This window comes from Melozone crissalis, unplaced genomic scaffold, assembly GCF_028551555.1.
Source record: "Melozone crissalis strain CALT ecotype California unplaced genomic scaffold, PUWL_Pcris_2 ptg000081l_1, whole genome shotgun sequence".
Classification (NCBI taxonomy): Eukaryota; Metazoa; Chordata; class Aves; order Passeriformes; family Passerellidae; genus Melozone; species Melozone crissalis.
This window is the reverse complement of record NW_026535858.1, coordinates 8117205-8188340: the sequence shown is the minus strand read 5'-3', so window position 1 is coordinate 8188340 and position 71136 is coordinate 8117205. Positions and strand designations below refer to the sequence as shown.

At 42.2% G+C, this 71136-nt stretch overlaps 3 protein-coding genes across 3 annotated transcripts; 2 read left to right on the top strand and 1 right to left on the bottom strand.

Annotated features, from left to right (window-relative positions):
- Positions 1 to 694: 694 nt before the first annotated feature.
- Positions 695 to 13639, top strand: EPHX1 (epoxide hydrolase 1). Its single transcript, XM_054290395.1, has 8 exons — positions 695 to 874; positions 2262 to 2442; positions 4636 to 4863; positions 6198 to 6327; positions 7394 to 7608; positions 9673 to 9781; positions 11162 to 11287; positions 12752 to 13639. Exons 1-8 carry the CDS (start codon positions 695 to 697, stop codon positions 12975 to 12977), a joined length of 1395 nt encoding a protein of 464 aa, XP_054146370.1. The 3' UTR covers positions 12978 to 13639.
- An 8761-nt stretch (positions 13640 to 22400) lies between these two features.
- TMEM63A (transmembrane protein 63A) lies at positions 22401 to 51726 on the bottom strand. The gene is made up of 23 exons (XM_054290264.1): positions 51340 to 51726; positions 50443 to 50639; positions 48472 to 48551; positions 46948 to 47011; positions 45836 to 45873; positions 44562 to 44704; positions 42099 to 42150; positions 40875 to 40983; positions 40400 to 40470; positions 39635 to 39715; positions 38858 to 38981; positions 38374 to 38507; positions 35994 to 36131; positions 34695 to 34848; positions 33853 to 33959; positions 32206 to 32292; positions 31500 to 31562; positions 30510 to 30672; positions 29547 to 29652; positions 28423 to 28590; positions 24647 to 24762; positions 23701 to 23763; positions 22401 to 22964 (listed from the first exon to the last, which is right to left on the bottom strand). The coding sequence occupies exons 2-23, from the start codon at positions 50626 to 50628 to the stop codon at positions 22794 to 22796; spliced, it is 2418 nt and encodes an 805-aa protein (XP_054146239.1). The 5' UTR covers positions 50629 to 50639; positions 51340 to 51726; the 3' UTR covers positions 22401 to 22793.
- A 14728-nt stretch (positions 51727 to 66454) lies between these two features.
- LOC128946614 (left-right determination factor 2-like) lies at positions 66455 to 70257 on the top strand. The gene is made up of 4 exons (XM_054290514.1): positions 66455 to 66719; positions 67623 to 67869; positions 68622 to 68861; positions 69945 to 70257. Exons 1-4 carry the CDS (start codon positions 66455 to 66457, stop codon positions 70255 to 70257), a joined length of 1065 nt encoding a protein of 354 aa, XP_054146489.1.
- Positions 70258 to 71136: the final 879 nt, after the last annotated feature.

Genomic DNA, 71136 nt, shown 5'->3' with positions numbered 1-71136 from the left:
CTGTGAAATCAGGTTGCTCTGCACCTTGACAGAATTTTGTCACTTTTTTTGGCAATGTGATCACATTTTAGAGCATGGGCTTTTGTTTCCTCTTTAAAACAGTTCACAGGGAGAAGGAAAGGGAAGGTCTGACTGCCCTTTACTCTGCTGTTCAAGGGTTGTGCAAATATATCCCTGCTCCACTTCCTGGCTGACTGGGAGCTACAAGGTGGCTGCCCTCACACTGTTGGTTTTTTATTCTGTATGTATAATCTGCCTTGCTTTTCTTTCCCTCTGAATCTGCAGCAGTGGACATGTGAGCCTTGCTGAGGAGATGCTCTGCCCAGGGATTTGTGGGGAATCTAGAACTTCAGGGGAAGAGAAGGCATTAAATGTCAATTGTATAATTGTAATCATTAAGTTATATTTATGTCATATTTTCATTATAATGACTATTTAATTGCCATATTATCTCTTTAACTTACTTTGAGCTCTGTTTTTATTATGTGCCTTTTATTTAAAATAATTCTTCCTCATTTGGGTAGGTTGGAACATTCTGTTTCAGAAATTTCACAGAAGTATTGATATCCTGTGGGTGCCAGAACATCCTGCAGCTGGAATCCTGTCTGAAAAGGGAAAAGTCTCCTCAAAAAATGTGTATGTCTCTCTGAGCTGGCTGGGCTCACCAGAGTTCTGCTCTTCTCCTGCAGGCATTATGCTGCTCGAGGTGTTCCTGCTCCTGGGGACACTCCTCATCTACTTCTTCTTTTCCAAGAAGAATGAAGAGACACTGCCCTTCAAAGATGGGTGGTGGGGCAGGGGACAAAAGCCTGAGACCAAAGAAGACTCCAGTGTCAGACCATTTAAGGTGGAGACTGCAGAGGAAGAGCTGAGTGTAAGCAAATCTCTGTGCTGGGGGAAGGGAAGGGAAGGAAGAAGTGGCCAAATGATGTAGAATGTGTTTGGAAGTAATTTTTAAATTGAACCAACAGGGTGCCAGTGATGGCCAGGTATTGGGGGAAGGGATTTTTCAGTACTTCAGAAGATAGGTATGAACAGACAGATCTCAGTGTATAATTTTGTTCTCAGCTGGCTCTTGCATGATTGCTGGTAAATAAACCTACTCTGCAAAGCCTAATAAACATAAAATTCATATTACAGATTACTCAACTCTGTTTTTCTGTTTGTGCATTTCCCTCAGTTTGTGTAGACCAGAATAAGAACAATGTCTTGTTTTTTTCCCCTTTCTTTCCAAAGCAATTACAAATACCTCATTTTCTTGACTGCTTTATGTTTGCAGCTGTGTTGGATGCTGATTCTTCTGTAATTAATAGTCTACTTTGGTCAACACTAAATTACTGTGGTAATTACAGTAAACACATACGTTGCAGAATTTGTTGCATAGAAAGATTTTGATTGTGTGTGTTTAAGGCAGGGATTGAACAATTTCACAGATCTTTGTGGAGTCATGGTTCAAACAATACTCCTGGGATTGCTCACATTATTAATTTATAATAGATTCCTAATTTCTCAGCAAGGCCTGGGTTTTTTTAACACTTTGCTTACCCTTCTTAGTAATATCAAAAGACATTGGTGTCCATTCTGCTTTCCCCTTACACTGCAGACACTAAGATGGATCATTTCTAACTTTAAAATGATTGAGCAGGATTAGATTCCAGACCTGCCTTTCAGCTGCTCTGTGGTTCTGGTTGCAGTAGGGAGGAGCTCTTGGCTGTCCTTCCCTGCTGAGTGATTTTGGAGTGATCTTGCTGTGCCACCAACATCTCCTGTAGTGCAGTGGGAAAGTGACTGATTGGCAAACTTCAATTTCAGTCTGGTTCCACCAACTTTCTGTCTGTGCAAAATCCTTCTGAGTGTTTCCTGGTGAAAGACTTCCCACCCCTGGGTTTGGGAAGGAAAGCAAAAGGTTTGGGCCAGATCCATGCATTGGCAGTGAGGAAAGCACCCAGGAAAGGCAGCAAGAGTTATCCCTTGCAGCCACAGCGGTGCCAGCAGAGCAGCTTGCCCAACTCTGAGGTTCTCAGGTCAGGCAGCCCTGCAGAACGAAGGCTGAGAACAGCTGGGAATGGAAGGGGAAGGAGGCCACCTGCAGGAGGAAAAATACTGGGACAGCTGATGGAGCACCAGCAAAAGGCACAGGTGTCTAATTAGAGATGTTATTTCCATAGTTCTCATTTCACGTGGGGATAACTAGAAACACACACAGCCCAAGACAGCAGACACAAGGGCTTTTAATGTCTCTCCTCTCTCTTTCCCTGTAGGATTTGTTTAGGAGACTGGACCAGGCTCGATTCACTGAGCCACTGGAGAACAGCTGCTTCCATTATGGAACCAACTCAGGGCACCTCAGGAAGGTGGTGTCCTACTGGAAAAACCAGTTCAATTGGAAGAAACAAGTTGAAGTCCTCAACAAGTACCCACAATTCAAAACAAAGATTCAAGGTGTGCTGCTTTTCCCCTTAAAATACAACTAGCAATAGATAAATTTTTCTGCAAGGGGAATCTGCAATAGACAAATAGATTTGTCTGCAATAGATAAATTCGTCTGCAAGGGAGAGAAGAAGGCTCTGGTTGTGTCACAGTGCCTTCCCTCCCTGGCTGCCATAGTCTGGATCCTTGGCATCACTGCTGAGGGAGCAGGGAACTCCTTGGCTGTAACTGGAGCCTTCAGGACAAGGAATGACAAATGGAATTCCCTGTGCATGAGCAGCCTGTCAGCTGGTGTTAGCAGGAGCCAAGCACGAGTGTTTGGGAGCAGAAGAGGATCTTAGGCTGTACACATGTTCCCTGCCTTGCATGCAGCCATGCAAAAACTGTCACAGATGTCTCCTCGTGCTCTGTGGAGCTGCCCAGCTGCTGCTGTCACAGTGAAGCATCAGCCTGGCAGCCCTCCTCAGCCTGGCAGGGCAGATGTGCCCTGCTGCACCTCTTCCAGCATTCCCAGGCCCAGGGGAGCACAGTGCCTCTCCCCTGGGGTTGATGTGCTGCCAGCTGGGAGGGAATGGTTTCTCTTCATTCATTCTTTCCAAAGAGTTCCTTCAGCCAAGGTGTGCTGGTGCTGGACCTTGGTCAGGCTGGGCTTTTTAAAATGCCTGATTTGGGGCGGTGCTTGGGTCCAGTTGTAGGTGTAGAGCTCAGCAGGCAATTGTCTCCCATGATGGCAAAATTTAACCTTAACAGGTATTTTGTTTTGTCTTTACTTGCACCCATAATTTTGTGTTATTTCAAAAGGTGCAGTTTGCCATGGTATTTTAAATGGATCTGGGGCAATAAATGGTGCTACATAGTGGTTAGAGCTTAAAGCACTTATTTAAATGATAGTTAATGCTGAAAAGATAAAACCAGAAAGCCTTCCCTTGAAAAAGAAGAAAAAAGCCCCATCTGAGACAAGAAAGGGAGAAACAGCTAAGGACAATGCACTATGTATAGCAATGGAAGGGAAATCTCAGGGTTGGGAAAGATTACAGAGAGCAGATATGAAAAGACAAGGTCAAACATGCTGTGTATCAGATTCCTACCTTCTGTCATCACTTGAAAGCTTTTCAGAGAGTGCAGAGATTCACAGAAGTGTCAAGGATGGGGAAATCTCAAGTCAGTGAAAGACGGTGGGATTGCTGGTGAGCTGGAGTTGATGTGAGTAAAACATGCTTAAATAAACCCAGAAATGAGGAATTCAGGGAACAAATTCCTGTTTCCTGGAAAACAAAGCCCTGAGTTAGTTTTAGGGAGAGCAGCTCACCTGAAGCAAGTGGTGCAATGCTGTGTGAAGCTTTCAAAATGGAAACCACATTGCTGATTTTACCTTTTACTGGTCAAACTGGAAACTGGTACTAGAACAGAGACTCCTGCTTTGGTTTATTCACTTTAAGAGATACTGAAAGCTTTGGACTAAGGGTGGGAAAGAACTACAAAAATGAACACTTTAACTCTCTTTTAGGAGGCAATTTCAAATCCTCAGTTTGGCACGATTGGTTCATCAGCAGTTAAGATGTGTGACCTGATTACAGGAGGCTTCCACAGACAGAGAATATTTAGTGAAGGCTTTAAAAATTCCTCTTGTGCAGCATCTAGAGTCAGGGACAGCATCTAGGGACAGAAGCCAGACATATTCAAATGGAAAGTAAGGCATGCACAAAATGAGGAAAGTGATTCATGCCCCCAGACAAACAGCTGCACCTTGTGATGGATTCCCTATCTCTTGGAGCCTTCAAGCTGCAATTGCAGGCCTTTCAGGAAGAAAAATCTCTGGCTGACTGAAGCCTCTCCTGTGCCATGTAGGGACATTTGGGTAAAATTTAAGGGCACTTGGACTAAATGATGTAATAGTCTCCTCTGCCTGCAAGCTGGGTGAGTCACTGTGTTACCGTTGGTAGATTACTTCACTCCTATGTCTTAATTTGCCAATTTATTTTAAAACAGAAATAGCCAACCCTATTTGGCTGCTGTGATGCTTAATTGCCCATTATGAAGTACTTTAAGGTCCTTGGATAAATGTATCCAGAGAGGTGCAGTGTGTTTGCATGCTCACCAAAAAAAAAAAAAGACAGGAAAAAGCTTTATTCCTAATCTGTTCTGTGATTAGCTTCAGTGTCACGGTAAATTTGGCTGTGCTAATTAATGATTTTACTTTTACAGGCATTGATATCCATTTTGTTCATGTAAAGCCTCCTCGTTTGCCTGAAGGCCAGGCTGCAAAGCCACTATTGATGGTTCATGGTTGGCCTGGCTCATTCTATGAGTTTTACAAAATCATCCCCCTGCTGACGGATCCTGCAAGCCACGGCCTCGGGGATGAGCACATCTTTGAAGTCATTTGCCCATCCATCCCTGGTTATGGTTTCTCAGAAGGACCCCACAAGCAAGGTATGACACAGGAGAAGAAATTGAACCCCCACAAGCCCAGCCTCACAGTGAGACTGTAACTCTTCTGTTGGCAGAACAGCAGCTCCTGCTCCACACCTCTTGTTTTCCCAGTGAGGAAACAGAGATCCTGTGTGTGGGATGAGGGACATAAGGGGGTGACTTCAGGTGACATCACTGGCTAGTTCCTGGAACAATGAAGTTACAACTCAAGAGTTGTAATTGCATCCATGAATTGTCTGTGAGTGAGCAGGCAGGGGAAATTTATTTTATTACTGTTCCTTTTTGGTGTTTTGCGTCCATATTTGACAGCATTGTACAGATAGGTGAGAAGGAAGACTTGAAACAAAGCAGTTCATGTGTCCACATGGCAGATTGCAGCCAAATACCTGCTTGCTCAGCTTGTGCTCTGTTATACAAACACAAACTCCAGCAAATTGAGGCAAGGTAGTGTTTAAAGTGACACTGAATTTAGTATTTAATTGCACGTGCAGATGTGGAGAAGGTTGGGTGTGGTATTTGCTGGGTCCCCAGGATGAAGGAGGAAATGATGTATCTGACTCCATGTTCTTAGAAGGCTAATTTATTATTTTATTATATTATACTATATTAAACAATACTATGCTAAAACTATACTAAAGAATAGAGAAAGGATACAGACAGAAAGCTTAACAAGATACTAATGAAAAACCCATGACTGCTTCCAGAGTCCCAACACAGTTTGGACCATGATTGGTCATTAAGTAAAAACAATTCACATGTTGGATAAGCAATCTCCAACCCCATTCCAAAGCAGCAAAACACAGGAGAAGCAATCAGATAATTATTGTTTTCATTCTTCTCTGAGGCTTCTCAGCTTCCCAGGAGAAGAAATCCTGGTGAAGGGATTTTTCAGAAAATATGATAGTGGCAGTTGGGTTTGCTTTTCTCTGCTTCCCTGGATTTAAGTATCTGCTTTAAGTATCTGAGTATTCTATTTTAAAAACATCTTTTATGACTAAATTGGACAACTGAGTTAAGAGTACTGACTACATTTTAGTTTGGTGCAGCAGCAATTCACTGATGGATTTTATTAAAAAAACCCCACAATTTTCATGGTCAGCATTCAGAGCAGTGGAGAGGTCTGCAACAAAGGCTGGAGTTTGTTTTCCTCATGGATTCTGCTTGCTCTCTGTGCTTGGATGCTGAGCAAGGGCTTGCAAACAGTCAGGCAAGGAGAAAGGGACTTGTAGCTTCTGAGGAGCTGGAACATTGCCTTGATGTGGAGAATCAGTGCTGCAGGGTCAAAATTGTGGGTGGAATTAATGCAACAAAAGTGTTCTTTTCTTTAAATGCAGGCTTCAATTCCGTGAGTGCAGCTTCTGTGTTTTATGAATTGATGCTCAGACTGGGATTCGATGAGTTCTACACCCAGGGTGGTGATGCTGGCTGTGTCATCTGCACCAACCTGGCCCAGATAGCTCCCAGGTGAGTACCCCCTTGGTGCAGCTCTTTTACTCTGTGAATAGTTATTTCCTGTGCACTTGGGAGATCCTGCCCAAGTCCTTGCTATGTAGGTGTGGCATTCACATTTTCTGAAAAATCCCTTCGCCCAGGATTTTTCTCCTGGGAAGCTGGGAAGCCTCAGAGAAAAGGAAAACAATTCTTATCTCATTTGCTTCTCCTGTGTTGTGCTCACATGTGGAATGTGTTTGGGGATTGTTTACCCACAGGTGATTGTTCCATTGGATTCTGGTGTGAGTTGTTTTCACTCATTGGCCAACTGGGGCTAAGCTGTGTTGGGGCTCTGAGTCACAAGTTTTCATTATTATCTCTTTAGCCTTCTGTAAGTATCCTTTCTGTATTCTTTAGTATAGTTTAGTATAGTATTCTTTAATATATTCTAGTATCATAAAATAATAAATTGACCTTCTGAGAACATGGAGTCAGATGCATCATTCCTTCCTGCCACATTGGGGCACCCAGCAAATACAATATGTAGGTTCTCCCTTTGGTGCTCAGTGTTAAGCAAAGATCCAAAATTACATAATTTTAGTTTATATTCAATGTTTTTTTCTTTCAAACAGTTGTGCAGCAGTTTGGTAGTGGCCTCACTACAAAAAGTCTGGAGTGGGACAAGTACTTGTAAAGAAAAAAAAAGGAGGATTAGTGTGCGCTGATTACTGACAGTTGTCGCTTTGACTTGTCATTTTTGTGTGAAAAGCCACACTACAAAGGGCAGCTGAGGTCGTGATGTAATTAACAGGCTGGAATTCAAGTGTGTCCATTCCTGTTAATAACATTTTAAATGTTACAGGTCACAGCACCAAGCCTGGCAGAGTTCAAGAAGCATTTGAGCAACGCTCTCAGGCACATGGTGTGATTTTGGGGCTGCCCTGTGAAGGGCGAGGAGCTGGACTTTGATGATCCTTGTGGGTCCTTTCCAACTCAGGATAATCTATGATTCTAAATACACCAACTTTGAACTTTTGTTAGCTTTTTGTTAATTTGTGTGTGGTTTTTTTTTGTGTGTGGTTTTTTTTTTTGTCTTTAGCCATGTGAAAGGTCTCCATTTAAACATGGTCCTGGTTTCGAAGCTGGGGCTCTCTCACCTGCTCTCCGTCCTGCTGGGCCGGTACTTCCCAGGGCTCTTTGGATTCCAGGATGAAGATGTCAGGAGGATGTTCCCCTTCTTGAAGAAATGGCTCTACAAGATCTTGTCTGAGTCTGGCTATGCTCACATACAGGCTACAAAACCAGATACTGTTGGTAAAACAAACAAAAATAACCCCACAACCTTTTTTGAGCTCAGAATACTTAAATCTCTTAACTTTAGTTGTACTTTCATAGAAACAAAATGTTCTGCTTAGAATATGCAGAAAATAGGGGGGTTTTGCAGTGTATCTGCACATCCAAACTGAGCATGCTCCAAGTGCCACTGACCTCATTTTCCAATTTTCATAAATAAAATAGATTGTTTCATATTTTTCCACTTCTGCTATCACTGGGGACTGTAATTCCATTTCAAATGCAGCTCTGCTGAGAGCAAAAGATAATTTCTTCTCAGAGAATGGATCACATTCAAGTAATGTAAACTACAAGAAGCTTTTAGCTGTCTCAGCACACAATGTAGCTTATTTATTATAGTGATAAGTAATACCTGAGAAGTAAAATCAAATTTCACTTTCACTCATTGTTCTAAATTACTCGCAGACTTTCAAGGAAAAAAAAATTGTAGCTGTGAATGTTCTTTCTACATGAGCTAGTCACTCAGATGGTTTAACTGCTTTAAGTATCTGAGTATTAAGTGTTTCTATTTTAAAAACATCTTTTGTGACTGAATTGGACAACTGAGTCAAGAGTACTGGCTACATTTTCGTTTGGTGCAGCAGCACTTCACTGACGGATTTTATTTAAAATATAGCTAAGGGAAATATTTCTTAATGGTTTTCCATAAGCTTACCTACAGAGGCAGGTATGTTCTTAAAATGTGTAGGCAAAAGGATAATTGTATGGATTTTAAAAAATTTTGCTTCTGTTGAGTTTTGGTTCCTAAAAATTGCCATTCTTTTGTGCTTTAGGAAAGAGAGGGAAGCTGATATCTGAAAGATGCTTAAGCCATGCTCCTTCTCAATCAGAATTCTGGCTGATTCTTGTCCTTACCAGTCAGGTGTGGTCTGTCAGAGCAGACTGGCAACCAGCAGCCAGTTCATGCTTTGGGAGCTGGAGCATTTCTACAGTTCTCCTACGGACAACGAAGGAGGATCAGGGCAGTGGCAGGTTCCTAAAAGGGGAAAAACACTCTGAAGGAATTTCTGGCAGAAATGCCTACATTCCAAGTGCTCTGAGGATCAGTGTCACTTTTTCTCTATGTAAACAGATGCACTCTACTCACAGTGAGTAGCTGAGAACAGGCTTGTCATGTCCAGCACATCTGGAATGTGCTCAACAGAACTTTTTCAAACACTTGCTATTGCACTTATCAATAGTGATTGCTTAATAATTGAAATCGCAGTGTCATGTTCAAATAGCAATTACTGGTGAACTTGTGCCAGCTGCAGTGTTAGGCAGCTTCCTGGAAGGCTGGGTTGCAAGGGTAGAACTTCAAATTCCACCAAATTCCCAAATTCAACTTCAAAGCTGTTCCCAAGGAACTTGCTGTTCCCTTTCCTCATGTTTTCCGGAGAAGCTGGGACAGTTTACAGTCCCTGTATTTCACAGCACTAGGATGTGGGATCAAAGTTCCAAGTGCAGGTGTGTTCTTTCTGTCCAAGAAAAGCAAACTATAAAATCTATAGGAAGGCTTGTTCTACATGAAGGCAGTTTGCTGTTGCTAATTCAGAAGATGGACCATTTAGCAGAGTCTTGCTGTTCCTTAATGACTTTCTAATAATCCTTAAAATGTTTTTGCTGTTAGATAATGCTGTAAATCCTCCTGGTCATGTGTAGGCATGTGGGGTTTGGCTCTGTAATGCTGTTTAATACATGACAACTTCCAGATTAATAGAAGCAAACCCTCCTTGGCACATAGAGCTTAATCTTATTAGCTTACCAGGAAAAAAGAAAAGCCAGCAGAAATCCAATACTGCTACATCAGTTCAAAAAATGTTCAGTGTGAGCTAATGTGGAGCCTGCTCATTTGCAGACACTTCCAGTTTATGATTTGGCATTAAATGGCTCCAACTCATTGTATTATTTTATTTATTTAAGAAAGCAGCTGATGGAACAGCTTTGTAAAGTTACATCCCCTGTATTACAAGAGGCATCTTCTCTAACACTCTGAGTTGTGCAGTTGGATATCAGTTACAGGTAAATTTCCCTCCTCCTTTACAGGCTGTGGTTTGAATGACTCCCCTGTGGGGCTGGCTGCATACATCTTGGAGAAGTTTTCCTCGTGGACTGATATGGAATTCCGGAATCTAGAGGATGGAGGACTAGAGAGGTGAGCCCTTTCTCCACTTTGCATGGGGTCACTAAGCCCAGAGTCGCACCTGGGGAGGTTTGTCTGAAGTGGTCACCTCACCCCTCAGGGAGCCTGGAGTGACCACAGCTGGTGCTGCACACAGAGAGGCAAACAGGCCATGCAGGCTGAGGGATTCCCTGCCCACTTCCATCTCCTAGGAAGGAAATACACCCTGCAACCCCAGGATATTAAAAACTGGGGAAGAATCTCATTAGGACACAAAATCCAAAAGTTTAACTCACATTAAGGTGCTGGCAGCTCATGATTCATTGTAATACTAACAATTAACTCCCTGTGGATTGGCTTTGGATTGATTGTTACAGCTTCATCTACCTACCATTTGCTAATAGAGGATTATGTTTAGTGGGCAGCAGAAACCAGAGCTGAAATCCCCTTTGAGAACTACCTGGCAGGAGTGAAGAAGAGGGGGCATGCTATGGAAAGCAGATTTGCATGGAATGTTTTCCCTGCATACAGCTAATAACTTTATATGAAACATGCACTGTTTACAGCACATGTTGGTGTGTCAGGGCTCTGTTGAGGGCTCACAGTAGCATTTCAGATTATCATTAATAAATGGCACAAGCTGCTGCATGTGCTGTTCTGCTCCTACCCTACCAGTATGTGGGCAGGAGAGACAGCCATGCTGGAGCATAAGGTGCTTGTTGGAACCTCTTGTATTTGCTTTATGCCTTGTATTTGTTTTATATCTCTTGTATCTGGGGTTCCCAGATCAAGGGAGGAAATGATGAATCTGACTCCATGTTCTTAGAAGGCTAACTTATTATTTTATGACACTAGAATATAGTAAAGAATACTAAACTAAACTATACTAAAGAATACTAAAAGGACACAGACAGAAGGCTAGAAAGATACTAAAGAAAAATTTGTGACTCTTTCTAGAGCCTCGACACAGCTTGACCCTGGTTGCCCATTAAGTCAAAACAATTCACATGAAACCAATGAAACAATCACCTGTTGGATAAACCATCTCCAACCACATTCCAAAGCAGCAAAACACAGGAGAAGCAAATGAGATAAGAATTGTTTTCCTTTTTCTCTGAGGCTTCTCAGCTTCCCAGGAGAAGAATCCTGGGCAAAGGGATTTTTCCAGAAAATATGACTGCCACAGAATCTGCCTTCCATGTAGGAGTTAAAATGTGACATCCCAGTTTGTGTCTGACAGCCTTTAGCATCCTTAATTGGTCACTGGCAGACAGAAGGGGAGTAATAACTTCATTTCTCCACTCTTAACCACTATTTCCTATAATTTTTTCCCCTTACAACCAAACCAAAGTCAAGTCCCTGCAAATCAGTTTTCAGTTCTAATTAAGCAATCTCTTGGGCTTGTCTTTCCAGGAAGTTCAGCCTGGATGACCTGCTCACCAATATCATGATCTACTGGGTGTCAGGCTGCATTGTCTCCTCCATGCGTTTCTACAAGGAAAACCTGCAGAAGGGGATAGGCACGCAGAAACATGAAAAGTAAGTGTGCCTTCTCTTTTAATATTTTAATTTTACAGTTGCATGCCTTATAGATTCCAGAATGCTGAGGAAAAACACTGTTCTCTCACAGTATTCCTCTGCAAGACATGCCAGGCAGTTGAGGTACTGTGCTGTGTTTGGAAAACACGGTGCTTAGGCAGGAATCCTGAGCCCTCAGTGAGGAGATCTGACTGGAGGCACTGCTTGAGGGCCTCCCATTAATGGTGTAGCCATCTACTTCCCGATTTTATTTCAGTTACTAAATCAGTCTGTGACTGAGTCACGCAATCAGTTTTGTTTAGTTTAGTTGGTTGTAGTTTTAGTACTTTTCTGGACAAAATTTTCCTGTTTCTGCAAAAGGCTCAAGTCCTTCCTTTGGAAGCAACTTTAGCATGCTGACAAACTGCGTCCTTGAGAAGTCAGTGAGACTGATGTGCCTGCTGCTGCCCAGACTCTTCAGGCAGCAGCTTGGTTGCACATACTTGTGTCAGCCTGAGTATGAGTGAAGGCTTAAACCTGCCCTGAGGTATTTGCACCCCCAGCTTAGTGCCATGCTATTTATTTAGCTGTGAAATGATGCTCCCAGGAAGCTGACTCAGTTCCTGAAGCTGTTGTGGCTATGCTGTGGGCAGTGTGTTGCTCTGGTTCTGCCTGCATTGGATGAGCTGTGTGAGCTTCTAAGTGCCCAGAGGACAGAGCCTCAGAGTCTTGTGTCAAGTTCTCACCTCAGCCTTCCAGTGGCTACATGCCCAACACTTTTTGTATCCACATTTTAAAGTCTGACACTTCTGACAAGCCAGTTTATGTGTATGGGATATTCAAACCTAGAAAATGTGGCTCTTAGAACAAGCACAGATCATTCACACCCCTCAAATCCAGTTGCTTCCTTACACTTCCTAATGTGAAGAATGTTTTATAGTGTGCATTTGTGCCAGTTAAAAGCAAGAGCCAATTTACAAGGTATAGTCCCACATATAGAAATGTTGTTTCTGAGCTAGTCTAGATTATCAGCATTCTTCTCTTCTCCCTCCCATTAAGTAATTATTCTCCTGCCTACCCTCCAGTTGTCCTGCCAGGCTTAGTATATTTGAGTGGTTATCTCCTCTGTAAATCTCTCTCCAGCTCTTATCAAATTGTGTGCTTGCCCATCAATTTGAGCCCTGTGTGCAGCAAGAGGAAATCTGCTGCCCACCACCTCCTAGGGCTCTGCTCTCCCTTTCTGTGCTTCTGAGCCTCATGCCCTGGATCCCCTGCAAAATTGCCCTAATATCACTGTATGCAAAATAAAAGAGAGGTTTTTCCCTCAGGAATTATAGTGTTGTCTTCAGTTTTAGGATCTGGAAGTCCAGTTTTTAATGCCTAACAAGAGTGTGCCCAACTGTTCAGGACCGTTTCCTCGGGACTTTTGATTTGTTGCAGATTTGAGTGTTTGGAAGATGACAGTGATTCTTTCTCCTCTCTCAGACTCACAGTACAGGTACCTACTGGCATTGCTGCCTTCCCTAATGAAATCCTGCACATACCCCAGGCTTGGGCCAAGAAGAAATACACCAACATTGTCTCCTTCCACTTCATGCCTCGGGGTGGCCACTTCGCAGCTTTGGAGGAACCTGAGCTTCTTGCCAAAGATATTGTGCAGTTTGTTGACAAAGTAGAGAAAGAGCAACTCTGGAAAAGGAAAGGGGAATAACTTCCCTAAGAAACAGCAGGGTAATTACTTTTAGCTTAGCACATGTACAGGGCTTACTTAGTCTGCTGTAATCCATGTAATTAGATTTTATTGTTGACCAGATGTGAGCAAGGACAGAAAGAAAAATACAGTGTATACTGCCATGGGGACCAACAGATTTTGGGCTGGTTTTTTTTGTTCAGCTAGGCTAAGAAAGTAGCGTGAAGAGTGCTTGAGTATCTTCTGAAGCATGTTCTGTAGTATTTTTGACTCTTGCTTTGAGATTGAAAAATAGACCTCACAACTACCAACCTACCTAGTAACACTAAAATTGTTATGAAAGGCTTTTTGTTTTTATGGCAGCAGTAAAATTTGAGTTGCTGTGGGTATGAAGTTCCTCACATAAAGAGTAGGGAGCAGCCTGGCAGGACCTAACTTGCATGAGTGCATCAATCAATCAATCAATCAATCAGCATTGATGAGCTTACAGTATCTTTAAGCTGCCTTCTGTGGCTGCCTTTCTCTTCCAGCCTGGGCTGTGAAGGAGGTGGGCTGCCCTGTGCCAGGCTCCTGGGAGATGTGAGGAGCTGCTGAAAGACACAGGTGCCTGTAGCTCAGCCCAGGAGGTGGAGCTGGGTAGGAGTAATTGCAGCCCCAGCTACCTCTGCACTGAATTTGTACTCTTAAATCATAGCCCTAGGTAGGCCCAACACACTGTGGCTTTGCACTGTTTTAGCAGGGTGTTATAAATACCTCTTGCTAAAGGATAAAAATATTGTTAATTCAAAATTAAAAGAAAAGTGAATTAAAATTTTTAATAACTCCTGTGTGATTCTTTCAACAACTGAGATTTTGCTTGGTACCAGCTAGGAGAATAATCAGCTCAGAACTATCAATTCTGTACCCCATCTGTCACAGAGGTCAGATTGAAGACAAACTGCTCAAAGAAAACTGAAGGGCTGCATGGCTTTACCAGCTCCTGTCCCTCGTGTGTGCAGCTGAGCTTCAAACAGGTCTTAAGCCATCTCCAGATGACTGATTTCAGTGTGGTTTTGTTCTCCAGTCATTTCTGATGTCCTTCTCTACTTCTGAAAGCACAGGGAAATACAATCTACCAGTAACACTTGCATGGATTAGTATTATTTCACAACATTAATTGAAATGGAAGCCAAGATCAGAAGCTCAGCAGATCCAGGCTCCATCCCACAAGGCTTTAGACTCAAGCACAGTTTGTTTCACAGGAGGCAATGGACTCTCCTGCTGGGCACGTTGAAATCCTAGTGCTGAGAGCCACCACCACCAACCCTGACAGAAAATCATCAGAGCAGATGGGCTGGGAACCAGCCTGGATCAGTTTTCTGAGCAGAAGTGAGACCTCTTGCTCCCTTTCCTCTGCCTGCTGCACCTCTGAGTAAAGCAGAGGAGCTCTCAGCTCTCCCTGCTAGATTTGATCCTCCAGCTGCTCTTATTTAAGACAGCTACTTGTTTCCAGAACAGTAGTGAGCACTAATTCCATGCTTAATTGGAAATGCTTTCATTGTCAAAATTTGTCTTCACATTTGCAAAATGGCGTGTGATGCAGGCCAGTCTGTTTTGAGCACTCTGGAAGAAAACACAGAAATAGAATCTCTGTGGAGAAGACCCTTCCCAAACTTGTTTCAGGAGCAGTATGGTGAAAGAGGGATCCTTATTCAGGAGGAACTGGCTCACCTCTGACAAAAACAACCTCTACAGGCACCACTGCACACCGTCCTGCACAAGTCTGTCCTGCCCTGCTCTGCACACCAGGTAATTTTCTTCAGGGTTTGATAAGCTACTGTCTGAAAGAGAGACAAATCTGGACTTAAAAGGTCTAGATTTTAGGAGCTTAAAAATGATAATCAAATCCCTGATATATAGCAGAGTTTGTTCTGAATTTTGGTGTCACCCTTCTCAAACCTTAAGCCCACAGCTATCAGCAGCTGTTACTCATCACCTGCTTACCTACAGTTAGATAAAAATGCAGTGAAATGCTATGACAAAGTGAAAAAGTATGAAATTAGCTACACAGCAACTGTAAAACCTGCCCTCAGTTCCTCTTCCCTTTTCAAAATAACCCTCTGGTTTTAGCAAAACACAGCCAATCCCACCACCTCTAGTGCAAGGTTTAACACTAAAGAACTGTCTGTGAGCCAATGGTAGCATCTGCATCTCATCCTGTGGAGAGCAACTCCCCCAGGAGCCTGAAATCAGATTTGACAAGCACCTTGAGTGAATCCAGATTCACTTCTGATACTCTCTAGTACTGGCTACAGGCAATTATTTGGTACAGATAACCAAAAATAGTTTAACAGTTTTAACATTTAATGGTTTTAACATTTCTGTTAGCAAGTAGCTGCATATCAGACTATTGCAATAATAATAATAAGCAGTACAAAATGAGTCCCTGCTCTGTTACAATTGTTCTTGTTTATGTCAGCCAGCTGAGGACCTGCCATTCAGGCAGAGAATTTTCTCCAAAAGGGCTAAGTGTGATGTTCTTGGGCTGGCTGAGCTGTTTCTTGGGGATAAGGCTCTGAAAGAGTAGCTACAGCCTTCAGCATAACACAGAATATGGTGACACTGTGATGCTCAAAACATTTTGTTTTGCTCGAGGGCCACTTCTTAATGAAGCTCCAATTTCTGGCCCAAAATTGCCCCAAAGTCTCTGCTCAAAGAAACTGCTGTCCTAAAAGCCCTGCCACATTAAATTGCTCCAAAACATGCATTTATCCCACGCTGAAACCAGAAGCAGCTGACCTAAACCCTGCTTTTTAATTATCCAGTCATAGCTCATTAAGAGTCTTGATAAGGGGTTTGGAACCATGGAGATGCCACTGAAAATAAACAACTTGTACTCTTCCTCCCCAGCTGAAGTGCTTTGAAAAGTTTCTGCTTCTGGTATGGAAAAATACAAGTAAGGTCATAATCTTCTCATACAGCTCCAGATAAACAAACTCCCACTACAACCAAATTTGACTTCTGATTTTTAAACTGCAAACCAGAATGTCCTGAAAAATCCAAGTCACCATATGCAGCCTTTGGACATCTTACACAACAAGACAGGACTTCATATACTTTAAACAAAAGTGTCAGGCATTACTCAGATCGTGAATGGAAAAAAAATATGAATAGAAATCACACTTTCATAAGAAAAAGGAAGTGAAACCATCATTTGATGGAAAATAGGATGTGTTAAGCCTAGCATCAGTTAGCTCTAGATCCATTGAAGGGTACCAATCATCACCACTGAGTCAGCTGCAATTGTTCAGGGGCAGGACTGAGGTTCAAGGCAGTCAATCAAATGCACAATTCTGTTTTACTGCAAGTGCAATACATAATATGCACTAAATGAAGACACATTTTTGTCTGCAAGAGCAGTGGAAAGCTCTTCCTGGTGCTGTGGAAAGAGACAAGGAATAAATCCATATTGATTTCAGTGTAGCTTATTTTAAACCACTGAGAAATGATGCTGCTTGTTTTACTTGCTGTAATAGCACTTCAAGGAACATAAGTCACACTAAAAGTGTCTTGCTCAGGATTAGTTTTCTTTCATGGAAGAAATACCCTGTGCAGTGCCAGACAGCCCTGATGGTGTTATGCCAGTGCTGCTGGAAGAATTAGCCCCATTACAATTGTCAGCTGTCTTCTGGAGAGCAGATATTTATAAACAGGTCTGTGCTGAGTGGTGACAGCTCCTTCCCCTGGCCAGGTGTGCTCCAAAGCTCAGGCTTCCAAATCTCTTCCTGAATGGGGTGAAAGATGCTGAGGATGATGGTGCCTTCCCTGTGTTTAATAACCGAGTGTCTGAGGTGTTGAGGATATGATGAGCAAGAAAAGAGATGGAAATGATGAGTTTCATCACCTTTCAAATGAAAGGTGATCCTTTGCAGCAGTAGTTCAAGCCACAAACTGATCAGAGGGAGTGCAGCACAGGGAAGAGGTGAGCAGAAACACCAAGAGACAAACTCCCAAGCACCCAAAGAACCAAGAGCTTTTTAGCTCTTTTTCAGCCAAGGCTGCATTGTTGGGTGGTTTTGTGTGCAAACACACTTGTACCCCATGAGTTCTAGGAATTCTTGTACAGGTTCAGGTCCTGCATTTTTGAGGTCCACCCCTGCATTTTTGTCTCAGTGGAAATTTTTTATCACCCCAAGTCTTTTGTGGCTCATAAAGCTTTTTGCACTGATCAGAAGGGAATTATTAATACTTCAGAGAAACCAGAGGCAAAGAAGATTTAAGCAATATCTCACACAAACTGAGCAGAACCCAGTGCAGAACACAGATGATGTCATTCTCCTAATTTCTCCACTCTTTTTCTTTCTAAAGATAACATAAATGATTCCTCTTAAAGGTGCTCAATTGATTTATTTCTCAATTTTTGCCCTTTTCTTCCCAGCAGATTCTGATTCCCCATCTCAAAAGGGAATTAATTTTTCCTATTTCAGGAACATTTTTGAAGTTACAGATTTAAAATATGAAAGAACAAGATAACCCTACTTCATTCTCTAAATCTAGAATTCTATCATAAAGAATTTCAATGCCTGCAACCAAATTATGGTACTTAGCAATTCTTTAAATCACTTTTTCCCAGTTTCATCTGTGGGGAGAGCTGCTGGTTTTATTTCTCTGTCTCTGTAGATGGAGGGGAAAAATACTGATAATTTGCCTTAGGGGAAAAAAAAACCTATTTAGAATTCCAAATATGTTTTGACATGGAACATCTTCACTTGAAAGAAGCAACTTTGTGCTTTACATTTCAGGAGAGCAGGCTATAAAAAAGCCAATCAGTCTGAAAATCCAAGCATAAACCAGCAGCAAATGCATGAAAGGTTTTCCATACAGAAGGAAGGCCAGCTGTGTACAAAAATACATATCTCTTACATTTCCTCAGCTCTCAGACTTCCTCCTGTACAGCAATTTAAAAAAAAATTCAATGAACATCTAAGAAGCACAACAGATAGGTACCTTTCAAAACCAGCCCCTAACTTCTCTCACAAACTTTCACCCTTTTGGGAGGTTCACAACCACACAGCAGCAACGATGAGACAGCAACAAAATCTGGCTCCTGTTTTATTTAGGAGCATCTTATGACATACCATACATTGGACTTCTAGAATTCTATTTTAAACACCACTTTTGAGAAGAGTGCTTTCATTAATTATTAACCAGCACTTAGTTAACCACTGAGTCTGGGAGCGAATACAAAAATTTCCCTCTCTCCTTCTTGGCTATTTACAGCCCCACCTATTTCCACTTGAAGTTGTATTGGCTGCAGCTGAGATGCTCCATTCTAACCAAGAGGATGTGGGACACAGAGCAAATGCCAGGACTTCACCCAAGAACCAAAAAATTATAGGGAAGAATGTTCCATTATAATGACACAATATTCAGCCTCTCCACTTTTAGTTGTTTCCTTTCTGTTTTTATCCTTCAGACAGCTGTCCTCAGAAAGAAAAAAAACAACTTCTGTACTTCTGAAATGTCTGGAACAGGCACTTGCAGCTGTTACAGACAGGTGACAAGCAGAATCCTTCAAGAAGTCTTGTCTAGATGTGACAGAGAAGGAATTTGTGAGACCACTTTCAGATAAGACATGTGACCCTGGCCATCATTTGGAATTAAAAGTGTGCATTTCCTTATATTGTTGCAGTTTGGAGACAATAAAGGGTGTCTTTTCTTTTTAGTCAATAGATTTGGGATAAAGCTCCCTTTTCTCCAAATCTTCTGCCTCTCACTTCACTTTTTGCTAAAAGCCAGGTGAAAACTCTGTGGTCTGCTGCTTCTGGGATGAAGGAGCAGCAGACTTGAAGCCCTCTCTTCTTGAAGAGAAGGCTTCCAAAAGCAAAAGGCTTCCAAACCACTCATAACCAGATTATCTGTAAAACAGACACAAGAAAGCTTCAGTTGTGCTGCCAGCATGTGTGGGCAAGCAGAGCTGGGAACTGGACCTCTGTAAAAAGACAGAAAGAACATGGCCTACTGCTACACTGGAGCACTTGGAAACTTAGCCAGCACAAAGATCTGCTTTTGGCTCAGGATATGGGAAAAGCCCAGAGGAAAACAAAGCACAAACGTGTGCACCTCATGCAAATGAGAAATTGCAATGATTTGGGTGTTGAGGATGTGTTGTAAGAGGGCTGGAGGTGAGCCAGATGGGCCTGGCACACAGAATCCTGGCACAGAGCTCTGGGTATGCAAGCAAGCCAAGGCTTCTGAGCCTCAGCAAAGCATGGAGCATTTTCCTCACTCTGGAAGAAATTCATCTGCCCTGAAGTCTTTGCAGAAGTGTACCCCGTGGTACAGCATCAAATGAGCTCCATCCTTCAAAGTGTCACAGGCTGCCCTGTCAGCTGTGTCAAAGAGAATCCCATCACAGACCGAGCTCTGGGGCTTCCTCCTGCGCAGGGAGAGTGTCAGTTTGTCCAGGATTCCTCCTGTGCAGGGAGAGTGTCTGTTTGTCCAGGATTCCTCCTGTGCAGGGAGAGTGTCTGTTTGTCCAGGATTCCTCCTGTAGGGGGAGAGTGTCAGCTTGCCCGGGATTCCTGCCCCCGGGAGCGCTGCTGGAATGTCGGGAAGGACTCAGCCTCAGCCTCAGCGTGGGGGAGGCGCTGCTCCAACTGAGCAATGCGAGGCGAGCAGCAGGAGCTAGATCCCAACAAATATGGGAGCTTCTGGGAGCCACAGTCAGCAACTCCAGCTGGGCCATTTGCTTAGGCTGCCTGCCAAAAGGTTTATAAAAAGAACAGTGAAGAATGTGCCATGGCTTTAAATACGAATTTCAAATACAGTGCAGCCAATACCCACAATTGTTGAGGCTTCCATGCCTCAGCTTTTCTCTAAGGCTCAGTCAGGAATGCAAGGAGTTTCTCCTGCTGATCTAATTTTATTCCCTTGCAGATATCCACCAGCAAGAAGGAATCAAGCAGAGCTAGGGCAGTTTCCTAATTACTTCCAGCTCTCAGAGAGGGACCCAAAAGATAATAGTGAAGCAAGCATAGCACAGCCAAGATGCTAAACCAGCCTATAATTTGTGTGTTGCTGTACACAGCTCTTGTGATAATTTACTAATAGGTGACCCCAGCCTTTTCCCCAACTGGGGCCTGTCCTAATACCATGGACATTTCCATGAGTTTAACTGCAACAGAGCACAGTGGCAAACAGGAATGGCTGCTACACAATAAGTGAAATATGCAGGTGATTTCACCATCAGAAAATACTACTGCAATTCACAAATATTTTTCAAATACTACTGCAGTTTTCACTATGAAAAAATGCTTTGTTGTAAAACCTGTAGAAGAAGCTAGGAATCTCTTAGGGACCATTTTTCCCTGTTCTGTCATTGACAGACAGCAGAGAAGAGAAGGAGCACCCAGAAAAACTAAGCAGCTAAGAAACTGAAGTCCTAGAGTAGGGGCTGGTTTCTTTCCATCTCTTCTTCTCAGGCTCTGTAGTCCTTCAGCTAGGTACAAACCTCTGATCAACACCTCCTCTACATGGACAGGTTTTTGTAGTGTTTGGGGACCTTGTCTTTTACATCTCTTTGCAATACAATGAAGTGGGGCTCCAGGTATGGATCTGTCTCAGGAGGAGCAGTTTTATCACTGTGATAACAAGATAGAACTCTTGACACATGAACCGGTTCCTCAAATGCCACCAACGACTTTTTAGCAAGATTTTTTACCTCTTTCCATTACCTCAGAGGTTTTCTATATTCTATTTGTGAAGCAACCTTAGCATGGCTGGAGGTGAGTTTATTCAAGTTCACAGGAGAGATGGCCCTGCCTGTGCTGAACTTGTGCCAGCCACAAGGAATGTCATCACCAAGGTTCAGCAACCTCCCAGGCACAAGAAGGAAGCCAAATCATTAAAGGAGTTTTTGTCCTCAATATGACACATAGAACCTCACAGTGAGTATCAAAAGTCATCTGTTGAAAAAAGTGAGTTATATCACAGAGCATAAAACCAGCACAGCACCAGCACAGTAAACAGGTCAAGTGTGGTAGCTGAATGATTTATTTGATTCTTCAATGAGCACACACAGAAGCACCCACTGCTGCTGCAGACACCTGGATGAGATGGGGTAGTGCAGCTAGAAACAAGTCAGAACAATCACAGGCTTCTGATCTAATTAACACAACAAGCTGCCTCCTCCCTGTGACCTCACATCTGTGCGAGACATTCACAGATGAGTAAAAAATTGGAGTCTGTTGAGTTTTTTTCCCTTCTTGGTTTGAATATCAATCTGGAATGGCAGTGTGTGCACGAGGTACACACCACCTCATAATGCCATGATTGCTAAAAATCAAAATGCACACACACACAAACCACTGAAGTGAGAGTATAAAATAGTCTGACAAATTCATTCCCCCTCAGTAGCCAAGGCTCCTCACCTGCTTTATAAGAACCAGGAGGTGCATCTTCAGCTAACAGGACGGGTTTGTAATCAGAGGGCTCAGAGCTCCACAGGATCCTTCTTGCAGCAGGCAGATCTCATGCTCAGCACTTGTCTGAGTGCTGTTCTTGGGAAGCTGGAGGCAGTCCTGCAAGACTCTGAACATCTGCACACACAAAATCTCCTTCAGTCTCAAGATGTTGCTGCTTTACAGACATGCTAGAAAAGGTCAAAGTCAGGAAATAACAGTTTAACAACAAGCAAGGAAACAGAGGGCCAAAAGCTTCTCCTACCCATAGGTTACCAAGATTCATCCCCTAGAGAAATCCAAAAGTATTCAAACTCCTCATGGGACATTCTGTCATCCTAAGGCTTGTGGCAGTGCTCTTATGAAGAGTTCATGACCATGCTGTAAGGCAGCCAGCAAAAGGACTGTTTCAACACACAGAGAAAAGAATAAATAAATCAAGACAGCCTGAAATTTTTCTAAACTCAGTGTTTTATTGCTCTGTGATTATTAGTTACACTTTGACACATTGCACTTCAGAATAGATTAGCACCTACTACATAATTTAAAAACTTAGTATCTTACAACTCATATAATTGGCACGATAGAGAAAACCCAGAGATCTGTCATTTTAACCCAAGACTAAAAGAGATAAAATGTTTACATCCTTTACTGTTGGCAGGTGAGCTTTCGTTGTGGAAGCCCTTAAAAATAGTGAACAGAAACTAAGAACCTAAATGCCCTCCAAAAATATATAAAAACAGTATCAGATAAATCACTCCCTTCTTTACACCAGTCTTTTTGCTTTGGTACTTTTAGTACCCAAGTGCACAGTTATTCCCTCATCTCTTTCAAGGAAAAAAAAGGTAACATGATCAAAACTATGCTGACTACTTTGGGTGAAAAGAGGAGAGACTCCCACACACCATTCTCAGCACCCACACAAACAGTATTTTCATCAGAAGTGGCATTGTCTCAGGATTTAACACACCCCAAGAGGTTTATAAATAATAAATTCTGGAGCTTTTTAAAAAGGGAAGAATTATTTGAATAAATAAATGACAGCTGTAATAGCTGCATTGGCTTTGGTGACCAGTTATCTATATGCAGCATAAGTTATCTTCATAAGGCAAGTGGTGAGCTAGCAGAAGTGAAGTCCCTGAGGATCAGCATCTCCACGTTCAACTTATTTGTTTCACAACGTGTGTAGACAGCCTGGAAAACAATCAGTCCCAAGGCATCTGCTTTTTAATCTCCCAGCACAGCTGCAGACCACACAATGAATTATTTCTGTACCTTTTCTGCAGTCAGGAATACATAAATAACGCCGAATACTGAGGAGGAGGAGGAGGCAGGGAATTAGTTCAGCTAAACCTGGGCCAAGTGCTCCACCTTGTGTTGGTGCTCACAACACAGCTCAGAGCGACGCTCCCGGTGCCTGCTCCACCCCTGCAGGTCCTGCGCTGTAGTTTCTGATCCCTTCTGCCTGGGAAGAGGTGTTGTCCATGGTGCCGTAGGACTGCTGCTCCGCGGGGGCCAGCACGGTCCTTTCGGTGGGGTGGGCACGCAGAACCTGCGGGACGTACATCTGAAATCACAAGTGAGGGCTTTTAGTGGTCTCTCCAACACAGTGCTGTGAGATGGGATAGCTGGAGGCAGTCCTGCAAGACTCTGAACATCTGCACACATTTAAGGCACAAAATCTCCTTCTATCTCAAGGTGTTGCTGCTTTACAGACATGCTAGAAAAGGTCAAAGTCAGGAAATAACAGTTTAACAACAAGCAAGGAAACAGAGGCCAAAAGCTTCTCCTACTCAGGAGAACTTTCCCCTTGTCACTCTTCTCTTCATCCTTTTGCCATTCTTCACTTTAACACCTCAGGCCTTTTGCACCCTGCTGGAGGCTTCCTGGTGCAACACTCCCCTGCATCTCTTGACTGTGGCACCAAGGCCTTTCCTCCTGTCTCAGTCCTACATCCTTCTCAGTGACATGGCAAGCAAGACCTGCCACATGTCACAACATTCAGAACTGCATTGGCAGCTGTCCAGATGTGAGGCTCTGTCTGGGGCAGGGCACAGAACACAGCACACAGAGCTGCTGGAAGCAGAGTGTCTCAGCTGCTCCTAAAACCAAAGGTACTTCTGGAACATCACCTGGGAGCAGCAAGGAGCCCAGCTGCAGAACTCTCTGGTCCCACATGCACGTGGCAAATCCCACAATCCATGCAGAATAATAAGTGCTACACAAGCTCTTTGGTAAGCAGGGTGAGAAATTAGGCTTTTCTAGGAAAAGTAAGGGAATATTAGTAACTCTTAGGTTCTTACAGAAGATGTTGGGACTGTTGGTACATCTGTGTCCTTTCCTCTTTCACCTTGTGTGTCTTCAATCTGTAACCAGCAATAGGTGGGGAAAGAGAGAGAGAGAGAGAGAGAACATCAAACTGGTGAGTGAAAACAACACACACATCATGGGCACCCAAAACCTGCACAGACAGACCTCAGTGCAGTTCTGGCACTCTCTGCACCAGTCTTTCTACACAGAATCATAGAAAGGTTTGGCTTAGAAGGGACCTTAGAGATCATTGAGCTCCAAGCCCCTGCCATGGGCAAAACCACCTTCCACTAGACCAGGTTGCTCCAAGTTCCATCCACCCTGGCCTTGAACACTTTCAGGGATGGGGCATCCTCACCATCACTGAGCAGCCTGTGTTAGTGCCTCAGCAACCTTACAGCAAAGAATTTCTTACTTAGCTAACCTAAACCTACTGTCAGTTTAAAGCCATTCCCTCTTGTCCTCTCTTGTAAAAAGTCTCTCTCTACATTTTTTTGTAGGCTCCCTGAAAGGAAAGCCTTTTTTTGGAAGGTTGCAATTAGGTCAGCCCAGGTTGAACATTCCCAATTCTCTCAGCCTGGCCCCATAGCAGAGGTGCTCCATCCCTCTGGTCATCTTGGTTGTAATCTCTGGATTTGCTCCAAGAGGTCCCTGTCCTTCCTTGTGCTGGAACCCCAGAGCTGGATGCAGCCCTGCAGAGGGGCAGAATCCCCTCCCTCAACCTCCCCACACTGCTGGGGATGCAGCCCAGCATCCTTTTTCCGTACTACTCTTTTCTCTCAAATTCAGTTCCTGCAGACACAGAGATTTCCCACTCTGCCAAGCAGCCCACCTGTACTACAGGCTCTCAGCAGGAAGGGAGGGACAACCCACCAGGAAAAGCTGGTGCTCCATCAGGCACACAGGGAGGTGCTGAAAGGACAGGTATCCATCACTTACCCTATAATTCAGTGGGCTCAGGTACTTGAAACAGCCAAAACAAGTGTAAGCCAAGCAAATAACAATGGTGATGTTGACAACCAGCAAGGTAAACATTGTTGTAGGTGCTTTAAAACCTAGAAAAATATCCAAAGAATAAAATAAAAAAACACATAGCAGAAAAATCCAACAAAAGCAAAAAAAGCCTTTATTTATCCTCCTCATTTTCAGAAGCTTCATGGATTTTTTTTTTTCTTAGAGGAATGGGCAGCCCATTTCCAGCCACAAACAAGAGAATGTCATTATACACTAAGTTCTCCCCCTTTTCCTAGGGGCCAAGAAATGTTGCTGTAATACCTAAATGATAGACAAGACTCAGAGTAATTCTCCTCCCTCATTCATCCATTCTGGACCCAGTTCTTAAGTATTTTCATTAATGATCTGTGAAATATAATATTAATTGCATAGATTAATTATGATGATGGCACCAAATTGGATGGTTTGCCATCAACTCAAAGGGATGGAGGTAAGGCAAGAGCAGAATCAAAATGGTCTTGGTACATAAAATTATTCCATTTTCTTTAAAGGATCAAAACAAACAAACAAAAAAACCAACAGCAAGATAAAACTGTATGTAGAAAACAGGAAATAAGCACAATTTGGAAGGAAAAATAAATGTAGATATGAGGGATAACAATAGCACTGCAGCATACAAGTGCTGGAAAGTGGGATGGTATCAAAGAACATGGGAAGAGAGGAAAATGAAAAAAAAGACAAGTCTCTGGCACCTATACAAAACAATAGATAGTCTTGTCTACAACAAAATGGATAGTCTTGTCTACAATAAAATATGAGCAGAACTGGGAAGAATCCAAGGAAAAAGATCAAGAGAAGGAACAGTAAATATGAACTAGGCTGATAGGGAAGTTTTAATTCAGGGAAAGTGTAATAAACTATAGGAAAGGACATGGGTGCCTAGCATGGAAAAAGTATTAAAGATTACAGTGACTTCTTATTTTCCAGAGTCACTAGGGAAATATTCTAAAGAAATTAATCTCATTTTGCAGTAAAGATGACTTGAATGGAATATTAGGAAAAAGCAAACATCACTGCAAGCCCTAACTGTTTCCAAGCTTCTTCAGACAAAAGAGGCAACACCAACTCTCAGACATTTTTGTGGTAACCCCAGCATGTGCAGTGGCACAGAATAGAGAAGTTTTACACTTCAGCAGGTTATGGAAGCCCTGCACAGATCTGTTCACAAGGGGAAAACCACCACACACATGCAAAAAACAGAACCAAAAAAGCCCTACGAACACATCACTGTTCAAACCAAAAAAGGAAGTGAAAAAACCTCCCTAGGGGTATTCTGGAATGTCCTTCAGAGGAGGTTGTTTTTATAAGCACAGTATTTATCAGGTGGTGAGGTGTGTCTACACCAAAGCCAATGTATGGTGCAAAGCACAAGGCAAACAGCAGAGATTAGGGAAGGAAAAGTCTCCCACATCAGTTTTCCTTGCACTGTGTCCCCAGAACTGCCTGCCAACGGCTCTGGAGAACATGGGATTCAAGTGACTGTGCCAGGAGATGGGGCTTGAACTGCAGAGAGGCACAGTGATATAGGATGGATGGATGGGTGGATGGAGTAAAAGCTGAGAAAGAATACAGGCACTGAGAAGGAAAAAACTGAGTACAGCCTCTCACCTTCTGTGTGCAGTCAGGTGGTTTTTGATCCTGACTGAGAATTGGGGGAGAAGTTTTTCCAGCCTTATATTAATATATGAGGTGTGAGAAACCAGAGTATTGTCATTGGACTCTGCAGCCAGACTGAAACACCCATATCAAGCCAACCACAAAAGTCAATGACCAAGCAATCAAGGTTTACACCATAAACTGATCTATTTTGCAGATAAGGAAGCAGAGCTCTCTTTTCCTTCCTTCCTTCTTTTTGGCACAAGAAGCATCAATGAAATCAATGGAAATGAAATATAAGTATCAAATTCCTACCTCTCAGACTGCACTGTGCACTGACAAACCACTGAACAACATCCTGTAAACAGGATCCTCTACACTGACCAAGCCAAACATGCTAATCCAGCCTGTGTTTTCCATTATTTAAGGTCCCTGACAAATGATGGTTTTACCATGCAGAACCAGAAAACATTATAATAAAGATTTAATTTTTACTTCACCAGGATTTCCTTCCTATCAATTAAAGAGGTGCATCAGATGCTGAGTGCTTGGAGTTGATTTTTCTAAAGCATGCTCTAGAAATTCTCCTAGTAATTTAGAGGACCAGATTTATTGGTCTTCCTGGTTGCAAAAGCTGCTCTCAAAACAAGGGAAAAAACAAGCTCTCAAACATACAAGTAATGCAGGAACATCTATTCAAATCCAAGGACAGCCTGAAGCAATAGCTCCACGTGCATCCACAGGGAGTTTTCCATCTCCCTAAAGTTGGATGACAGCCTGTCAACAACAACACCTTTCTGACTGCTGGTCAAAAATGCTAAAAAACACAATGCAGATGTAATCATCTGTAATGAGGGCACAATGCAGTCAGCTATCAGGAGTTTCCTTCTAAAGAAGGGGAACCCAACCCTTCCAGCATCACTGACATTTCCATTCCATGCCAAATGCTTTCTCCTGTATCATGGATAAAAACCCATAAGGTGTTGCCCACCTTTTTCTGACATCAAAGCTGTTGGTACAGCACAGCCAATGCAATCATTGCCAATACAAGCAAAACACAGAATGTTTGTATTTTAAAGATAAATTACATATAAAACATGAGGTTTTAAACTCCAATGTGGGGAAGAGAGTCACCATCTCACTGCAGTCTTCCATGTAAAATATGATGGATGATGTAGAACACACAAGGACTACCATTAGCCAACATTTTAGCATTTTTTCCTAAGAGATGGCTGTACAAACCAGACAAATTAAACTTATGCCCAGGCTGCACAAATGCAGGTAGTGAAGCCAGTGTTCATCTCACTATAAAGAGCTAATTCTGAGTAGATTTTTGTTCTATGTAATGATTTTTACTGTCTGTCACTTCACAGCCCAACTGGCCAATTCCAGATGTTTGATTAAAGGAATACATGATCTTTTAAGGAATACTGATTTAAGGAATACATGATCTTTTAAGGAATACTGATTTAAGGAATGCATGATCTCCTGTGAAATGAAGGAACACAGAGCCTCATGCTAACAGTTTAATGTATCAGCCATCTCCATCAAGGGCTCTTGTGCAAATCTTGTGTAGTTCACAGAAAATCACCATGACTCCCCCTTTAGGGAAGGAAATAGGAAAGTCCACAAAGCTTATGAAAGCTTTATGAGAGCTCACATCTAATTCAGGGATGCTGGCAAGAGAGCTGGGAGCAGCTTCCAGGTGGAAACAGGTTCATACTCACCTGCCACAGACATATTTTCTGAAAAATCCTTTTGCAGGATCTTTTCTCCTGAGAAGCTGGGAAGCTTCAGCTTCTCCATGTTTTGCTGCTTTGGAATGTGATTTGGAGAATTGTTTACCCACCATGCGAATTGTTTTTACTTGATGACCAATGACAGCCAGCTGTGTTGAGGCTGTGAGCAGTCACAAGATTTTATTATTAATTCCTTTCTTTTCTACCCTTCTGATGTCTCCTTTCTCTTTCTTTAATATAGTTTTAGTATATAATTTTCTTTTAATATAATATATATCATAAAATAATAAATCAGCCTTCTGAAACATGGAGTCAAGATTCTCATCTCTTCCCTCATCCTGGGGACTCAGACACCACCACACTTACCCAGCCTCACAAATGAGTAAAAATAGAGCCAGAAAAGGCAGAGGATGGGAGCTGCCAGGGCCTGATTGACAGCTGCAAAGTGCATCTTCTTCTCCAGCTTGGCAGGGAGATAGGCATAGTAGAGGTTGTGACGGTCCACCATGTGCTTCAGGAGGATGTAGATCAAACCTGGCAGGGAAAACAGCAGAGCCAAGCAGAGGCTGTTGGAGGTTTGATAAAAAGCAGCAACTCTGTGAAGGGATCTGCACTAACCAAGTGAGTGGATCAGCCCAGACATGAGAGGGGTACAGCTGCAGGACAGCACCTGCTCCTGAAGCTTAGCAGCTGAGCTTGTTGTGTCTCCATCCCTCCCCTCTCCTCACACTTCTCTGTCTCTGTGGTGCCTCTTGTGCTCCCAGGGAGAGCCCAGAGCTCCTTCCAGGTGCTGCCACATGAGGCCAAGCCAGAAAGGAAGATTTCCCATCTCCCCTTGCACTGCTGCTGGTAAGGAAGGCATGACAGTGGCTCAACATCTCCCTCTCAGCCCTCACCAGATTGATGACTGGATTTCAAGTCAGCTATTCCTTATCCAAACAAACAGCAACTGCTGTGGCAGCTATGAATTGCAGCAGCTCTGGGATGCAGTGGCACATTCAGATATTTACAACTGCACACAAAATGAAATGTAAGTAAATATCAATTACATTGTTACAGAAAAATTGGCCACATTCTCCCAATAATAACGTTGTTGATTAAACCAGTTCTGAAAAATATCTAATTTAGATAATTATCTTGTATCTAGCTCTGTAAAGTTTCAGATTAGAAAATGAAAATACCAACTATATAAAATTATTTAGTACTACTTATGTCTGATCTAAACCCCTAACTACCAAAGCCAGTACACTCAAATTTGAGAAATAAAATAAACATCTAATAGATATTAAATGTATTTTCAACTTCTAAAGCAGTACAAGAGCTAAGTAATTCATCATCTTTTTCACTGTTCTTCCACAAGAAGGGAAGGAAACTTGGATCCAAGTCCTAAGGATTATCAGCATTTGAATGGCAATAAGAACACTGAGCTGAGCCTTCCAAACTTCCCACATGCCCCATGTCACTCCCACAGTGCCCACTGGAATACTCACCAAAAGGGACAATGATGGGACATGTGATGCTGTAGGCCATGATGACAGTGAACACACACAGCATCCAGGCATACATTGCTCCAAATTCATATTCAAATGCCTGTTGCTAGGAACAAAAACAAAACACCCAAAACTCTCAAGTCATCCATCAATGTGTCAGGAGTTAAGAATAGATTCCCTAAAGCAACAATTCACTTTATCTTATTCATTCTGAGAGATCAGTTATTTCCCTAAGAGGCAGAAATTATATAATTAGAGGAAGTATTTTGTGTTTTTATTACCTGGACATACAGAAAAGATGCTGTTTCTTTCTTAGCCTTAAAGTAATTTCTCAGAGAATCTGCATCTACAAAAAGCAGCTCCTTAAAATCACAAGGCAGAAAATAATTGTGCCAGACTCAGTACCTTCACCTTACTGTGGTAGCTACATACAGGCTTAAGTTCCCATAGTAACACCTGGAATTTCAAGCTATGGGATGACACTTCACCTGGAAGTGAAAGTCCACCTCTTAAAATGGAATATAGGCAAAAATATATATTTTGCTAGGTGTATGTTCAGTTTAAAGCAAGTTGTACACACCTGATGGCTGACAGAAGAAACTAACTCTAGACAGTTTTAAACAAAAAAAACACCCCTGAAGTTCAGACTGTAAGATAAAATCAGAACTATTCTATAAAATCCAAACCATAAAACTCTGACTTAGAGCTATGAAGAGACTGATACCTGAAACTCAAGAGCCTGGATTTTGATTTTTGACCATCTCTGACTGGAATAAATCCCTCCCTGCTATCTGTGCTGTGAATGAAGGGAATATGAACCTGCCGCGGACAAGCGAAACAAAGGCTAAAAAAAACAAAACAAGTCAGGAGATGATAGTTAATGGTATGAAGGATGGGTGCTGCCAGTGTTTCTGACAAGGATCAGCCATTGAAATGCCTCCTGCTCAGGAGGGGCTCCAGTACCTGTTTGATGTTTTTCCTCTCTGCTGTGGACTTGGCCATGATCATGCGAATGGTGTAGAGGATGAGCCCCGGCAGGCGCAGCAGCTCCATCCCATTGCCCACGAAGGCTGAGGCAATCACATAGTTCACAAAGAAGGCTCCCTGGTCAGGCAGGAAAACACATCTGCCAGGAAAGACACCAGACACTGGCTGGGAGGAAGGCAAGCAAACACTGGAGGTGTACAATGCATCCTTATTGCCTTTGGAAATCTCTTACGGTAAGGATAAGCACTGTGTAGGTTAGGAAGGGGCCAGCAGAACTTCTGATAACCTTGCTGTAAAAAAACACTGCACAATGCACACTACAAATGCAGCCAGGGGAGGATGTAAGAGCCTGGCTGAGTTGCAGTTCAGATAAGGAATAATCTGCTCAGCCACCTGATGGGTGGCTGAGAGCAGACAAGAGCATCATCTGATGTCTGCAACAGCAACCTGACACAAGATGAGATAAGACTGCAATAGAATAATTATCTCTCCTAATTTAGTAACTCCTAATTGTCTTCCTGTTACCAATTTTGAAACTGCATTTGGAAATCTATATCCTAATAATTGCATTCTATTCTTTCCCTCCAGGCACAGGAACTTAAAATAATCAATATCTGCAAATTTTCAATCTTATGTGTATAAAAACATGTTTTTCAGAAAGAGAACTGCTGCAGCTCTTTGGTCTCACTGTAATCCTTGAGAAGATCCACTGTCAATGATATGCAACAATCCTCCTCCAATTCCAATATCTTATCATCCTTTCTGTGAAGAAATTTTTTCTCATGTCCAACCTTATTGTCTCCTCCCCTTATTCAGAAGCTCAACATCATCTCAAAGTAGCAACCCTGAGCAAATTTTAATAAGCATTGACCAAGGACATTAAAAAGCAAAAAAAAATATCTTAAGTCCTAAGTATTTCTTTACACAGGAATAGCAAAGAGAGAAAATTATTTAGCTGATACTTACTCCAGCCTAACTGCAGAATCAGAGGATTCTCTGTCAAAGAGCCAGCGGAAAAAGAAATCCAGACTGAAAGAAAGATGGTGAATGTAATTCAGTCTCCCACACCTTAGTTCTGTTTAAAAATGCTTCTCTTTTTGAGCAGCTTAAGTCAAGATAGTATAGAAAGAATTTAGTATAGCATAGAAAGAATTTAAGCAAGTAATCTAAACACTACTTCAGCTTTATCACAGTTAGATATAAGAAATAAGGAAAAAGGTACAAAATTAAACAGAACAAAAATATCTGCCTCATATTAAAGTTTTATTATTAATTTTTAGCAATTATTATACAGAGAGGACAAATACATGTCATCCAGGGAAACAGTCAAAAACTGTAAAGGTGGGAAAAAAGGACAACTGAAGTATAAGACACAGTCAGGAAACTTGGCTCTCAGCTATAAAGGTGAGTATGGGAAACTTTTAATTAGCCATTGATCTTACAAGGTCTTAAATCTCTTTGTTAAAAGAAAAGCCAGGCTTTGGAAACTGTTAAGGGCTCTGAGGATCCCAGATGTAAGATGAATATTGAAACCTAATGTGCAATGATAACTTAACAACACACACTGAGGGAGTGGGGGTACGTTGGCTATACCTCACAACTAGAAAACACAAGTAAAATGTCTCATTATAAAAGCACTCAGCCATTATCTCAATAAACTATGATTCTTTACCTGGTCAGACCAAGGGAAGGCAGAATCAATACCATGAAGATCAAAAAAATGTAGACTTTATGCATCATTATTCTGTTCTCTGCAGATCTATCAACATAAAAGGGCACTGAGTGAGAAGCTCATACAAAAAGCTGCCACATATGAAGGATCTTTCCTGGACAATGCCAGACTTGTCAGTCTCCCATCTTCCCCTACCATATCACATTGCTACCAGATAAAAACCAAACATCTCTGAGATATTCACCAATATGGACCAAGCAGAATTTCAGTACCTTCTTGGGCAACAAAAATCTTACTGAATGTTAATCCAGGAAGATTTTTTTTGTATAAAAGTGTTGCAAGTAGTTTTTCTTTGTATAAAAACAAACAATGACTACAATGTACAAGCACAGCTGGTCTCTCACCCAAAGACACCTTGGAAAGAAACTGCTCTTCAAGTGCCATGCCAGGAGGGATTAAGCAGTTCAGAAAAAGGCACCACTGCCAAGAAACCAGACACTTAGACAAGCTCCCTGTCAGGTGTCAAGTCTTGGAGAACACCATGACACTACAAATGCTATCCCCCACTAGAGCAGCAGGAACATGGATCCAGTGACAGCTTGTTGCCAGAAAAGTGGAGCTCTGTGAACACTTCAGACTCCTAGAGGTGGCATCTGATAGGGCTTTAAAACCACAGGGGTTTTATTGTAGGAACACTTGGGCACTGTGAGAGCCATCAGTGTAACTGAAATCAGACCTGTGATCTCTAGTAACTTCAGAAAATTATTTTAACTGATGGAGAAGGGCACAAAGTTCATGTGTGCAGCACAGCTACCAAAACAAAGATGATGAAAAGCATCCAACTGTGACAAATAAACAATAGACTCTAGAAATGGTGTCTTAGAAAAGCATTGTATAAAAATTCAAAAGCAAAACCACCAAATTTGCCTTAGACAATAAAAACAAACAATGTCAACAAGATTTATGGATAAAGACTGAGTGGAGTTGAGATTGAAGTGCCATGCTTTTATCTGTGTGTAGGTAAACAGGGCATCAATTCTGGTACTGCAAACCAAGCTGTGCTGAGTTCTCCAAGTGGGCTTGACATCTCTGGGTTGCCCCAGCTCAGAGTGAAAACCTTGCACCAACACATCTGCTGGGCCTCTGGCCCTATAAATCTTCTCAGATCACCACTGATGTCGAACAGACCTGAGCTGTGAAGCAGGACTTACATCCAGACCATTTTGTCATGCCAAACAAAAATATGCATGCCCTTTTTATAAGTTGTCAGCCTGGAGGGGATCCAAGCCACATGGCCAATCTTCCCAGAGAGCAAATTAATTATGGGATTTGAGGCACTTGCCATGCTCCTGTTGAAGCTACACCTCCTGAGCCTGCTCATCCAATTTTTTTTCTGATAAAACACAAAGAGGAGTGAGGTGGGGAGCAGGGGAAAGCACAAGCAAATCATGTGGTCACATTAGATTTGCTGTGTGGGTTACAAATTACCCAAACCCTGAAGTGTGGTTATAACACTAGAAAGCGACAAGAACAGGAAAGGTCTTGCTAGGAGAGGTCTGCAGATCTGAGAGCTCTGTGAAAGATCAGCACTTCATTTATCTCAGTAGTTCAGCTGATAAGGTAAAAACAGAGGGAAAAATTGCTTACTTTGTCCAGTGAGACTCCAGCAAAGTTGAGTAATAGACAATTGTTGGTAACAAAGCTGAGAAGGACCAGAGCAAGAGTGTTGGGAAAAACTGACTGATGACAGGATTCTAGAGGGGGAGGAAATAAGAATTAGTATTAAAAACACTTTAATGGTGGAACAGAGATTCTAATATTTTGCTTTTTGTAAATTACAACAGGATGAAGTGAAACAATTATATTCAGATAATCTTAAATTGAGTAATGAGTGCTTAGCACTGGCATGCAAGCCAAAAAACCCAAGTGAGATTTGGAATTAAATTCCATGAGAGTGCAATCTCACAAGTGATTTTTATGTAGTTTACACTAGCTTGGGGAAACATTTCAAAAGAATAGCTTGCAAGTTGCTTTACTGCAAGCAAACTAGGATCAGATATATATGTCATCTTGCTTTGAATCCTGTAAGCAAAAAAAACCAAAAACATTTTACCTCAGAGTTAAAAATCTGAATTTCCCCCTTATCACAAAAATCAAAATACAAGTTGGATTTGAAATTCCATTTTTTGCAAAGATTTTTGATTACAACATTTAAAATTATTTAAGTTTGGACTACAAATTTTTACCAAAAATATACATAAACATGTTATAATAATATAAAACCTCAGATAAAAATGACTTCAGACTGTTATCCAGGAACAAAAGAGGGCTAAACAACGGATTATGAACTTATGGTTTTAATCAGCAGCTACATAATTCCTGAGAATTTCAACTGAAGCTGTAAGGTAGGAATTTCAACTGAAGGAAAAACAATTTACCAAAATTTTGGTCTGATCCACAGCTATATCCAAACATATGGCAATACTCACATTAAGGTAGTGAATGGGTTTAGTGACATTGAACTTGTCCATGGTTGAGATGATTATGGAAGGAGTGGTAAGAAAAAACAGCACAATAAAAAGAAGCAAATTAATGCAAGCCCATCTAAACCACCATTTAAATCCACGCACTGAAAGATTTTTCCTGGAGAAAGAAATAAAAATAAAAGGGGCATTAAAACAAGGAGCAAGCATTTGCTGTTAAAAAAAGATATATACACTATCTGTCAAATAACAGGTGGCACTGCTTTTTCTAAACTGAGCTTTCAAAATTATATAACAAAGCACCACACAAGTTCCAGTTGCTGTTAGAAATGAAGAGAACTGTGCAAATTCTCTTGAATGATGCCATAAATTGTGCTTGCAGAAGAACATATCCAATCTTTCATTACACAAACACAATATCTAATCTAGGTAAGGTTTGGGATGAAACACTTGCATTGTTCAGTAATACGGAAGTGCTAAAAAGAAATGGAACAAGAAGAGACAGAGGACACAATTTCTTCAGGAATACCTATCAGAGGCAGAACCTACCAAAAAATTGTGATTTGAACTAAAATTTCAAATAATACATATCAGAGGCAGAACCTACCAAAAAAACTGGTTTGAAATAAAATTTCAAATTTGCAAACACTGCATCTCTTCCTGCCATATTAAAACAGCAACTATAGATTTTAAACAAGTAAAGTTCTTAAATGTTATTTGAGATGGTTGCCAAAAGGACTGGAATGATTTGAGCACCAGGCAAAGCCAAATATTCAGAACAAACAAAATAGGGATACAGAGGTTCAGTGACATCCCTGATTATGACAAGTCTTCTTGGCACATCCCTGGGTCCCTCTTCTTCAAGGTGAGGGGGAGAAAAGGAAAAGAACAGGAAGAAGACAGAGCAGAGTTTACAGAGTGGACCAAGTTATGCTCATCACATGGCAACTCAAAAATATACACATATTTTGAGGATACTCAGCACTAAAACCAAGTTGCTTCCCTCAGATCTTAACAGTACATGTGCACTCAAAAAAAGGAAATACTGAGGGAAAGATATAAACAGGATTGGGTTTCTTAAAAATTTTGGGGTGGAAAACTCTAGTCCATTACCCCAATAATATCCAAAGACCCCAGGGTCAATGAAGAACACCAGTAATGAAAATAAAGAGGCAGATCAGCCACATTCCAACACCACAAAGTTTTAGTTTATGGTTAAAAAAACCCACACTCATCCCTGTTTATCCTGTGCCCATTCTTATTCTGAATTCTCACCAACAAATGGGTGTAAGAGAGGAATCTTACCAACAAATATTCTCAGGGTAAGGAGCATATGTAACCTCCCAGCTGGATACACACAGCTCCCTGCTGTAGGGTGATGGCTGGGGCTCTCCTTTACACTTAATGCTCTGACATTTGCAGGCATTGAAGTCCTTAAGGATGCTGTGAGGAAGAAAAGGAAGATTTTTTCATTTTTTCACACCTGAAAATGCTAAATATGTAATGAGAAAGTCTGGGAATAGTGATAAAGGATTTTGGGTTTTTAAATTTATTTTAATAACCTGTGATCAAGATGGAGCTTAAACAACACTCTAATATATTATGCATTTATGACCATTATTTAAACAGCTGCTACCACAGGCCTGAGATCTGTTTTGTTAGAAATAAAACTTTTATTTAAAACTTATATATGTATATGGTTTAAACTGTTTACTGCTTCTACCAACATGAATAACAGCAATGAGTCATATTAAAAAAAAATTGAAAAATCAAAGCCTGAGAGCATTGGAAAAAATAAAAGACAGTTTCCTAAACACATCTTTACATAATACAGCTGTCTTCAAATCAAAGTAGACTAATGAAATGAGACTGCAGACTAATCTTTTACACTAGTATAAAAAACAGCCAATTTTGCCTTGAGTACCAATTCTCAGAAGAATTTTTAGCCTGCTATTATCCTCACAATTCAAAATATTAGCCTCTTTCACCCACTTCTAAAATAATCACAGTGCTTAATTCTATCTTCCAATATTATGAGTTGACTGACATTGAAAATTTAAAGAAAAAATTTAAACATGCCCAGAATAAATGCTATCAAAGATCTTTCAAAGGACAGCAGTAGAAGGGTGATGAACACATTCAGAAACTATTTTATTGCAGCAGCATAGAAACAATATATATTATATTTAGATGGGGTGATTCCAAAATCTGTGAACATGCTTTTTTCTCAGTTGTGGTCTTAACATAGACAGAGAACCACACACAAAAACACCAAACTAGCAAACACAACCCTCAACCCCTCCAGACCTTTTCCTTACCAGAATTCAAGCAGTGATGTCAGATTGCCAGCATCTTGCAGCAGCAAGTATTTAAGACAGTTGATTATTCTTTGATAGGTTATTTTTAAAAATACATTCAGAGCAAGTTTGAGCCATCATTTAAAAGCTTCTACAACCACCTGAGCCCCCAGAACCTCACTTCTGGTGTCCTGTTTCTCTCATCCTATTTCAGGGCTCTGCAGAGCAGAGCATCCTAAGGGCACCAAGTAACTTTCTAATTTGATGGGAGCCTCAGCTTCACACATAATTTAATCTAATTTCCCAGGGAATGGAGTCCACCACATTAATTCCAAGCTAAACAAACTAAAATATTTTCAGGTCTTGATGGCTGAACTCAGAGATGCCTGCAGTGCAGCTCAGAACACTTGTTCAAGCAGGGACCATCCCATCAAAATTGTACACAACACATCAGTAGCTACAGAAGGAACTTCAATGCTTATTTCTTCTTTTATTTTCACATCTCCAAATGTTATTTCATTACAAAATTAAAAGAGGAGGCAGATTTCATCACACAATCACTACTCAATGAAAGAGTAGCGAGCAAAACTTTCTCTGATATACCAAATCCTTACAAGAAATTCTACATCCTGGACTTCCTTGAAAAACAGCCTCAAAAACTGTCTCTCTAACATGACTTGAATAGCAAAAAAATGCAGACAATTTAAACTACAGAGGCTAAGAACAGAAAAAAGCATGATGTGTTATGTTGCAATACAAATATTATCCTGCTTTCCTTTACCCATTTTGTGTTAGCAAAAGATGTTTACAAAATGCCAACAGAACATGGGAGGCTACACATATTTTTCTCTGCAAATGACTGAATAAAAGCACAAAACAACTTCTGCTATTAGGTCTAAGCATATATCTATAACAGCAGGTAAGAGATTTACAGAATTTGTGTATCTCTCACCTGTGTCCAGGTCCCTCACTGAGCCTACCTGCTGAGATGACTTAACTGGCTGTAATTTGTACCCACTCTGAGAGTTTGGTAATTGGACCATTTGCACAGCAGGAAATGGAGTTGTCAGTAACTCATATTCAAGAACCAATTAGTCTGGCCTCCTAAAACCTACCCTGATGGACTGGATCCCACACAGAAGAGAAAGGCTCTTTAGCCCATTAAATGTCCCAAGCCTTTTAGTCCTTTAGGTAATTTCTTCATTCAAAGCATAGAGGCTAAAACACATTTATGGAAAAACTTACCAGAAAGCAAAGCAGAGCAAATCCACAGAATGGTGAAAAAGAAGAAAGGAAGAACCAACATAAGCAAACAAGGGACATAAACAAGAGATCATTTGTACTATTTTAGTAAAAAAAGAGCAAACAAGACAATGGACAAAACTTACTAGGTTGCCATGGATTTCTCTTGAAATGTTACAAAGGCCATTCCCAGTGGGTTATTATGAACAGCTTGTTCCTCTTTTGAATATTCTTCCTCAAGTTCATTTCTAACTTTGGTATAATAATCTACAGCATCCTCCTGTGGGGAAATTGATGGCTGTTAGATGCAATGTACCAGATGGCCAATATCCTCAATAACACACAGCTTACACAAACCATGGCCACCCTTCCTCAGGCCACTCCCACAAATTACAAATCATGCCACAAGGCAAGGACAACAGGAAGATTTTCTTCTACTTCAGTTTGTGCACAAAGATTACATTTCAAAAGTTTCAGGGAATTCCTTTTCTGTGCAGTACAAGAACATGGCAGATAAGCTATGAATGGATAAAGAATTTTCTGAAGGTCAATGAAACATGACACAAACACTATTTTCTACTCCTCTAATAACCTACTTATCTATAACTAGAGAAGAACAGAATCTCTTACCCTTTCACATCCTCTCATTTCACAGCAGCAGAATTGACCACATGGCTTAGGGTTGATTTGGACTCTCTTGCCATATTTCTGATGCAGGTGTTCATAGTAAATCAGGCTTTTTTCTGCCTGTTTTCTGCACAAAAAGAAATACATCCATAACATTTTGCAAGAGAACAGTATCAACATCAAGCTTTAAAAGATTATAATCCCTGAGAGGAAAAAATTATGCCAGGGACTGATAGCAAATTAATCAGTCACCAAAGATATTTACATGCAGTTTATTTTGGTTACTTATAAAATTATTTGTGAGTTTGTATAATCATTATACAGCCTACATGTAGTGAAGTTCTAGGACTACTCACTACTTGTAGTGAGGGTCCAGGAAAAATAACAACCCAATTTTATTTTTGAGAGCCCAGAAGACAACATTTGTCTCTCCTGTGATCAGCACCTCCGGCCAAAGAAGCAGGGTTAACAGTTATTAATTCAATAGTTCAATTTTTCACTTTGCCTGTCTATAAATAACTAAGTACATACATACATACATAAATAATCAGCAAGTCAAAACTTAACTTAGGCAACACACAACATGTCACACCAACAAGAGATGGGCTGAGCCCCATAAATCCCTTTAAAACACAGCTGAATCTAACTGAAGTCCAGAACTTGAAGAGCAGAATCCACCTTTAGGATGCACCAGGTCAGTGCTGCTGGTGCATGTTGATTAAGCCTAGCAAAACATTCAAAGAATTATGCTAAATTTGTGTAGGTTACAAAAACAAGTACCTTTTTTTGAAAAGGTTAATAAGCCTGGCTACATCATAACACAGCTGGACCTCCAGCACAGTGCAGGTTGGGTAGGCATCTCTGAAAGGAAGCAGCACATGAGAACCATAAGAACAGAAAGTAGAGTGAAGAAACTGTTTCAAGAGCAGCACTGGAATCTAACTGACAACTCATCACTCATTTCATTTCTGAATGAGGTATCAGAGAGCACAGACTTCCACAGACAGCCATTGGAAGGCACTCAATATGAGATGCACAGCTTTATTCCAAGTAAAAGTTGTGTGGGAGCATGACTGGAAAGTGTGGATACACAGACACTTGCTTAAATACTGATTTAAAGATCAGTTAACTATTGATTGAAATATAATCTTTTCTGAATTTTAAAATTTATCTGCTTGGGCAGGGAAAACTACCAGGGGAATTCTACACCTCCCATTCCTAAACAAAGATGGAAAGAAACTTTTTACAAGGGCATGTAGTGGCAGCATAAGGGAGAATGACTTCAAACAAAAAGGAAATAGGTTTAGGTTTGATATTAGGAGGAACTTCTTCACTGTGAGGGCAGTGAGGCCCTGGAACAGAGAAGTTGTGGATGCCTCATACCTGGAAGTGTTCAGGGTCATGTTGGATGGGGTTCTGAGCAACCTGGTCTAGTGGAAGGTGTCCCTGCCCATGGCAGGGAATTGGAACTTGATGATTTTAAAGGCCCCTTCCAAGACAAACCATTCCATGACTCCAATGTTAGCACTCAAGTGTGGGACTTACGTGAAATGGTTTTGCACAATCTCTTCACTGGCATTTTTTGGAAGACCAGTTATGAACAAAGTGCACTTAACCTGGGAGAGAAAATGTAATTACATTTTGTATATACAATCAAAATTACATTTTGATAAAACACATTACAAAAGAGAAAACAAGAATATAAAGAAGGCCAAGACACAGCACAGTTAGCTGTGTAGTAGAGCAGGAAAAAAGGTAGGTAATTCTGATTTTGGTGGGAGCTCATCTATTTAAGACAGCACCTTCTACACTGGTAATAAGTTACAGCAAAATTTCACAAATCCCTCCCCAATCCCCTTCTCTCCATTTGTTTTCACAATTCACTCAGTAGAGCATTGCTTTCAGTCAATTCCTTCACTTTTATGTTACATTCTAGCAGGCAGGAGGCACCTTAGCAATTTTCTTTTTTAGCATTATCCATTGGCAAATACACTTTTTTCACTCCAATACAGACACTTACTATGTTTTCCTCTTTATATGTGACATACTTCATGTGATGTCTCATGAAGACAACAGTCAGAATCAGGTAAACAACAGCAAAAACTGTGTGCAGCCAAAGAAGATTATTGCTGTCAGACAAAACAGAAATATGAGAAATAGGAAGAACCAGTTGTTCAGCTGATAGAAGCAGCCATCAGAATGATAATCAGATCAAAACCTCCCACTGAACACAAAATAAGGAAAAAAGTTGGTAGTCAGTCACACCTATGCAGATGCCTTGGACAACCAACAGGATTATTTGCTTCTCATAAAATTCTATGGGTCATGGAGCTAAAAAGAAAACAGATGCTCTATGACACGGACATATTTAGGCAGTGTTTGGGTTTTACTTTCTCATTCAGATGACATATATGACATATGATGCTATTTGCCAAAATGTTTGTTATTTGCTTTATTATTCACTGTGCTGAGTGCATAATTAAACTCTCCCTGAACATAATCCCTACTCAAATTGAAAACAGCCTCATATAGGGAGGAAATTCTGCTCTTCTGAAAGCTCCTTCTTCAAAGCTTACAGAAGTTCTGTTCTGTGAACAGCTCTTCAGTTTTGTGAAGAGCATTAATAATTGCAATTAAACTAAAATACAGGAACCTATTTTACAGGTTAAAAAAATCCCCATTAGTTACTTGGTTTCATAACATGGTTAAACAAAACAGAAATTTTACTGGCCATAGTGCCAGGGATGGATGTGGATTGATCAAGAATAAATCAGAAATTTGTGCAGCTTTGCACTTCAACTATTTTACAGACTTTTTAAAACACATTGAAGCAATTTTAATTGTGATCTCAGATGGGAGAGATATGCACACACATAAATCTAATGTAAGGGAATTTAAATCATCCCAGCTGCAGATTCCAGTAAAGCTATCAGCTTTACATTCCTTCTGAAGCATGGTTACCTTTAATGGGGAAATTTCTGAAAAGAATATCCCTGGGTGTGCAGTCATTAGCCAAGAGAAACACGTGGTGTAAGAAGTGAGAGCTGACAGACCAGAAGCCCACTCTCAGGATTTCTTATCAGCCCTGCAAGTGCACAGCCTGAAGCAGAACATATCCCAGTTTCAGCTGACAGACAGGGATTAAGTTATTCCAACCCCATGAGCCATGCTGCAATATCAATTCTTGTGTTTAGAGACCATGGAGGAAACAGACATCAGCACAGAGGGACTCTGCAAGACTCACCTGGTTTGTAAATTTACTATAGTTGTTCTTCCAAAACTATAGGGATCTTTATCTAAGAGAAACAAGAACAAGTAGGAAAATTAATTGGTAAAGCATTTACTGTCAGAAAGTCATCTTTTATTATATTTTTTAAAGAAGTTGATATATTTCTTTACAATGCTGAGCAAGTTCATTGATAAAATAATTTAGAATCATAATCAATGCTGGTTTACTCTGTCCTGTGTTTTAAAGTTGGAAAAGACACCCCTAGATTATACCACATTCAAGTTCAAGAAAAACAGTAGAGTGTTTTGAAAATCTGTACATTAGATCTTTGAAGCAGTTCTCTTTCTCCCTCCAAACTCCCTTCATGTCCATTTACAATATTGCTTAGGGATTGAACATATTTCCTTCACATTTTTCTTTCATCTTAACTGATTTCTTATCTCAGGCTTTTAAGCTGCATTAATTCAGTGTTGACAAAACAGTGCTGACAACCTTGGTAAGGTCAAAAATGAGTTTACATTTCATTATTTCAATAGACTGCCAAGTATTTAAAAAATTATAATGCAAGTGAGGGGAAACTGGGCAAATGACCACAAAGGAAAAGGAGTTTAGTGTATCTAGAAAGCCAAACAATCCTTCCAGCCCAGACTGTTAAACCACATTGCAAGTTAAGTCATCACAACTGAAAATGCACAAATCAGCTTACAGTGGAAGAGGAGGAAGAAGGGGAGAGATACTAAAGTTTGGTTTCTGCTGTATTTCCTAGACTCACAAAGGTTAATGCAGAAAAACAGAAGCTATATTGTCATGCTTTAATAAAAAGCTCATTTTAATATAACAAGAGAATTGCCAAGAAAGAGCTCATAAAAGAGAGGTCAGAGATGGAAGTGCCAAAGGTAAACAATACAAAAAGGAAAAGGTACAATGTGTCCTATTACAGACAAGAGCTGTGTCACAAGGCTCTTAAAAACCATGAACAACACTTGAAACATCTTGAGGAGACTGATACAAGGCCAGGTGTGAAATGGGATTCTAAGGGCTCATAACCAAAAATAGAAGAATGCATGAACAGGGTTTAACAGAGATCTCACTGAAAGAACTCAGGTTTTCCACCAGCAAACTGAATGGCAGACTAGAAGATATTGGAGGTGTCTCACTGGAAGACATAATGAGGACTAGACTGCAAGAAATATGAAATGAAATTTATCTAGTCAGCAGTGACAAAGTCTCTGCAAGATTTGTCCAATTTTGAGACAAAAAGCAAGACATAAAGGAACAATGGCAGACAGTGTAGCTAGATTAAAACAAAAATTCAAGGCATGGCTGATGATTTTATGATCAGCCAAATGGAAAACATTTCTCATTAGAGACCAAATTAACTGGTTTGTTTAAGAGAAAGAGGAAAAAGCAGATAAAAAAATGTTTATCACTCTCAAGCAGCTACAAGGATTTTGTAAAGAGGAAAAGAATAATCTATTATCTCCAGCGACAGATGAAAAAATTTATTTTAAATTAATTGAAAAAAAAGAGGTTCAGACTGGATACTAGAAAAAGATTTCTCAGCTGTGAAGATGTTTTCCATTGACTATCACCACCAATAAAAACCATAATGATCAACCCCAGTTAAGAGGGCATGGGTACAGTTAATCCTGCCTTGAGCCTTTTTAAGTCTTGTCATCCAAGTCTTATCTGCAATCTTGTTTCTGACAACTGATGAAAGAGCCCCCTACAACCACACAAATTCCACATCAGACTGAGGGGGTGTGCTGGGCTTGTGTGGCCAGGTTTTGGTAACAGAGGGGCTATGGGGGTGGATTCTGTGAGAAGCTGCCAGAAGCTTCCCCCATGTCCAAAAGAGCCAATTCCAGCCAGCTCCAGGACAGACCCACTGCTGGCTGAGGCCAAGCCAGTTAGGAATGATAGTAAGACCTCCATGATAACATGAAAAATGCTCCTGTGCAGATCTAAGTGCAGGCAGAGAAGAGCAGAGTGAGAATATATGAGAGGAACCAAGGTTAGGGCAGAAGGAAGGGCAGGAGGTGCTTCAGGCACCAGAGCTGAGGTTTCCCTGCAGCCCATGGTGCAGAACCATGGAGATGCAGAGATTCATCTGCATCCCATGGAGAAGACCCACACTGGAGAAGCTGAGAGGAGGCTGCAATCCTGTGGGAGGCCTGTGCTGGAGGATGGTCCTAACAGAGACCTGTGGACCCATGGAGACAGGAGCCCATGCTGGAGCAGCTTTCCTGGTGGGACTTGTGACCCTCTGGGGGACTCACACTGTGCATGAAGGTCTGCACCCTGTAGAAGAGTGACTTATGGTGCAGCAGTTTGTGAAGATGGCATCCAGCCAGAGTCAACCCACTAGAGTGGTTAAAATACCAGCTTATAAACTTATCAAAAAAAAAAAACTAAAAAGTTTTTGCTATTATATAAAATAAAGAACTGTTCTAAGAAGACAAAAGAATAAATCCTTACCAAGCAGATCACCTGAGAGGTTCACAGGCAATATCACACACACAGACAAAATGCTGATAGCAATCAGCAGGCAGATGATGTGGCGCTGGAAGGCGAGGTAATGGATGGCATCTTCCCCACACCTCTCATGAATCTCATCATCACTGCAGCAGCCAGAAAAACACATGGTCAGCTTACTTAATCTTCTTGGGAGTGGTTTATGAACATACATTAAATCCTGAGTCTACTTAGTGACATCCCCATTCCCATCAATCCCTACTGGCTTTCAAAATGGCTGTGTTCTTTCACGTGGAAATTCAGGTTCCAAAAGCGTGTTTTTCTTGTGCAATACCTCTGTACAAAACTTAACACTAGGGAATTGAAAATTGAAACAGTAATCTGAAAAGCAAATATGAATCCAAATTCTTTTGGACTAGAAGAAGACAAAGTCTTTTGCTGTGACTTCCTGCTTCATGCCAGTCACAAGCCTAGCTCTCCAAATTTAAGATCAGTGACAGTATCCACTCATCTCCATAAAGAGGCAAAATACCACACAACCACCTCATTCTTATGACACCCAGCTAACAGGAGATAGAAAAGGCTTTGGAATGAACTCTCACCATCTCTCCACTGTCAGCAGATCAGATCATCAGAATAGGAGAACTTAGAAAAGGAAGGAACTGAACTAGCAAAAATGGAGAAGGAAAGGCTCAATCCCCACTCCTTTCATATTTCAGTGTATCCAAACTGGAAATTGATTTTTAAAGTCATGATCTACTATGCCCCAAGAGACTTAAAGGACACATATCACATGTCTAACATTCAGTTTCTGGGAAACACTGGGATGGACTTTCCCTAGTTAGCCAATTACAGTCCCAACCAAGCTACCAGTTCTCCACAGAAACCCGTGCAGGGAAATCCCACTGCCTGCCTGGGGCCCTGCTGGCTTCAAACATGGGAACACCCACGAGGTACTCTTTGAAGGGTAAAATCCTAGAGTGTAATTATTAGCTCTGAATCCATATAAATGCTGTATATTCACTCAGATTCACATACTGTCCCAAGATTGGGAAGTCCCTGGGCTTCTAGCAGGACAACTGTATCCTGAAAAAGTATTCTCTTGTTTTCACTTCCTTTTTTCAACCAACCAGAGGCACCTCTATCAGTGCTTGTATTAAAACTCTCTCTACTCAAATGGGAAAATAACCCCTAACATTTTGGAATGGAAACCACCTTCCTAAATTAAAAAATATCAAAGCAAACCACAGCTCACTATTTCTGTTTCACATACTTACTGCATCCGAAAAGCAGCCGTAATCCAAGAACAAAACCCCTATAAATAAAATAAAATTTGAAAAAAGAAGTTTTTAGGACCTGACATACAAAAAATAGAGTCTAATCCATCCAATTAAGATAAGTATTTCTATTAAGACAATATCTTAGCTAAAAAGCTGGTAGCTTGTTGCTCTGAAAAACAAGGGACTAATACAAGTTAATTAGTTAAATGCTTGTTAAAAACACTGCTGTGATTACATTAAAAGAAAGGCTTCTTATATAGGTTTACAAATCCCCCAATGAAACTGGATAGCAGAATTCACATCTCACTGAGCATCCCACAATGATTCAAAAAAGCCCTTCTCTCTCAAAAGGGCTCCTCTTTCAAGTGAACATTATCCAACTAAATAGACACGTTACTCCACAGCTAAAGTTGCTTTATGGTTTTAAAAAGATGGAGTAAAGTACACAAATAGCAGAGCAATCCTGATCAACCACTAGTATGCTTTTGATGCTCACATAAATAATTAATTGCAAGGCTAGATATTAAGTTGATGCATGTATATGTAAAATGTTGAAAACTTAGGATGCCACCACTGGACAACTCTAGCATGGCTCATTCTGAAGTTGCAACACAAAATTATAGGGGTGTGAAAATTCAACAACTTCAGAAAGACCATGGAGGGAGCCAGTTATTGGCCAAAATATTACCCTCCACTTCAAACCATTTTGATTATTGAGAGTGCATAACATTATTATTAGCCTCACACTTGCATCCAGTTTTCTCAACACTGTGAGGAAAACAATGTACTGTGAAGAACAACTAGGTATTATTTGCAATGTGAACTCAATGTAACTTTTTGACCTGTCATCCCAGTACAAAAAAAAAAAAAAAAACCAAAAAAAAAAACCCCAAATCCGACTTAGAAACAATGACACAAGATACTGGTTTTATGATATGGCAATAGTTGGTCAGGAAACAGAGATTACGCATGGTTTTATAGAAACACAGTTGACAATGCACTATTAATTTTTGCATAGAGATGGACTTCCAGTTTAATGATGGTTCATTGAATGGCAAATTCCAGCAGATTCTATTCAGAAAGCATTATCAGAACTCTGGAATATTTACCTTATCATATTCAAGATCTTCAGGTACTGATGATGATGTTGACAGCCGGTTGTATCTTGATTCACTAAAACACATGAAATGATGCATTTAGGTAGCTTTAACAACAAATGATGGAGTTTTACAGAATTATTTCAACTTTAACAACTCTGACTAAGGGATGTAATACAAACACACCCTTTCACTTGTGAAAGCTGTGGTTTTCACCCTATAGCACATGGCTGATTATAGAACTTGTGTGTGTCTCCTGTTGAATAGAGAGGACACACGAGCTCCAGACATGAGAGCACAAGTGAGCTTGAAAGAAAATAACATTTTATCAGGATATTAAAGCCACAGTGATGTAACAGAATGCAACACAGGTTTGGGAACATAGCCAGGATCAGATTTGCAAACTGCCTTCCTGTTTGGATATTCCTCACTACAAGACATTACTTCTTTTCCCTCCATTTTTCTTCCTTTATGGTACAGCCATTACTCACATTTTCTCTTCACAACTAAATCCCTGCAAAGCCACCTCCTCACACAAACAGTCCCGTAGCAAGGCTAGAAACATTTAGAAACTCTGTAGCCCTCAAAAGTAGCAGAGGGCCTGTTTTCAGTTTGTTGCTAAAAAGAAATGTTGCAATGGTAATTACAGGAGGACACCTGTCAGATTCCTGGGTGTTCCTGGGTGTCTGTAATTGTGGCCAGCAGGCTCAGCTCACAGTCCAGCAGCACAAAAACAGAGGCTCCTGGGTGTCTGACTGCTCCAGCCTGTTGGTCCCAAGCCTCCACAGCACCTTCATGACAGCTGCCTCAGTCAGCTGGATTAAAGCCTGCTCAGTTATTGCCCATTCTATTTTACATCATCTATCTTTCACAACTGCCCATAGATTACACCTAAAACCAGGGTTTGAGCTCTTTCCAGTTGCTCAGTTGTGAATTTACCACAATTTGATTGCACCAGGAAGAGGCTTGCTGTTAAAGTTTCCTCACCTCACACACAGATATTTTGGATTTTAAACATCCCAACACATCATCCTACATTAAAAAAAAATCAAATGCTGATTTGAAATATTACTACAAATCAGTGAAGAATTTCAGAAACCTGCAGAAGTCAGTTTTTCCTTTTGAACCCTTGGGAGATTTTGTGGCACAGGCTGTGCAGGGAGCTCTGGGAATACACTGGGCTTGAGCCAAGATAAACAGAATGGTTCATATCCCTCTGTACAGAAGCACACTGCAAACATCAATGTGCAGCATGTCAGCAGACAAGCAGCCTCTTTCCTTCCCTCCACTTCCTTAACTCACTGCTGTAGGATGACATTCATAGCATTGGAAACACAGAATTATGGCTGAAACCATGGACAGTAACTCTGAGGGGGATGAATTCACACAAAGCAGTGTGAGGGCATTTTTAACAAACATGTGCAGGTGATTACAAGCATTTATAATTGATATAAATGCACCTAATATAAGCCACACTTACTGTACTCTCCTCCCCAAATGATTCAACAAGTCGGTCTGATTACGTATCTTATTTACCTTTCAACTTCTGACACCAGAGCAACACGACCATAGTCCCAGAATCTCTTCCTTATAATGGAAAACAGTAAGATTAAAATCTAGAAAATAAAAAAGGAGATATTAAAATATTTCTTTTTCCCATTTCAAAATAATCATTCTTAGGTGTGTAAGAAGTGACCAAAAATGCAGTCCTAGCTCCTAAATCAATTATCATTTATCAATCAATTATCATTTATATATCAATCAATTATCAACCAACTCAGTGGTGGCCATGCTACAGACCAACCTATCTCTGATCTCTGTAATGTATTTTAATCTGCCCCCTATATTTTCCCTTTTTGAAAGACACAAAGAAAACAAGAAAAAAACTCCATCACTGAGTATTTCATAGCTTCATTTCTTTCTTTTTTTTTTTTTTAAACAAATTCCTCTACAAAAAGCAATGAAGTGACAGGGCCTGTTTTCTTTGCATATGCAGCATACACCCTCACTTTCTGGTTCCTCCTCCATCCCATGGAATTCCTTATTCTGAACAACCTGTTTGGCTGGAAAGTGGTGTGAGTGATATAATTTACTGGGATCAAATACTGACTGGCCAGATTATCTCTGTGTCAAGATTACACAGCTCCATTTCCACATTTCACAATTAATATAACCTTCTTATGAGAGCCTTCCTCCTCAAAGGGAGGATTAATTTAGATTTTCCTCCTTCACCTGGTCATTAAACTTGGTGCAAGCAGGAAAGTTCTCTAGGTTCTTCACAACTCTGGTTGAAACTGGCTGTAGTATTCTACTGTTATTAGGCAGATAAACATGGGAAGAGAATGAAATATATAAACCTCACTTCCTTTGGAAACCAACCTAGAAATAACACATCAGAAACCCATCAACTGACAGTTCCTAAAAGGATATGCAGTAAAAATGTCATGAAAATAAGAATACAGGAGCTAATAGATAATTTTCAGTACTTGATACTTGAAGAGAAGAGGAGTCTTCTGCACTGCACCCAACTCTCTACCTAGCCCTGCTTGAGTGCAGAGTTCAACAGCAAGGAACTCAAAAGCAGATTCAGTGTCCTAAAACTGAGCCACAGCTTAAAAAAAAAAAAGGCAAACATTTCAAGTGAATCTTATTAAATGCTGTGCCACTGGTGACACAGAGCTGTAAATACTGTACATCCTCAGAAAATGGATTTATGGCAGCATACACCAAATCAACAGCAAAAATGTCACTAAATAACTCTGAGGAATATCCTCTACATTCCTATAAAAGAACCAGCTCAGAGCACAGCTACTTTACAGTTTCTTTACAGCAGATTTCTAGAACTCAGAAACTGTTATCCTTTTTGTCTATTTTATTACCACAGACCCTCTTCTCAGGCCAATTTGCAGGTCTGCAGCCCTTTTTTTCTGGTGGCTGAAGACCACCTAGACCAAGCTTACAAAAATAGCCACAAGTTTTAGAGCAGTTTCAGGTCTGTCCTGGAGCAACTAATCATATTCCATCTTTTCTCAGGACTGAGCTGGTCAGTACTTCATCTACAGCTTCACAAAATCTAATTTTAAAAAGCTGGTTTTTCAAAAGGCAATCCAGTGTGGAAAAACTTCACAACTGAGTTAGTAATGGTGTCCCCTTCCTGAAAATGTACTCGGTGCTTAAACCCAAGTGTTCTTGCAGTTAAGATGAAATATGAAAAACTGAGCTGCAAGCACAAAATTCACTGCCTCCACAAACAGATGCTGTAAAAGTGCACTCTCCCTACATCTACACATCCAAGATACAGTGGCACCACCATCCCATCTGTATGCAAACATTTACCAACACTTGAAAAGCACTTTGATGTTCCCAGGATGGCCTCAACTCATTTCTTATTCTGAACATTCTCAGAAACCAAATTCCAACCCAATGAATAAGGGAATTCAGAGAACAATCTCACTTTTAAGAAGGTCAGAAATACTTTCAGTAAAAGAAATAGAAAACTGGGCTTACAAAAAAGAAGGTTACATCAAGCAGCAGGACAGTTGGGATTCCACCAAAAGTGACTCCTTGGAGCACTGTGCTGCCCTGGGCAGTGCTGTAGCAGTAAGTCTCATTTGTTCTGTTGAAAGGATCACTCCTGTTCCCAAAGATGCCTAGATGAGAATGTCCAAAACCCAGAAAATAGAAAGGGTTCATTTTTTCTATCCCTTTAAAAAACAAAAAAAAAAAAGAAAAAGAAAAAGTGAAACAAACTTGTGAAAAGCTTGGTTGGTACTTGAGAGATATACCAATATTATGAGCATAAAAAGCGGAGGAAGATGCAACCAGAAAACTGCTTTGGGAAAGAAGGTGCCTTTGGCAATCTCTTCCCTTCACATGTGAAATGTTTTGCAATTACTGGCAGGTTCAGCTACCAGCAGTGCCTAGACAAGAATTCCAGACATCTAGGGAACCACATTCTCTTACAGAGATCTGAGGAAAACTGCAGAAGATCCCTCTCCCCAAAAAAACATTCCCTGTCATTTAATCCATAACATCTAACTGCATATTCCAGCCTGGAGTGTGATTCTAGGAATCACACAGTGTATTACATATTCCAATAACAACAGTTTAAAAATTTTGCTCCTAGTTGTTGAGCACGTGTGAATGCACCAGCTTGTGAACTTTGTATTTAAATGCCAAAACCTTGAGATCATTAATAAATTCTAACCACTAATTCCACAGAAAAGAGCCACTACACAAATACACATGTTTCTTTCTGTTCTTGGAATATTGGGTGATTTTCCTTTTTCAAAATAATTCAACTGAAAGGCCAGCACAGCTGGCCAGTTATTGCATGTCACAAACAAGGAAGAACAAAGAGTATTTCTCAGAGAACAGACATCTGCCTCATTTTAGTCAACTGACCTGATCAGATACCGTAGTACCATACAAGAATGCACCAGATTTGGCTATTGATACAAAGTTCTTTTTATCAGTGCAGGCAATTGCTCGTTTATTTTGGGGCTTTCCACTTCAAACATTTCCTTTCTTGGATCTTATTTACTTGCTGATTCCCAAGTATTGCTTCATGCAGAACACACTTCTGACTCATAAATTCACAGAGAAACCACTCCTCAAAAAACCCTCAATCCTTCAAAAGCAAATATTCTAGGTCCTCATCACACAGGTCCAGGGACATTACTTTCTGGATGTTTTGCCTCTAGCAGGAATGCACGTGTCTCTGACGAGATGCTGGAAACGAAACAAACAACAAAAAATACAAATAACTAAATATTCTCCTTTTAAACAGTGGGAAAACAGCACGGAGAGCGCTCCTTCCAAAGCAGCATTTGCTGAGTGTTGGGCAGCGCCACGCGGTGAGGAAGAAACTTTGTCTCAGCTGATGTGTTTCATCACAGAGAAGGGAAAAAAAAATAAAAAAGAGAGAAAGAAAAAAACCCTAACAACGCCCATAAATGTTGTGCCATGACTCTATCCTTGCTTTCTACGGACTGAAATTTAGCGCTGCCGGAAAACAAAGCGTTTTTGAGGAGCCTTGGGGAATCTTCAGCACAAGCCTGCGCGCTAAACTCCAAGCAACACGCTGGAGTTTATCAGACACGGCTCCCAACTCTCGAAAGCTGCTCTTTTTAAACAAGCCGGCCGCCAGGCAGATAAAGGGCACGGGAAGAGCTCCCACGGGTGGGGCTGCGCCGCAGGAGCACCGGGCGGGCTCCGGGAACAGAACCGGGTCCGTGTGGGGCTGGGAGCCCCCGGCGCTCCCGGCTCCGGCGGGGACGCGGAGCCGCGGCGCTTCTCAGGAGCGCATTGGGAAGCGCCGGGCTCCCCCCTGGAGGAGGGTGCGGGTCCCTCCGCTCCAGAGTAGGGTGCTCTAAGCCAGAGTAGGGTGCTCTGAGCCAGAGGAGGCTCTGCTCCCCAGGGCAGGGGGCTCAGCGCCCTGCCGGGAGGGTTCGCCGCTCCCGGCGCTGCCCGCCCCGACCCCGCTGAGGAGGGGCCGCGCTCACCTCGCCCACTCCCCTCCCCGCACAGCGCCGCTCCCGCCCTCCCTTACCTGCGCTGGGGCGGCCTCTCCTACCCCCGCCCTTCCTTTCCCTTCCCTGCCCTCCCGCCCCGTCACCTCACGGGCGGTCCCGAGATCCCGGCCCAGCCCCGGAGTTACGAGCGCCGGCAACAAGTCCCGGCGTCTGCGCATGCGCGCGCGGCCCGCTGTCAGCGCTCCCCCCACAGGCCGCTCCGGCCGGGACAGTGCCACCCTCCCCGGGATAGTGCCGCCCTCCCCGGGACAGTGCCACCCTCTCCGGGACAGTGCCACCCTCCTCGGGACAGGGCCGCCCCCGCTGGGACAGTGCCACCCTTGCCGAGACAGGGCCGCCCCCGCCGGGACAAGGCCATCCCCCGGGACAGTGCCACCCTCCCCGGGACAGGGCCGCCCCCTCGCCTCCCTGAGGGATCGGACAAAACGCTGCCGCTATTATTGTCCAGCCTGAAGAGAAGGCTCCGGAGAGGCCTTCTAGCGCCCACCGGTGTCTAAAAGCAGAAGCGAACAGAGCGTTTTATAGCACGGGAAATAAAACAGTCCCCAAGAAATGTGAGATAGGATTTCCAGAGACTTCACCATTTCAGGTCTGGTGAAGCGGGCAAGCATGCAGGTGGAAGTGGAGCAGGCCATACACTGAGATCATAGTATCGTGGAATGGAGTGGTTTGGGAGGGACCTGAAATATCATCAATATCGTCAATTTCCAACCATCATCGTCAATTTCCAACCCCCCACTTTGGGCAGGGACACCTTACACCAGATCAGGCTGGTCAGAGCTCCATCCAACCTGGTCTTGAACACTTCCAGGGATGGGACATCCACAGCTTCTCTGGGCAACCTCTTCAACCTCAGAGTGAAGAATTTTTTTCCTGTTACCTAATCTAAACCTACCCTCTTTCATTTGAACCCATTCCCCCTTGTCCTATCACTACATGCCCTTGTAAAAGCCCCTCCATGTCCATGTAGAAAGTCCCTCTCCAGCTCTCCTGTAGCCTCCTTAAGGTGCTCTAAGCTCTCCCAGGAGCTTTTCTCCAGGCTGAGCAAACCCAGTTCTCTCAGCCTGTCTTTGTAGGAGAGGTGTTCCAGCCCTTTGAGCATCTTCATGGTCTCCTCTGGACTCACTCTCACATATTTTTTGTGCTGGGGGCCCCAGAACTAGACTCGGCATTCAGGGTGAGGTCTCACAAGGGCAGAGTAGGGGGGAGAATCACCCTCACTGACCTGCTGGCCAAACCTCTTTAGACAGGTAGCTCTAAAATAAATTAACAAATTAATGGTACTAGCATGAACATTCCATGAAGTATGCATAGCCCCTTGTCTCCACACACAACTCATATGCTGTGAATTGGAAAAAACCCCAAGACCTTGGGAGTTTAGGTTAATGAGTCTGTGACAGAGTTGGGATAAGACCAAATCCCAGATATCCACAAGGACATCTTGTCCTTTAAGGGGTTCATTGCTTGCAGACAACAGGCCAGAAACACTGTACAGTAGCTCCCTGCTTTCCACCTCCTCTCTACACTTCATTGTAGTGTTCCCTCCACAGCCATTTGATACCCAGCATTGCCAACCATCCTCATCCTCCTGTGCCTTCATCCTTTGCTCCTGACTGGCAGGACGGCCCTCAGTGAGCAGCAGGCATGTGAGGAAGAGGAAGATTATGGTAATGATGAAAATGTGACTGTTCAGAGGGAACCAGGGACCATTTGCCTTCAAAGCTTTGCAGTCTCATGGATGAAGCAGCAGTGATGTCTTAGAACAGCAACCCACTCTAAAACCAACCAAAAATAATTAATGCAAAGTTTAGTCTGATGTTATATTGATCAAAACCTTGGTTATCTGCTGACTTTTATGTTTAAAAGGGATTAATGTCCCAGCTGCCAAGAAGTCACTATCTGCTCCATCTGACAGTGCTGATCCTGCCTCTCCATCTTTAACTCCTTGTGTTCCCATGTGCTCAGACTCCATGGATGACACAGGGCCCTGCATGCATGGCTGCTCTCCTGCTCCCTGCCACTTTATTCACCCACAATTGTTTTACTCTGCCAAATCCTTGTTTCCCTTTCCAGGAGTGCCCCTCAGTGGAGAGCAACATCTGGCTGTACTTGTGCTATCTGCCTTCTCCACTTCATCCCACAAAAAGGACAAAGTCCTGGTTATCTGCAGTCACTGAGAGACATTTCAGGACAGAATTTCATCACTTACCTAGCAGATGCATTGTAGATAATCTGTGATTTTAAATTGACTGTAATAATTGTGCCAGTTAGAAAATGACATTAAAGTTCTCAGCTCAGAGTGGTTCAGATTCACTGCTGGAATAAAGAAATCCCATTGGTATTGAAGCATGCTAGTTTTGCCTTTAAACACTCTCTCTCCTCTCTAGGCTGTGTTGGTGGGAAAGTTGTTTGGCACGAGTGTTGTAGAGTTATTGTTGCATCCTGTCTTTTCTGGAACAACTCTTCCTGTGGACAACTTATTTCAAAACAGGATTTCACAGTGGAATAATTGTAATTAATTTCTTTTAAATTAAGCAGATCCACCATGTAGGTGAAGGCTAAGTGTATGCTTGCAACTCTTCCATTTCTAGGATCAAAATCTGCTTGGGTGGTTTTCTCACTGATTTCCTAAGCTGTTCATACTCTTGATTCTTGCCAGGTTTTTCAAAATTAGGAAGGCCTTACTCTGGTTAGATTATCTTACTCTGTAGTGTAAAATAGGTAATTTTCAGTGATCTCAACATTGTAATCTTGACATTCTTCAGTATGATGACTTTTGCCTAGCTGCAAAATAATTTTTCCCTCTCTCTCTCACAAGAATAACATCAAGCTTTTGTCATTTGTTTTTGTTCTTCCTCTGTCTAGACAGGCTCTTTAGCTAAGTGGTGTGATTTTGTTTATCTCTAATTTTAACAGCAGAGTCACATTTCCCTCCTCCCTACCTCTTGTAAATAGGGTTTTGTTTACCACTGTCTGTTCTTTTGGTGACAAAAGCCACACACTGTCATTAGTTCACAAACGTTTAATTATGTTGCCAGAGCAGATGGAAAACCACCCTCAGGACCTAGGGAGCAGGTCAAGAGACTCTGAAATCCTTCCATCTTTCTTTTATTTTACATCCTCCATATCCACTTCAGCAGCTCTTTAGCACCAGGTTGAACAAGTGTGCAGGGTATTTACACTTCCACGTGTGACTCTTCCCTTGCTTTATTAAATGACCTTATGGCTGGAGAGCTCCCTTGTCACTTCAGTTTGATTTATCACAGCAGGATGTCCCCTGATGGGTGAATTCCCAAGAGGACTTCAATGGTCTCTGGAGGTGAGTAGCAGGTGGCCTGAGCTTTGCCATGCATGGCAACCCTCAGCATGGTTTCTCTCCTCTGAAGAAGCTCATCAGCCCAGCTTGCTGCTCCCTACTTATCTGCCTATTCAAATATACCTTAATGGATTTAATTCAGGCTTCCAGCCTGGCAGCCCTTTGCTAGCTTTTAATCTTTGCCTTCATCTGGAAACCTGTTTATGAGCCTCAATGCACCACAGGACATAGTGTGGGCATTGTGGGGTTTTCCTTTGAAAGGTCTGAGCATTAAAGTGTTTATAATATAGAAAACAAGTAGAAAAATCTAGGCAGATACACGGATTTAAATGTCATAATACAGATCAGCAATCAGCAAGTCTTGATTTTAATTGACAATTTATCCTTCTTTTCTCTCTATTCTTTTTTATTGTTTTTGGCATGCTGCTTCTCATTCATAGGTAATATGTTGACTTTCAAGATAGAAAATGTCTTGCATTAAAGTTGGAATGTATTTTTATTAATCTATACAACAGATTATTATACAACATATTTAACCAAATATATCTAGCAATATATGATAGAAATTTGCTTTTCTTTTATATTTTATGTCAGATAGGAAATGGTGAATGTAGCATTGGTATTGATGCTTGAGCATGATTCATTTTCCTTGTCATCTTCATCAAGTTATACTTGGATGAAAACTGGAATTTTCTTAAAACACACAGGAAACTGCAATCTAAAATAGCAATGCTGAAAAGTACAGGAGGAAAAAGTAGGCTTATTACCACACACTTTGCATAAACTTGATTTATGAAGTGGTGAATCCACAAGCTTCCTCATCACACCTCTGGGCAGGGTGAGGTTTTAAACCTTGGTTTCTTTGGAGTAGTTGCAGGTGTGGAGAATCCCTTGCTGATATTGTTAGGTTTATTGTCAGCCTGTCACAACGCAACCATTGTTGGTGTGACACACCTTGGTACAAAACCAGGGCAGGGTGGCCTGCAGCATGGGTGACTTCATTGTTTCCTGAATGTACACATTATCTTAATGCTTATCCATGCATTAACCCCAGGTGGATGGAACCTGAAGGGATTTAATGCATAGCTGGCACAGCACTAACTGTAATTAGGGCAGCTCCCTGAGAGGGAGAAGGAGATGGAGAAACCATCTGGCACAATCTGGGCTGTCCCACTGAAGAGGAGATCACCTGGCCATGTGAGCCATTGGATTTATCAGGCACCAGGTGTGCTTGTTACCGGTATGAAATATCAAACCACTCTGAGCTTGTCAAGTTTTCCCATCCCCAGGTACAGCACACATTAGTTTTCCTGAACAACTCCAGTGTCCTCAAGAGCCTCTGTGCTCCTCAGGTGTCTTCATTGTACACAGTGACTCCTGTTGCAGCAGTACTGAGACCAGCCCTGGACAGATTTTAGCATCCTTGCCTCAGGTTCTGCTGTCCCTGGAGCACAGAGATGATCCTGCACAGGTTGTTTGTGCAGGAGCCACAAAATGCTCTAGGAATTCTTGCAGTCTAAACCATTGGTGAGTCAATTCAGCTGGGTTTGCTGCAGCCTTGGATTGAGAGTAGATTTTGGTGAAACAAGCTCTGAAATCCTGGATTTAATCCAAATAGGATTAAAAGAGGAACACTAGTTTTTCCCTTTTTATTATTTTCTTTCCAAACACTACTCAGTTTGACAGCTTTGAAGAAACTACTCACGGTTGATCTGCTCTCTATCTGTAGAGAGTCCAGTGAGATTCCCAGCTTTTAGACATAAGAACCATGTTCCAAGACCTTGGCACAACACTTCCTGGTTTACTGGCTTGATTTCCCTTAAAATATCATCATCAAACATGCTGCTTGATAAATTTATAGATTAAAATAATTTTTATAAATTTATAGATTAAATAGTTTTTTAAATGACTTCCATAATGAGCAGTCTTTTTTTTTTTTTTTTTTTCTGTTAGGCAAGAATTCCCCCTTCCCACTTCTGGATTTGCAGATGAAAAGAATTCAGTGTCCAGACTGTGAGGATTTCAAAGAGCTGGCAAGGCCTGAGTTACAATTTCCACAGCAGCAGCAGCAGCTTGGCTCCTTTGCAGACAGGGGGCCACTAATGACAGCAGGATGATCCTGGTGAGCCCAAGCAGGGGGTCAGGTGCCAGGGATGCAAGGGGCAAGTGGCTGGGGTGACTTGGTGTCAGGATGCAAAGTGGCTTAAGCAGGAAGATGTGAAGAGCTGTGGCCATGGCAAACAGCCACAACCAAGAGCAGTGAGGCTTTTTCCAGCAAGGAAGCTCCTGAATCTGGGGGAGCATGGCTTTAGTAGAGTGTGACTGGGAGTGTGGGCAGCAGCATCCAGCCAGTTCCAAGTGCATGACTGCTGCCTGAGGATCCACAGGCACATGGATCCTCACTGTGTGCTTTTCCATTTTATGGAAGCAGAGTTGCCCAAATCTGTCCATTCCTCAATGTGTGATTTCCTGTTGGACATATTATCACCATACCTTCTGATTTTCCCATTCTTGTCCCTCCCTGTCCACTCTTTCCTTTCTCTTTATGTAGTATTTTATTTCTTCCCCCCATTCATCCTTTCTCATATTTCCTTTCCTGTGATTCTTTCACTCTCTCTAAATCACTTTCTTTTCTTTCTGCTTCATCTTTCTCCTTTCAAATGTATGCAAGGGATATAAATGTATTTCCTCACATCTCTTCCAGCTGGACTTGGCATGTCTGACACTGCCTCATGAGTGGGAGTGTGGCGTAAGCTGTGTGAAAAGGGAAAGTAATGTAGTCCCTGCAAGCTGAGCACCTTAGACACACAGGCGATCTATGGATCAATGGAGAACTTTCTTCCCTGTAACAGATGGCTTCTTTTACTAAGATACTTTAACTACAGTAATTGTTAGAGTCTATTGCTGATTAGAGTTTTGTTGGTAGAAGCTGTGGTGCCTTTAAAAATCAGCTTATTTATTTTGGTGTCAAAAATTTTGACCAAGGCAATTTGCTCGAGGTCATAGTCCTGACTCAGGGACAGAACTGGGAAAAGAGCCCAGATGTTTTCAGCTCTCCTTTCCTACTGTTTCAGTAAAGCAGATGTTTATATTTAGATTCACTGAAGTAGATGTTTATATATTCAGGTTATGTATCAGTTACTGATAGAGTGAGTGGTCAGAATTAATCTGGGAGAAGTTAAGGGCAGGTCCTGTAAAGTGTCATGATTTCTGGCATGAGATGAACTCCAGGATGGAAGAAAGGATCAGTGTTACATGGGAACACCTAGGCAAACTATTCCAGCCTTCACAACATGGTGCACCTTTTCCTTTACACCCTGTCTGGGTCAGTTCCTGGGGCTGTGTAGCACAGCTCAGAGAGCAGCTGCTGCATGCAGAGCCCTGGCATGAACAGAACTGAGGTTTAGGTCCCCAAATTGCCAACTGCCCTGGGCAACAGTGAGCCAGGGTGATTGGGATTCCCTTGGAACCATAGTTCCTGTGAAAATGAGAAGAGTTTCATACCTCAATATAAGAACTTGAACTTATTATTCAAATGATCATAATGAGAGCATTTCTCAGTGGACATGAAATTGTGTTAAGGGACCAGTTCCCATCGACTCAGGAAACAAGACAACTGTGTTCTGTTACTGCTGGTGTTTCTAGATCAGTTTCAAGGCAACCCAAGCAGCAGTATATTTTCATGTCCTATTATGAATCACAGCATTTTCTCATTTAGGACAGCAAGTGTTCAACAGTTTACCAGCCTGGGAGCACAGTGGAGGCCAGAGGTAAGCTCTGCTACCACAAGGGGCTGAAAACAAATCAAACAATGAAGCTTTCAAAGAGTTTTAAGAGCCAAATTTCTAAGTCTGCTTCACATAATGATTTTCAGATTCCTCCCATTGGATTTGCAGAAATTGAACTTCCTTGAGAACTTTGTTTTCCTGTAGTCTGCCTTAGAAGTTTTCCAACAGAACTGGTCAAAATGATCAAGCATTTCAAATTAATTCTCAGGTCATCTATATCTCAGGTCATCTATCTCTATATCTATATACAGTAATTATTTCTAGTTTTGCTGTCACAAGGTAAAATATTCCTTGCTCTATTTTATAATCAAAGCAGAGAAAAGGGACTAAGCACCCAAGTTTTTCTCAATGAGAAATAGACTCTGAATTCCTTCTTGTACCTTTGAAAAATCTTCTCCACATCTATGATTTGTCAAAAGATGCTGAATTCTGCACTGGCAACTGCTAAAGCTAAGAGCCATGCTGCATAGATAAAATAAATTTCAGTCACCATATCTTTAGTTATTCAGCCTGGAAAGCTGACAGATGCCAGCTTCAAATGCATGGCATTTCCTGCAGAATCACATGTCAAAGCCAAAATTAAGGTTCAGAAATGCATTTGGTTGCTCTGTGGAAATGTTGGCCACTTCTGGATTAATGGTTTTGAATAAGCAAATGGTAAGGTAAGAAAAGGAAAAAAAAAGAAAAAACCCAAACAACTGAAGCTTGTGTTTCACGCTTCAAGTGACCTGACCAAGTGTGGCTAAATTCCCTTTTAAAATCAAATGGCCATGATGCATCTCCCATGGTGCTGCAGTATGAATGCTAAAAGGATTAAAACTGGTCAGGTCACAGAGCTTTAATTTTTGCTCTTTTAAGGGCCATGTTATATCCGAGGCCTTATATTCCTTTTTTACATAGATATGAGTGCATGACAGGAAATTACATAATTTCCTGTGCCATGAAGTAAAATACCCTTTACTGTTCTGTTTTGGAGTCAAGTACACAAAAAACCAGTCATTTTTTCAGTTCTTTTCTTCTGAATTCTTTTACATGAAATAGTAATATCATTCAAAAATGTTAGAAATCAATGCCATGACAATATAAATATTTAAGTGAAAACAGCTTTGTAGTAACTTCTTGAGTAGGAGCAATCTATCCACACACCCTTCTTTTTGAACATTGTAGCATTATTTGAAAACAAAAAAAATTATGAGGCTATTTTGGTATTTGTTACTGTGCAATTCTCAAAAGTGTAACAAACTACTCAATCTAGACAGAAGAGGATGAAGAGGATGAATAATAAATCACCACTAACAGTAACCAACGCAATAGATTTTAAAAATGAGTTAAGGATTTGAAATTTTATTAACAGATCTAAAATATTTTAAAATGCATTTCAAGTAATCTACAGGCCTTTAAGACCATTCTCTGAACAGGCATCAGCACTCTGAAGACTCTGAAGAAAATCTTCCGGCAAAAGTTCAGTGCCATGCTTACAGCCTCTTTCTGTTTCAAAAGAATGAACATCAAGCATCAGGATGAGGGAGTATAGTCTGATCCAGATCATCCTTTCCAAGATGGTTTTGTACCTCTTGGAGCTCCCAGCTTCCAGATATGTTCTCCCTGTATGAGCCCAGCTCACCCAAAACCCAGACAAGCAGGCCTGGAGCTGCTGCTGGGCCCATTCAGGATTCTACCTCACCGTCCTTTTGATCACAGCCCCAGTGTGCTGTTGACATCAGGAACAAAAGCCATGTGCAGGTAATTATTTTTGAAACTGAATACATCCATCAGTACAATCTAGGTTCCACAGGGTAAAACCCACTGACATGCAATAGCCCCAGAGTCACTTCAGCAGCAGATGTTACAGATGAAAAACAACCATGTGAGTGGCAGTTTAGCTCATTTTCCTTTTGTTGCAGGTATCTTTTCGCCAATCAGTAGATTTGTTAAGGCACTGACCAAGCTAATTTTGAATAGCTCAGTGAGGACTAGCAGAAGCCTTTGGGCAGCTTCTCCTCCCTCTATCTGATGTACCAGATCAGAGAGACCTAAACTATCAATTCTGTCTTGTCATCTGTGTGTGTGTTTGCACTTAATTTTGCCTTCTACAACCTTTCATTGGGTTTTGTAATTTTCTCTGCAAGTAACAGGCCTTCTTAGAGTTTTCTTGCACTCCACTGACAAATTACTGTTTTGCACAACAGCTCAGAAGTTGCTTTTTAGGTCTCACTCATCTTGGCCTTTCATCTTTAGTTTTGGCCTGCAGAAAAAAAATATTTTCCAGCAAAGTTAGTAATGCAAATTATTCAACTTACATTAACACATACTTCATAATCTTTCTGTCTTTACAGCTTCTCCTGGCAATAGAAATAAATTACAGCTGCTAGAATATAGTGTTATTCTTTCTCTATCTGAGTTGGGGAAAAGTGATTCATTTTCTCTCTTTTTTAGCAAAAGAGGACACTCTGTTCAGTGAAGCAAAACTTATTATAGCTAAAATTAACTGGGGGAAATACAATCCATAATTAAGCCAGGTTACTTAGTGCCACAGATGCAGTATGAAGAGTATTCCAACTGTATTAGCATGACAGGAAAATGGGGATATCACAGTTTTTGGAATGCCAATTGCCACACAAACTTGGCACAGAATCAGTGAAGGCTATGGGACATTGAATCTGCACAATAAGGCAGAAGAAACTTTTAAATAAAGCTGATAAACTTCTACACTATAAATACAGTTGTAAGGGAAAAGCAGCATTTTAGCTAGGCTGATAAATGGGCTCTGATTATAAATTAAGTGGTGCTCCTACAGAATTCAGCCATTTCTCAGTAATTAGGACATTCCTTAATGAAGTGGACTGTGGTGCAAAGCAAGCAATCCAGGGCTGTATGCTTATTTATCTGATTCAAGTGCATTAGCTAAATGTCAGTGTTTCTGCCAGCAGCCCGTGCTGCAGCCATCAGAGCTGTGACGAGTCCTGCCTCCCCAGCTAACAAACAAGGAATAGGCTGGGGCAGTGGGGAGGAGACTGCTGAAGGCATAGAAAATGCTGTATTTAAACAGTTGTGTTTGCTTTTCTGTTAAAAAAAAAATAAATCTTGAAGATCTCCTTTCTGCCAGAACACAGGCACTTTGCAAACGCTGCCAACACAAACCCCTGCGAGCCAGCCAGCTGACATCAGCTGACTGAGGACATGGGGGGACTTTGGACATTTTATCCATTCCTCCTCCTCAGACAGACTGCCTTTTGTCCTGCCCATCTGAGCAAAACAAGCTCATGAGTAAAAGCAGAAGCTGCCTATGGAAGATGTGCTTGTGTCAGTGCAATCAGGGATGCACAGCACCAGGAGGGAAGAACCCAACGGGATGTGATCTCTCAGATACTTCCACTGGAGATGGCCAGTTCAGTCTGGGCTGTACTGGTGATGAGGAAAAACAGTCTCATGTCCTTGCCTAGATTAAATGAGCTGGACAATTTCTGTGTAGCTCAAGCAGGTGATAGTTTGGAGCACAAAAGTTGCTACTGCAAGGAGAGCAAACACTCCTTTGGGAGTGAGGACTGAGGCTGAAGTTGCAGCATCTTTGGAATGACATCTGCGCACTCAGAGCAACCACAATTCATCTGAGACATGGGACAGGAAGTTTTATTTCCCAGAATCAAGATAGCCAGAGCTCACAACACAGATCCAAAGTCCCTTTTATGACTTTGCACCCACTGGGAGGAGGAAGGGAATGCAGGAGGGGCAGGTAAGTCAGGTGATCCCTGACTGAGCACAAAGCCTTTTGGCACAAAGATTAACAAGGCCAAATTTTTGCAAAAAATCCCAGCCATCAGAAAGATCAACACAACTGCACTGAGCGGCTCTGCTGTTTTCAATCCAGCCCTGGGAGACACCCAGATGTCTTGTGTTATCAGGCCTTACCTTCTGGAAACTTTTCCATGCCAGATACTTGCAGAGCAAGCTGAGGCCACAGGGAGCAAGGTCCAGGGAGTTGGACTGGCCCACAGAAGCTGCCTTTCACATCACTCAAGCAAGGGCTGTTTTAATGTGGGGCCAGCTCTAATACAAAAGGGTTATGTCCATGGCAATTGAAATCTGCAGAAGTTTAATATTCAGACCCTCAATACTGCAAATACATTTCAAACATTCTTGTGTCCCTGGATAATAGCTACATAATTAGGGCAAGCCTTTCGCACTTTCTCTTTGATCCCACTGGACTTATTTACCAAAAGTCATTGCACGGATGTACCCAGCAAATGTCTTACAGAAGTGCTTGTAACAAAATTAAAAGCTTAAATATAGAGATCCTCTCTCCACTAAGGAGTGGGTTTTATTAGAACTGGGAGTTGCTCATGCTTCACCCCTTGCAGCCTCTTTGAATCCTCTGTTTGACATTTCAAAAGTGCCATGCAGGTTCTAATACACATTACACAGAAAGAGCTATTATAAAATTCCTGACTTTTTCTTGTTTGCACGACAAAGGGGGAATGGCAAATCCTCCAATTGGACCAGATAATCACTCTCCTGTGAAAAGCCTCCAATATACATCCTCTGTTTTCTTCTTAGCTGAGCTTCAAGTGTGTTCGGTCAATAATTTTATTTCGGGTGTGAAGCCCATAAATCACCTCCCAATACACATTGGACAGTGGAGAGTCCTGGTGGATTTGGCATCAGCCACAGGAGAAATCATATCCGGATACAGGAAAGCTGGGTGCTGCTGGAGCAATCAGACATTTTCATTTCATGTTGTTATGGTCTTTTAAAGAACACTCACTGCAGAGTAGGACCACTCTCTGGGGCAAAGACTAATTGGATGGATAAATAATTATGGGATTGTGTCTTCTGACGTAAGAGAGAGACCAGTACAAATCCATGGACTGCAGTTTTATCCAGGTGACCATATAAACCTAACAAATTCCCTGCTGGAACTGAGCTGGCCAACATTTTGAGTGCCCACGTGCAGAAAGCTTTGTCAGATATCTGAACATTGCTCAGGTGGTTTTCAAGCCTCTGACATAGACCATTGTGTGACCAGCTCTCTTGCCCCAGCCTCTAGGAATACATTTGGCTGGAGAGACAGTCCTGAGGGAAAAGCTGGGTGTATGGAGCTTTCCTAGAGGGATGAGGGAAGTCACAAAGATTTCAGGAAAAAACCTTCCCTTTTATTCACAGGAGTGTTTGACTTGAGCTGAACTCGAAGCTGACAAATGAAGTGGATATTTTTCACTGCTGTTTGTGTCTTGGGAATGGATGTGTTTTGAAGTAATACACAAATGCATGTCTAAAATTTATCTCTGGAGAAAGATGCTACACAAAGTGCAGGATTAAAGAACGCACAGCCTTGGGCCATGCGCAGGCTGTTACTTTGTAGTCTGTTCCATTTTCCTCTTAAAACTCAATTTAGCTGAATAAGGTGCCCTTTTAACATCCAACAGAGGCTTTATCATGCTTAAGAAGACAAGTTTCTTAAAAGGTTGTAAAGACAAAGTGAGCAGTAACAGAAGTGTTGAGTGGGGCTCTTTCAGACGGCTTTATTGCATTCCCCTGAGCACAAACCAGGCTGCCTCCCTCAGCTGACACTTGTTTTAATGAGGGATGAGCCACAAAGGGGTGATTTTGTACAAGTTCATTACATCCATCCTCCAGCCAGACTGTCCTCAGGGCACACCATTCAGCCTGGGCACTGGGTGAAACTGGGCCAATTTAAAATCATTTACAGAGATGTATAAAACCCAAAGGGCCTTTGATGCTGAAGACATTTGTCTGCAGGCTCAGGTATGTGGCTGCTGGAGAGGATGAGAGTCTGCCCCAGGTGCCATGCTCCTTCATGCTTTCATCAATCACATTTTATTCCTTCAATTCAATTCTCCTGGGATGGGTGCCAAAAATAGATTTCCACACCTTATGCCAGGAAAGGCTGGGGAAGAAAAAGGTGTAAGTTTCCAACTTAAATGTAAACATCCAAACTCCTCACCCCAGCCTTCAGATCAGCTTCACTCTCCAGAGCCAGTGCTCTGCTGTGGCTGTTAACAGCATTCAAAATACTGATATTCTTCATCCATGCTGGGGAATAGTGCAGTGGTTTCTCATGTTCACTGAGAGGTGATTTGCCTTTACATAAACCCTCTTCTTCTAGGCATGAGTATTATGAAACCCCCAGGAATCCAGAAAGAGTGATGGGGAGTTTTTCCACCATGTCACACCCGTACATCTTCCACCTTCTGTGATTCAGGAGCAGCACAAAATCCCATAAATCATTCAAGTGCTGTGACTCACTGCCCTGATTCATACACTTGATACAAATATTCAGAGATCAAAGTGGAACCTTAGCCCCCCACCCCAAAGATTAAAATGATTTTTCAATGCTTGCCATAAAAATGGACTTCCAGCTAAAGCTAAAGCTTCTCCTGATCGTTATTGACAAGTTCTCTGCAGCAAAGATTGATGCTGCCTTGAGGAATCATATGGTGTGGCACATAAAGCAATGTATTCTGCAGTTGTGCTTCCTCCCTTCAGGGCTGAGCAGGGGACACTCATTGCTCAGGGGGCTTCTGGACAAATATTTACAGGGAATTAAAAGAGAAAAAAGGAAATTTCTTCCCCGTGATGGAATCTAGGAGCCCCCTAAACCCTCCTGTATTAACTTTGCAGTGGATGAAGGTGTTAAACTGGCATGTGTCTACCAACAGGGGAGTGACCCTTTCAAGTCCTTTGCTTCGTCCCCACTTGTGAAATTTGTTGTGCCAGTGGGACGAGGCTGGCTATAAAACCCCAGCACCGGGGACCTCCACCCAGCTCGGGCAGGCTGCCAGCACACCTCTGCCGAGAGCAGCCCCGGGGAGATCCCCCCTTCACCTCTGCCGGGCCGGGAGCTGCTTCTCCGACCGAGGAGGATGGACCTGAGGTGTGCCTGGATGCTCTGCGTGCTCTGCCTCGTCCCCACCGCCCCAGCCTTTACCCAGGAACGCTTCAAGGAGGCGGTGCTGAAGCAGCTGGGGCTGTCCGAGGTGCCTAAACTCCATTCGAGAGACTTGGTGGATGTGGTTATCCCAGAGCACGTCAAGAACAAGTACATGTCCATGCTGAAGCGGCAGAGGGTGAAGCGCCGAGCCCTGCCCAGCCTGGCTGGCATCCTCAGGGCCACCCCGGGACACACAGGTAAGGTTTCTGCATCCCAAGCATCCCAAGCATCCCAAGCATCCCAAGCATCCTGCTGCCGCCAGGGGAATCGGCCAGGGCTCTCCCGGCTGGCAGCAGCATGGGCAGAGGCAAAGCCCCGAGGGGAAAGGGGAATGAGGGGCGGGTTTGGCTCCAGACCTCGTGCAACAGCATCCTAAAGATTAACAAAGCACCCTTTGCACCTGGAGAGGGAGTCCCGCAGTCCTTCCAAAGGACAGGATGCTGCTGGAGCTTGACAGAAGCCTTGGTACCCTGGGAACAGTCTGGGCAGGTGGGGGGAATAAAAAAGTGCAAGCCAAGGTTTTGGGTGAAATCTACAGCAAGTCCTCTAATGGGAATCACACTTCTTGGAGAATGTTTCACTCCCACTCATCTCTTTTTTGTTTAGTTTCTTTTTTTTTTAACAGGAAAAATTACTTGAAAATTACCTCCAGAAAAAGGAGGAAAAATAGCCATACAGATACAATAGTGGCTGTACAAGGGCGCTTAGAGCTTATTATGCTTTCAAAGGACATACACAGCACCCTGGGCAGCAAATGAAAATACTTTTTCATTCCAAGTGGTGCAAATACTTTTTCATTCCAAGTGGTGCAGTTTCCTGCTTTCAAGCCCAGCAGTGGCACAGAGGTGCACACTTTTTGAGTTCATATTATGCCAGAGATTTGGTTCTTCCAGGCTGCAGAGGCTCAGACATGGGAGAATAATTCAGGCATTTGCAGGACATTGATTCAAGCATGCATTAGAAAAGATGTGTTTAGTGGCTGTGTCTGCAACTGGGAACATAGAAGGAGTGTGTTGTGATGATAATTGTGCATGAAATGTGGCAGCTTTTCCCAGCAGGGTGGCAGTGACAGGCCATCCTTTTTGTCCCCAACTGCACAGGTATGGCAGGGGAAGTCCTCTACACCGACACAACCACACGCCAGAGGCTGGTGTTCGACATGGAAGGCAGAATACCCAAAAACAATGAAGTGACAATGGCTGAACTGAAACTCTTCAAGAAGCCTGTGGACCGGGCAAAGCTGCCTGCCAGGCAGTCCCACAGGCCCGTCTCCAACGCCAGAGTCAGCGTGTACTGTGTGCAGCAGCAGCACGATGGCACCAACAGCACCTCCCTGATAGATTCCAGGTGAGAAAGGGGCCTCTGCTGGAGTTACAGAGTTTGGGTCCTCTGGGGTGCATGTGGGCATCGTGTGGTTGTGCCTCAGCTCAGTCTGATGGGGTTAGCATCTGTACTACTGTGTTATATGGCCTCTAAACCCACAAAGAGCTTTTAAGAGCACGTATTATGCTGAGATGACAATATATGATGATTCTATGAAATGATATCATGTGCTATTACATCTTCCTCTCTGAAATCCCTCACTTGGTTCAATTCTGGGTCACTTATTCAAGTGGGTTACTGGCTGCTGGTCTTCTTTCCCCTGGCCATTTTATTAGCTGGTTTAAACAAGTAAATGATGCAAAAATCATCTGACTCTGTAGTGGTGAGCTCTGTGGAAGTTTTGCAACCCTTGAAGGCAGAACTAGACTGGACTGGAAGCTTATGGCCCTGGTGCAGCTCAGACGGGAGCAGGTGGGAGCCTGGTGTTGACCAGGCTGTTGTCACCAATATTGAGGCTGCACATGACCCTGCACCACCTAATTTTTTGTATGAGCATGTAGAGAGGGTTTTTTCTGACCCTTCAGTGTCTGTTAGATCCGCATTTGTCTTTTTGAGGTGGCAATTAACTGCTGTGGGTGCTTGCCCAGAGCAAAAATGATCATGTACTCAAGGCATGCGCCAATCTACGTGATGTAAATTATCCTGCTGCAATAACAGCGCTGCGAGCCCGGGATTTATCTGACGGGCTTTTCTAACGCCAAGCCCTTGTCGTGCAGGCTGGTTCCTATCCGTGAGTCGGGCTGGAAGAGCTTTGATGTGACCCAGGCCGTGCATTACTGGCTGCGGAGCAAGGGGCGGGGGCCGATGCTGCTGGAGGTGCGGATCGAGGGGGAGAGGCCGGGCAGCCACGCCTCGGAAATGGCCAGAGCCGTGCGCTTCACCTCGCAGCACCCCGGGGACAGAGCCCTGGGCAAGCCCGAGCTGGTGCTCTACACCCTCGACTTGGACGACTACGGGTATGTAGGAAACCTAAATCTGCATGCACTGCCTGTGAAAAACGCCAATCGCTTGGTTTTAAAATTTTAAAAGTTTAATAGTTTAAAAGTTTAATAAAAAATAGTAATACAATTAGAGTAATAATAATCTGGACAAATTAAATTAGGACAATATGAGGCAATAAATACAAAGAGTTAGGGACAGTCCGGGTACCTTTTTCTGGGCAGCATGAGCCCGAAAAAGGGGGCTAACAGAGGATTAACCCTTTAAAGCAACAGCCTGTTGCATATTCATATACGTCATACATGATGCATAAATTCCATTCAAACACAAGATTCTGTCTGGTTATCATCAACTTCTTCCTCTGAATCCTAACAGCACCTTCGAGGCGGGAAGAAGTTGGTTTCTTCTGATAATGGAGCAATAAATTCTCTTTCTCTGAAAGATTCAGGTGTCCTGTAGCTGCTATCTCACTGCCAGTCCTTTCTTTAAAAAAAAATATCCTACATAGCACAGTTTCTATTTCAACATTTTGTTATAACCTAAAACTATATTTAACACACTACTTCAGAGAATTAATACAGCATTACTTTCTAACACAACACATATAATATTCATTTCAATATTTGCGAAAAGCCAATCATAAAATAGGCATTTTTCACACTGCCTCTGGTGTAATTTTGTCCTTGAATTATTGATTTTTGTTGGGGGGGAAGAGGGCAAACCCCAAATTACTGGGGTGGGGGAGAGGGTAGGTAGCTCTTACCATCGTCAGTGTCCACCAGCTGTGAATGGAGAAGTTAGAAAGCTACTGCTGAATCTCACCTCTCCTCTTCCTATATCTGCTGTCTGACTACCCAAACAAACCCTGAGCAGGTTGCATGTCTCAGAGCCCACCTGTGCTATCAGCAGCAAGGATGATTTCTCCCATTCTTCAGTTTCCAGTTGCAGCACCCATTCCTGTCTCCTTTTTGGTGTCCAGGAACCCTGGGGTCTGCAGGGAGGAAACAGAGCCCTTTTATGCCATAAGCAGCAAGGATGATTTCTCCCACTCCCCAGTTCCCAGTTGCAGTACTCATTCCTGTCTCCTTTTTGGCCTCCAGGAGCTCCGGGGACTGCAGGGAGGAGGCGTTGCTGGGGAAATCCACCTGCTGCCGGCAGCAGCACTACATCAGCCTGCGGGACGTGCCCTGGGTGCTGGAGCCGGCGGGGTTCCAGGCGTTCCGCTGCTCCGGGCCCTGCCTGCAGCCACCGCGCCACTCCGGGCCGCGCTCCTGCGCCGCGGCCGCCAGCTCGGCGCTGCCCATCATCTACCTCGTCAGGAGGGGCAACCACACCGAGGTTGAGGCGGCCGAGCTGCCCAACATGATCGTGGAGAGGTGCAGCTGTGTCGCAGATGGTGTGGCGCTGGTGTGATGGGTGACTGGATGGCCAAGGGTGTCATCCATTCCCCATCCATTCCTCTTGCAGCCCTGCCAAGAGCCACCTCAGCCCCGAGCCAGAGATGAAGGTCCTAGGGGGTTCTGCCTGCACTGGGGCCCTGGTGCCGGTGTAGATGAGCTCAGAGGAGCGTGCATTTCTCATATGTGGAGGGGTACCTTAGGAGCCTTGTGCTTCTCGGGGCCTCCTTGGTGCCAGCTAAACTTCACTGAATTTATTTCAGCCCCCACGATGGAGTAATGCAAACAGCTCCAGGCAAAAGAACAAGATTCCATTCCTTCACCATCGCCAGGTGAAGAGCAAATTCGTGGACTCAGCTTTTCATTCTTGGGCTGCTGGGTTTGGTCCTTGTCTGCCCAATCTTTTTTTTTTGGTGAGCTGGGGAGCAGAAGCACTTACTTGTATATAAACTGTACACACACACGTGCACACATGTACAGAGTGTATGAATAAATGTGTGTATTGTCTACATACTGAATAGCTACATATTGATTACTTACATATAGATATATGTACATTTAATATTGCATAGAGCTCAAAGGAGCATATTTATGTGCATATGTATTGCATGTACATAAAATATTATCTGAAACTCAAAGACTTATATTTTTGGTCCCTGCACCACAGGCTTCACATAGTTTTAGGCAGAATTTAGAGTCCTGGAATCAACAGGAACATTAGGACTTACTTGTGTGAGTAACAGTTTGTTTTTCTGATTCTGTATTACAGTTATTTCAATTTAGGGATATTTTTCAAGTTGTGTGTGCTTTCAAAATCAAGGAACCAATAAAATACAAGTATTAAAGTCACCATGTGTGTGCTTATATTTATTCTTAGATCTAAAATGGAGGGGAA

What these genes read in the sequence shown, in the direction of transcription:
- EPHX1 (XM_054290395.1), top strand. Translation starts at nt 695, where the DNA reads ATGCTGCTCGAGGTGTTCCTGCTCCTGGGGACACTCCTCATCTACTTC. An exon ending in CTGCAGAGGAAGAGCTGAGT is followed by an intron (nt 875 to 2,261) that starts GTAAGCAAATCT and finishes CTTTCCCTGTAG; the next exon opens with GATTTGTTTAGGAGACTGGA. An exon ending in GGCACGCAGAAACATGAAAA is followed by an intron (nt 11,288 to 12,751) that starts GTAAGTGTGCCT and finishes CTCCTCTCTCAG; the next exon opens with ACTCACAGTACAGGTACCTA.
- TMEM63A (XM_054290264.1), bottom strand. Translation starts at nt 50,628, where the DNA reads ATGAACCCTTTCTATTTTCTGGGTTTTGGACATTCTCATCTAGGCATC. An exon ending in ATTGTGCAAAACCATTTCAC is followed by an intron (nt 39,716 to 40,399) that starts GTAAGTCCCACA and finishes GCTTCCTTTCAG; the next exon opens with AGATGCCTACCCAACCTGCA. An exon ending in TTACTCATTTGTGAGGCTGG is followed by an intron (nt 24,763 to 28,422) that starts GTAAGTGTGGTG and finishes ATATTTTTCTAG; the next exon opens with GTTTTAAAGCACCTACAACA.
- LOC128946614 (XM_054290514.1), top strand. Translation starts at nt 66,455, where the DNA reads ATGGACCTGAGGTGTGCCTGGATGCTCTGCGTGCTCTGCCTCGTCCCC. An exon ending in GGCCACCCCGGGACACACAG is followed by an intron (nt 66,720 to 67,622) that starts GTAAGGTTTCTG and finishes CCAACTGCACAG; the next exon opens with GTATGGCAGGGGAAGTCCTC. An exon ending in CTCGACTTGGACGACTACGG is followed by an intron (nt 68,862 to 69,944) that starts GTATGTAGGAAA and finishes TTTGGCCTCCAG; the next exon opens with GAGCTCCGGGGACTGCAGGG.